Below are 55,412 nucleotides of genomic sequence, written 5' to 3' on the forward strand. Positions count from 1 at the left end.
TATTATATATATGCACCAACCAAATTTTTGACCAAAGACCTCCACCATTTCGCAAACCATCACAAAGGACTTCCAGCTGCATATTTATATACATTATATATATATATATTATAAGGCAAGGAAGTTACAATTCGCAGAGCCCAGTCATCTTTGTGTGCCCAAAAACTCTCATAGCTCCAGATTGCACAAGAAACCCTAAGGCCCAACCTGCCATATCTTGAATTTTCATTGCGGCCGCATCTTGGCTTCCCATGCTTGGTGCAATCCAGCCTTACTTTGACATAGGGCCGGCCGATATTTCCAATAGCTCCAACATTCTCGGCCGCCACGAGGTTCCTTGGAGACCCGGCCGAGATTCCCAATTCTCGGCATCTCCTACGCATCATCTCAACAGCCCACCGCATATTCATCACGCCCTGCGAACTTCTCCAATCGGCCGCTTATTTCCAACTTCATTTGAGCTGTCGGCGCATCCGTATGCCCAGCTTTTTAGTCGTGCCCAGCGAAAAAGCCTTGGCCAACCTCTTTGAGCACTTCCGGCCGTAACAAACTCCAAGCCTGACCATATCTCCTTGGGCACCCAAAATTCAGCCACAACTCGGGCTCCCAATCTCAGCCGCAATTTTGAAAGGCGGACTGCATTTTTCCAAACTTGCCCAATGCACCTTCACTCTAGCTTGACCAACTCTTGTGCCCGGGTGGATTTCTACCACCCCTAAACAGGTATATACATTATCACCGATCTCCTATCACAATGACACATTCGCGATCAAATGAATCGTATATTTATAACAATAGCTTTCGACTATATTGTACTAGCATTCAATCTCCTATCAAATCTTGAAATGACTTTAGTACTACCACATGACTTTATACAATCACCACGACGTACCGACTTGGCGCATTCCCCCATTTTATAACATCATCTTTAACAAAAAAAAATCTTATCAATTTACTTAACTACCAAAAATATGTAGGTAGGAACCACTTTGTGGAGGTTCTATCGTATAAATATTCTATCATTACATTGATTATCTAGTACAAGATAAAACTCGATTGTTAGCATTATACTACCAACATTCTAAATATATATTGATGAGTTGTCAAATACGTATTGGATTCATAGTCCTTACATCATCAAAGAGAGGCGACCCACGAGCGTAGTTATAGCACTTGTGTTAATGAGTAATTCACTACAAAACAAACAAATTGAGTCTTGTAATCAATTTTTCTTATGTCATTATGATAACATAATGCATATTGTGGTAGAAGTCTATGTGTGTGTGTGTATGGAGACGAGTGATATAATACTTTTTTTTTTTCACAAATTAAGTATAGCATTGGCCTCCAAGGTTTTGATGATTGTACAAAATAGTTATATAGGTCATTTGAGTCAGTTAGTTTAGCACATGGAGAGCACGTGTGCTTGTTAGAATTGTTAGCTATTCTATTTAGTATATAAGCTTAGCTTCTATTATATCAATATTCATTAAGTAAGAAATCAATATAAAAATCAATTTACATTCTCTTTGTATTTCTTCTTAGTGTGCTTAGTCCTATCTTTGTTACCATGGTATCAGCGCCCGTCATGGTTTGAGTCCATTGCTCTGTTCTTCTATTCGTTCTCTTCCATTGTACTCATTCGATCTTTTCTTCTTCTACACAATCTCATCCTCTTTCTTCTTTGATTTTTGCAATTTGATGGATCTGCTATTCTGCCACAAAAATTTGTCATTGCTGATGAGGAGAGTGTTACCTCTGAGCTCACTATTGTATACACAGAATGAAATTCGTACTGACAAAGCTCTATTGGGCTTGCTCATTGCCTGATTGTCGGATGATGCGATTGAATATGTCATTGCTGTAAGACTGCTCGAGAGGCTTGGATCAACCTTTATGATCGCTATGCTTCGGTTTCTTGTGCTCACATTAATCACAAAAAACTAAGTCTTCACACTACTTAGAAAAGAGGTGATAATGTTGAATGTTTTCTTCTTCACCTCAAATATATTTGTGATCAATTATGTGTTGCTAGTGTAAAAATATCTGATGATGATGTGATCATAGTTGCATTGAATGGTTTGCCAAGTGAATATGACATGATTTACACAATTTTGTTTGCTCGTGAGACTCCTCTTTCACTGAAAGATTTTAGGGCATAACTCTTGGCTGCTGAGCCAACAGCCGAGGCATGTACTATGAGTTACTCAGCTTTGTATATTAATCAACCACTTGTTTCTAATTCTCAAGGTGCATTTTCCATAGCAACCTGTTCTGGTTTATTGCCAACTCCTTCTATGTCTCTATCTCAAGCTGTTTTGTTTGGTGCCACAATTGATACTTATGTCTCTAGCTCTGGTCCACGCTCGTATACTTCTAATAATTCTGGTCGAGGACATTTTCATGGTGGTCGGAATGCCTCTAGTTTTCGTGGCAGGAAGAAATCAATACAAAAATCAGTTTATATTCTCTTTGTATTTCTTCTTCGTTTGCTTAGTCTTATCTTTGTTACTAGGTTTTGGATCTAACGAATTGCAACAAAATGCAAAACTTAATAGATCTCTATTATCTATGGAAATATCATTGGTCATCTAGAATGGACTAATATTCAATCTCTTCATAATCCGTTTATGCGCAATTCCTTGTCGAGTGTTTGCATTTACCTGAACTTTCAATGCATTAAAGTCTTCATAAGGAGTTCTCTTGTGAGGACATGACTTCCTATCCATTATTGCATGCCATTTGATCCCTTGTTGAAGTAGAACCACAATTCTCTATGAATAAACTTCTTACGTCATTGTGACTCATTTTATCCTAGTGTTTGTATAACATTACAAAATAGCATTTACAAATCAATTTAAGTGAAACAAAACAATGAGCCTAGACAAAATAAAGAAATCCTATTTTGTTATTAAATCAAGAGAAAACCAAATAAAAATCCAATGTAATCCATAGTATAATGATTTTTGCAGATCAAATACTCGATGATTGTCATTATCCAAACATGTAAATTGACGACTCAAATTATTAAAACACATACAAACAAGCTACAACCACTACTCATCATACCTTATTACGAGGTTATTTTCCTTGTGTTTCATGCTTCCAAATCTTTTAACGTTGTCATCTTGCTCGTTGGAAGTTACATCTTTTTTGTCTTGCCTACTTTTTGGAGCTTTAGCATTTTTAGGGTCTATTTGTCCCTCATCACACCCCAAATCAAATATATTATCATGCTCCTCATTTAGTTTAACTTCATGTTGATGGGGGTGTGGAATGCGCAATGTTCTATCATTATCCTCATTTTTTTGATGCTAACTCATAAATATCAACTTTAACATTGGAGAGTAATTCATCCATACAAGCAATAGTGACCACCAAAGTTGCCACGTCTTTTTATTGAACTCAACTCTTTGGCACAGTGAGTAATTGTTTTGGCATAATCTACGAGACCTCCATATTCAGCTTTAATACCAACCTTGTCACCTTAAAACCCCTATCTTTTTTTTTAGCCACTTCTTTATTTTTTCGGTCTCTACTGTGCCCCACACAATGAATGGTAGCATAAACCTATCCACAAGTAGACTACCATGAGCAATAACATCAAAGTAAAACAATTGAAGGAATAACAAGCAGCCACATCGATGTATACTTAATTGTTCTCCTTAAATGACCTGACATTATACAACAAAAATTTGCCTTGAATGAATAACTTTCCAGTTTTTCCTTGCTATTGCTTTGCTATCTCTTAACAAAAACAAATATTTTATATTTACATACACGGAAGTGGTTGTACATAGCAGCGTACATAGAGCGAACATGGCAAAACCAACTTTGAAAAAGTCACATGCTTCTTTTGTCCCCACCGTTATATACTTCAACTAATTATTCTTTAAAGGCTTCTTTCCAACCAATGAAAAGAATTTTGCACATTTACAATGTGTTGCTCATCCATGGATCCGATGAAGTTATCTTCCTCTCTTCCATCCTTAACATCCATTATGAGTATGAAGGCATCCATAGATATCTTAAATGTTTTCCCATGTAGCACGATTGATGATTTAGAATGATTGAGTTTATCAACCAAAAAATGACATATTGAATACGAGTTTTCCGTACTTCAATTTCTTGAATTGGTTATTTTTTATCATCACTTAAAACATCTATAGTGTCATTTACATCCTTCGGACTGCATCATGTGGATATCTTCAAATAACTCTTGTTCAAGGCATTTGTAGAAGGTTTTTAGGTTCATACTCGGTTTTCTGAGTAGCATCCAACTGTTGCCACATATCAGCGATTTTCTTATTTATCTAATGAAGAAAAAAAATATAATTCAATCAAATCATTATAAGTTGTGAGTTGTAACATCTCTATTTAAATGTATTCTTACCAATTTATTATCTTAGTATCCACCTTCTCCACTAATTTGTATTGCTTCATTTCATTGCCCTTGAATTTCCAATTTAAAATATTCACATTTAGTTAGTTCTATAAAAAATACTTAATATACTGGAAAAGATGTTTAACACTTACATGTAGTTAAAATAACCGGTCTTGAAACCAATCACCGTTTTTGACAGGTCTTTTGTTGTTTTTTGCTATTTACCCTTATTATGCTATCACTTTTCCCACCAATTTATAATTCCAATTAATGATGAACCTGCATTAAATAAGAGAAACATTTTGTCATATCAAATAAACTCAATTGAAAATAATATGTCAACTCATATGCAAATTGCCAAATTATATCAAACAAATTCAATGGAAAAATAACATTTCAACTCATATGCAATTGTCAAACATGATATATGAAATTGCAGGACCCTTAGGCATTGCATGACGTAGCGTGACAATTGATTGTCTAGACCTTTGCCTAAAACATGTAACTTCGGAATCCACAAGTAAGATATGAGGAAACCGCAAGGTTTATTGATAAAATTGGAATAACAAAACATAACCCTAACCGTGGGTACAATGTGCTTACATACTCCTAATGACAGGACTTGCCCCGAATTCCTCGGAATTCGTGATGGATCTTGTGGTTTTTCCTATATCTTACTTATGTCGGGCCCACTTACTAATTTCAAATATCCTTTTCCCTAAAACAAAGGAAAAGAGGGCCGAGACTTCTACTGAAATTTTGGCAGTCTCCATTGAAAAATGAACTTTACCAAATTTTTCAACCTGTCAAAAAATGCAATTTAATAATCACCAAACTTCGGCATGCACAAAGCACGTTACACACAACAAACAAACAGGCCTCTGACCTCATAACCAAATATTTTCTAAAATGTTCTTACTTTTGAACTCATTTATAAAACCATACATCTGTAACACATATTGTAACAGTAATCAGAGAAGACCTTTCTTCTTCCAAAATTCATTTCCACACTTAGAATAATACAAGCAGAGCTCAAACAGTTTATTTTGCAGTTATACCAAAATTAAACCCCAACCTACCTACGTACCTCTTTGTGAGGGATTAAGCCACACATAGTTCTTAAGTAAACAATCACGATTTAGATAATATACGATTATTTAAAGTAATACAAACAATTAAATTTACATTCATTTACAACATCAAATTCGACAAGGCACACATTGAACACTTTATAAGTTCCTTTTCCCTTTATCAGTTCTTTCCCACAACCATACCTTATCCAAGACGTATGTTGCTGAACAACCCTTTCCAAACCATAAATCAAACATTCATACCTGTGTAGAGCACTCACGAAGCACAAGTTAAAGAATCTCAACTCGAAAACGAATCCACACATATATATGTATATATTTAATATGTATGTATATATATACCTCACACCATCATCATGTACCAAGGGAAAACAATCCAACCCAGGGATCTTTTGACTAGGCCACATGGAAGAACCCTCAACAACCGTGTGGCCAGAGGACGAGCCGTCCAATCGGAGGACTGGGCTCCCGACATGCACAGGAGAATCCTTGATACTCGTGCGCCTGTGACAAGTCCTACGCATACATACTACCACGTTAAGGGTCTACAAAATACCCCGTCAAGGGTGCTCGGGTTCCTGTATATCCAAATATCCAAGTGCTAGGGAGGTACATATCATAGTGCACATTATGCACATCATGTACCGGGGAAAAAATCCCACCGTAGATCGTTTGGCTGAACCAAACGGAGGAATCCTCAACAACCTTGTGGTTAAGGACGAGTTGTCCAATCGGGGATGGGGCTCCCAGCACACACAGCAGAATTCTCAATACTCGTGAGCCTGTGGCGAGTCCTATGCACGCAGACTACCCCTCTAAAGATCTACGAAACACCCCGTTAAGGGTGCTTGGGTTATGACATATCCAAATAATAACCACAGATCCCAAGTATCCATTATCCATCAATTCCAGTATCAGTATCCAAGGGGGGTGTACATGAGATAGCGTGTCATCACCAAGATCCAAAATCAACTTTCATAAACTAATATATAATAAAGATAATATTCTCAAAATCCAAATTTCAAATATTCAAAGGTGCCCCAAAATCCAAATGCTGCAGAAAATAAACTTCCACATCTTTCCATTGGTGTATGGCCCATTAGCTGGTTCTTCCTAAGCACGTACAATCCAATCCATGAAGTTGAGTGATCTGCAGACACAGTTTTGAGCTAACTTAACTCCAAAACGCATTAAATGAGTCCTAAAGCCTAAAACACTGAAACAAACATAAAATAGATTAAAAGCACAAGTTTAACTAAAAAACATAACGAAATCATAAGCTAGAAAGGTATAAAATGATATGTAATATGCACTGATCAATATGCTTATAAAAAGGTTGGCAAAATTTTCATAAATGTGGCGAAATGTCTTGCTCTTCGTGACAACCTAGCTTTTGCACTGAACAAAGGTTAGCGAAAGATTCAGGTTGAGGGCGACACTAAAATAGTTGTTGACTACTTATGTGCTAAGGTGGAGCCTCCTTGGACCTTACATATATTCATTTCGGATATCCGCTTTATTATGCTCTTTCTGTGAAGAGATCCAATTTCATCATGTTTTTCAAGGAGGCCAATTTCATTGCGGATTTTGTTGCTAGTCTAGGACATGATCTCAATCCCTCATGTTTGTGAGAGAATAGGATCTCATTATTTGTAAGTAAATTCCTTCTATTTTGACCTCTTGGGCATGCGTTCCCTAAAGGCTTCCTCTTGTAATTTTGACATTTCCTTTATATGTGAGGCTCGAGTTGCAATTTATATACACATAAAGAGCATGCAATTCTTCCTCTGTGACAAAGTGAAAATGCACAAACCCAACTATGGGCCCCCTCTTCTCTACCCAATTAGCTACGATATTTTCTCTTTCATATGTTAAGAATTCACTTGAACTTGCCTTGCACTTCACCTTCTCTTCCACTAGCCACTTAGGTCTATACAACCCCTTCATATAGGCCTTAAGGAGATTTTATACGTATTGCTTAAGAGAAGAGGAAATTTTGTCCCCGCTTCGGATTCTAAGAATGCAGATAGGCCGCTTGTTTGGTAATGGTTAAAGGCAAGGAAAGCAGAAAGATGGTGCTTTTCGGCATAAGCTACTTTTATCAGTGCATCCATAGCCTTCCTCTTCTCAATTATGTCTTTGGTTCCAACTTAGCCTTGTTTTCTTAGTTATTGCATGAGAGCCCCTTGAACTCCACTGTTGCTCAAAGAATTAGTCTCTCTCTCTCTCTCTCTCACTTTCTTTTATTTATTTATTCGAGTTTTACTTTTAAGGGCATTAAAGTCTATTTATGTGAGTTTTGAGTTATTTTCAAAAGTTTTATAAAAATTGACATTTATGAAAGTAAGGGGTAATTTTGGCTAGTTTTTATAAAAACTACTATCCTACCCGGACAAACTCTAATTATTCTAACCCCCCCCAAAAAAAATTAGGGATTGTGTGATAACCATTTTATTTTTTAGTTTTATAGTTTTCACTTTCCATTTTCATTTTTTTCGAAAACTGAAAACATAGTTCTGTTTTCACTTTGTTTGCGCTTGTTTTTCATTCATTATTTTTACATCTTCACACATGAAATGTACTATAGTTACAAAAACTCATATGTGTTCAATCGGTGACATACTCAATTCAAGCTTGGGAACTTCCAAATCCAAAATTCACAAAAAAAAAAAAAAAAAAAAATCATCCTAATTTCAAAAAAATCATCAAAAAATTATATGAACTCTTTGTAATATGCACTTTTAGTTATCACTTTTTTTTTTGAACTGAAATTTAGTTACCAAACAAGTTTTATTTTTTAGAAATTAAAATTAAAAAATTAAAAACTAAAGATTGAAAAAGATATCAAACGGCCAGAATTTTAAATAATTAGGATTTGTTTGAGTAAAGATAGATAGGGAGTGTGAGTGACGTTTTAATGTAGGCCGTGCTCACAGCCTCATTTTTAATCCCTTGGTTGGGCGGGTGCTGTTTTTATGTTGAACGACCCACCCAAGCTCTTCGAACCCAATATCTTCCCCCTTGTGCCTCTCCATTTATCGCTCCACCTCCTACGTTGCCAAAGATCGTACACGCAAGAATTAAACGTGGGCTCAGCTATCGCACTCTCCCCCTCCCTCTCCCTCTCCCTCTCCCTCTATTGCTCGTCTGCTCTGTCCATGGCTCTCTCCACCGATATCCTTTTTCGCTGCACTCTCCCTCTATTGCTTGTCTGCTCTTGGCGGTGGTGACCAGATTGCACTTGGAACGACCGGAGTTTTGGCAGCGACGTTGATCATCCAGGTACTGTTCTCTCATCGAGAAATCTGATTCGTTAAATCTTTCTTTCCAGATCGATACCGTACGCTTGATCCAGATCGAAATTCGGAGGGGATGAGCGAATTAGGCAACTATGTACTCACCAATTAAGTATTAAGTAGCAGATTGAATTGGATTATTATACCATTATATATAGTACCAATTTCTTTTCTTTTTAAAGAATCATATACAGTACTAATTTCACGCCTTAATTCGAATGGTAGTACACAGTAAATTAATTTTTGTAAATTAGTAGGTATAATGTGGAGGTTATCAGTTGAGGAAATTCAATTTAATAATCTGACCTCATTGCTTCTTCTAGGTTTGTAGTTTGAAACTGTTTTGCTTGAATTTTTGCAGGTAATTACCAGAAAATTAAATTTAAAGTGAATGTGAATGGATGGCCCCATTTTAAAGTTCCGCCTTGGATTCTCCAAAGCTCAGGGAGATTCGCCTCGAGAGATCACCTCCCGCAGCAACCTGTCAAGTGACACTGGTGAGAATGGGTGGCTCATTCGGTTCTTTGACTCAGCATTTTTCTGTGAGTGGATCGCTGTTAGCTACCTATACAAGCATGAGCACTCGGGGGTACGTGACTACCTTTGTAATCGAATGTACACTCTTCCCTTATCGGGTATCGAGAGCTACTTGTTTCAAATATGTTATATGACAGTGCACAAGCCTAGCCCGTCTTTGGATAAGTTTGTGATTGATATGTGCTCTAAGTCGCTTAAGATAGCCCTGAAGGTGCATTGGTTTTTATTGGCGGAGCTTGAAGACTCTGATGATAATGAAGGAATTAGTAGGATTCAAGAGAAGTGTCAGATTGCGGCCACTTTGATGGGTGAGTGGCCGCCTTTGATACGTCCTCAAAGTGAGTCGGCCAGCCCTGGGAGCAAGAACCAGGTATTGAATAAAATATTGTCATCAAAACAGAAGTTGTTGTCACTAACGTCTTCCCCACCTGCTCAGAGGTCTTTTTCTTTCTCGCCTTCATCAGGGAACAATCTGCAAGAGGATGGTGGTCTGTTCTCTCCTGATGAGAACAAAATATTTAAAAAATTCATACCAGGGCCAAAGGTTCGAGATGCATTGCTCTTTAGGAAGTCGGTGGAGAAAGATGAGGATGACTCTGAAAAAGATGGGTTCTTTAAGAGGCTTTTAAGGGACAGTAGAGGTGATGAGGAGATGGGTTCTAAGATTAGAGATTCTTTGCTTTTCAGGAAGTCGTCAGAGAAGGACAATGATGATGCAGAAAAGGATGGGTTCTTTAAGAGGCTATTAAGGGATAGTAGAGGTGATGATGAGGAATTGACATCGAGCTCAGATGGATTTTTTAAGAGATTGTTTCGTGATAGTAAAAGTGATTCTGACGATAAATCAATTTCTAAATCAGTGGAAGATGAAGAAAAAGATGGGTTCTTTCGGAAGTTTTTCAAAGATAAGTTTGAGGACAAAAAAGATCGAATTGATAAGAATGTAGATGAGGATGCACCGTACTCTGAAGAAAGATGTTCAAGATCAGCTGAAGATGATGAAAAAGAGGGTTTCTTCCGAAAACTCTTCAGGGATAAGTTTGACGACAAGAAAGATGGGAATGATAAAACTGAGGAAGGGAGTGCCAATGGAGAGGAAGAAGAGCCTTCTGACTTTTCATTGTTCCGAAGATTGTTCCGTGTGCACCCTGAAGATGCGAAAAGTACTGCTGCCACTGAAAACAGCAATAATGGTGGCTTGTTAGAAAGTAGTCCAGGGACTGAGAATTTTTTCCGCAAATTGTTTAGAGATCGTGACCGTTCCGTTGAAGATTCGGAGCTATTTGGTTCAAAAAAACACAAAGAGGTAAGCTTGCATCTACTTATCTATCTGTTGCTTCGCTGGTAGTGGAAGTATGGCCTTTGTTATGCAGTGCCGGCTCTTTCCCCAACTACATAATTAATTAAATTATTAATGAGGCTGCCTTTTCCTGCAGTTTTGTTAGATTTTGTGCAACATGTGCTAAATATTTAGTAATGATTTGTTGTAAATTCTTAGATGATTTTTTGAGGGATTCTGTCAACTTTGAAATTCTTGAATTACACTACAATGTCTTATGTTTCTTTCAATGTTGTATGTAATCCAGTATAATCTGTTCAATTTAGTTTTTGATTTTGATTTTGGTAATTCATTCTCTTGAAGTTACCAAACATTAGATTGTCAGTTTCGGTCATATAGGCACTGCTATTGGCTTTGCAGTTCTAAAAGGCCACTGAAATTATGCGTTCTCATGTATAAGTTCCAGTTGCAGATGTTATGGCTACTTGTAGTTGTGGATAATGAGTTTTCTTTACTTATTGGATAGGTATATAGAAGTTAGCGTAAATAAGTAGGCTAAGATGGTGGATTGAAATGCATAACCTGTTTGAATGATGAAGTCGTATTTACTTATTTATGGGAGTTGTACTGTGGCTTTGATATATACGTTCATATGCAGTGTTGTAGGCTGAGATGACGGATTGAAATGCATAATCTGTATGAGTGAAGTTGTAAATACTGATTTACGTGGCTCGTACTGTGGCTTTGATAAATATGTTCATATGTGGTGTAGTTTTGATATATGCACATGTGCAAACACATAAAGATTTCCTAGTTTATTCTTATATTTATCATTAAGTTTTTCCAATTATGGTTTAAGGTGTTTATATAACCTCATAATAACATATACATGTGTCAAAAAAGAGTGACAAGTATTTGGTTATTTTAAAGGTGCATCATATGGATGATAAATATATATATATATATATATGATAAATATATATATATATATATTTATTTATACTCTGATGTAGAAAAGACGAGGTAAGAAGGAGATTTCAGATGAGAGACTGATCCCTGAGAAAAAAACATTCAAATTAAAAATGTATCACATAAAGGGAATTCGGTGCAGGATTTCAATAAGTAGATGTGGGACTAGAAGCTGAAAATTATTGTTTGAAGAAATGAGATGAGAAGTAAAGGAAAATGATCTTGGAAGAAAGTAATATTATGTTGATAAGGTGGTTGATTCTGTTAGATCAGGAGCCAAACGACTGATAGAGTATAGGAATGGAAAGGGCTTTTAACGAAACTTTTTTGTGGGATGATAATATTTAAAGACATGGAACTTTGAATGATTCAGAATTGTGGAGAGGAAGCTTAGAAGGTAGTGAGTAACTTAAAGCTGTATGGTGATCTCCATGTATTCGTGGGGGAGGAAGCTTAGAAAGTAGTGAGTTAGATTAACTTAAGCTCTCCATATTAAGTTAAAAGTTTTAAAAATGTATATGGATATACTGCATCAGCTGTAGAGGTGTGCAAATCTGAACTTCGACAGGGTACAGGTCATTTTGGAGTTTTTTTCCCTAGTTTAACTGGTTGGAAGAGAAGTTATCACCCCCAACTTTCAGTAGCAGACGAGCTGCTAATTATATTATTTTAGTAGTTTAATATTATATTTTCTGATATTTTAGTGATGCATTGACATGATAGTATCTCTAATCCTAGCAACATAGCCTCCTAGACTACGCTCATGTGCAAGATGAAGGGATTGTAGGCAATAGTTACATCTATTTTATTCATAGTGGTTGAAGTTCTTCTCGAAAAGATGCATAACTTATTTCATGTACTGAATCTGTCCACTGTTTGATTTGACAGAAACGCCCTGGTTCTCCAAAGCAACAAAATGAAAAGTCAAGTGCAAAACCCCCACTTCCAAATAATACAGCATCCCAATACCGTAAAGGGGCTTATCATGAGTCGTTGGACTTTGTGCAGTCACTATGTGAGACGTCGTATGGTTTAGTGGATATATTTCCAATTGAAGATCGCAAGAGTGCTCTTCGTGAGGTTTATGCTCATTTGGCTTATCATTTAGATTTACTCTGCACACACATAGCATATATTTCCAATTGAAGATCGCATGGTTAATTGACACTGATATAAAACTAGTGGTTTTATTTTTATTATTATTTTATTTACAGATTTTTTTTTCATCAGTCCTCTGGTTGATTAATGCTCTAATCCTGCTAACCATGTGTATAAAATTTCAAGTCAATCCAGTGTATCTACATGGTTTTGGAATTAGTAATTTTGTTAAATAACCCGCACACTAGATCTTGTTCTTTAATGTAACCAACGGCAATAGACTAAACTAGCAAATATTAGAAAAACTTAGAAACACACAAGAATTATACTGGTTCGGCAGAACTTTTGCCTACGTCCAGTTGTGATTTCTCTAGGTAGAGAAATCACCGCTCCTTTGATTAATAATAGAGATTACAGAACTTTTGCAACCCTAGAACTAATCTCAAAACTCTCGGCTGTCTCTGGCTGTTTTTCCCCCCTAAAATAAGCCTTGCTGCACCTATTTATAGATATAGAGTTGGCTTACATGTCCCAAGCTGATTGAATTCCTATTTCAGTGGATTAGGAAATTACACTTATCCAAATCCAAATAGACTTCTAGAAATCCAAACCTAAATTGAATAAGGAAAACTGAAATTCTTTCCTAATCCCTCTAGAACAAGAATCGGTATACCACTAATTTTCCTAAAACAATCCTAAACCAACTAGGACATGTTTGACGAGCCAAAATCCTAACAAAATTTTCTTATAAATTTGATATTAAAAGTAGAAATTGAGTCTTGTTGATGGAATGGCTGCTTATATCATGTCAGCTTGAATTTGGTAACATTGTGTGCATTATTAAAGCACTAGATCTAGCTGTCAGTGTGGCTGAAAAGAACTGCTATAAAAATGTTATTAAGCTGTATAAACTTGCTAGTTTTATGCTGATGCCAGTTTAGCATGCCCCTTGTGTATCTGTGTGTCTATGTACGTAGATTTAGATACAGTTAGGTTCTTCAGGTTTTCATATTCACAAAATTCATTAAAAAATTATCACTATAATCCATAATTTAATCAACTCTTCATTAACTCTTGTAAATTTAGTAGTAATTTATGATAGAAGTAAAAGGTCAACTTGTCTAGATGGTTGGACCTCTTATCCACAGCTGGATATTACTTTGTAGCCGTAGACTTTTTGTTCAGAAACCAGTTTTTATTTTTATTTTTCTATAGATTCTTTTTGTTTTCTAATATGTAATTTGATCTAAAATTGTAATCAATATATGAAAAATGATAAGTCCAGTCTAGACCATTGGTCTAAATGCTAAAAAAGTGAAAATTTTAAATGGAACCTAACTAACCTAAAACAAGTAATCTAACATAAGTTTTTTTTTCAATATCATAAATACATGTGCATGTTTCTTTTTTCTTTTCTGACATGCGTTTGTTATTCTTGCATTTCTAGTCACTTGCAGAGATCAATTTGCACATTGATGAGGCTCAAAATAGTGGAGGTATTTCTTTAGTCAATATTCTCATGTGAAATGGTTTCTCGAGTTACATCTTATATTCTGAAGACAAATGCTTTCAGGGCACTCTGTGTTATATTTACCAAAGTATTTTTTGGGAATTGAGAAGATTGCAGAAATTTAGGTTCTAAAAATGTCAGAAATGTTTTGCCTGCTTCTATGTATATGATTTCTGACCCATTTTAAAAACTTATTGTACACTACTTATCAAGATATTGGTTCTCGATATATATATTGTTTCCAAGATATTGGAAATGGTTTGCAAAATGTGCTCTGTATGTCAGTTTGCAATATCTGGCATTGCATCCTTTTGTCTGAGAATCATGTAGTATATAAGTTATAACTGATCTTTTTGATTCTCTTCTGCGGTTTATAGATAGAATTTTGTTTTATTCCTCAAAATTTTATTTTGTTATTTCATTTCCAGTTCCTCCAAAACTGTTTTTCATCTTTCCCCTCCTCTCACCCCTCAATAACTCTAAAACACGTATAAATATTTTTTCTTTTCTATTAATGTTGTTTTGAACTTAAAAAATGGACTATTAACAAGGTCTGGGGCACATAAATGTTGCTTCTCACTATGGGCTTCGACTTCTACAGACTTTATAGATATGTCCTTTAGGAGCATTTGGCTGGATTGGAATGCAGCCATCTGCTAGCTTTCCTGTCAAAAGTTTATTTTAAGTTTTTGTTCTTTTGCTAGAAGTTTTTCGTGTTGCTTGGTCTAACTGCTATTTTGCTGTTTAGTTTTCTTTTGTGGCCATCTTGGCCACCTTTCTTTTTATTTTATTTTATTGTCATTTTGCAATAATATTCAGTTTCCTTTTCATCAAAGCTTGAAAGTGAAAATTCCTTTTTGTACTTGATGATCCTAGTTAAGATTCAGCCTCTTTTAAACTAAATCATATTTATTGGATTTCTTTTCAAGGTATGAAATTTGATTGCACAGATAATGCATGTGCATATACAACCAATGCATAAAAAAATTGAGGGATTCTGTCACCTACTGTTCTGAATTGTATTTTACCCTTTCAGTTATCATATTCTGCAGTTTTTCTATGTATTGTCGATATAAAGTTATGACATTTATGGCATTTATATCAACAGTTATCTCCATACTTTAATTTAATATTGCTGATTATAATGTTAGGAGTTTGCTTTCCAATGGGGAAGGGGATGTATCGCGTGGTTTATATTCCGGAAGATGAAGCTGTTCTTTTGAATTCTAGGGAAAAGGCACCTTATCTAATCTGTGTTGAAGTCTTGAAAAGTGAAATTCCAGGGTACGCTTACAGTTGCTTAATTTGTGCATTTGACTATGATATAGTTTTTCCCCTTATTGAAACAAGTTTCATTGCTAGATAATGGAAGCAGGGGTCCTTGTATCTGTTTGAAACTGAGACATTTCATTTCTTTTGTTTTTTTAATTTTATTTTGTGAAAACTTATTTAAGCAATCCAAAGGACATATCTGGTTCTCAAAAGCTTTCTCGAGGAGGAATTCCTTTAGCAAATGGGGATGCACTTCTGACAAGACCACCTCCCTGGGCATATCCATTGTGGACTGTCCAGGAGGTCTATCGTAATAGTAATGATAGGATGTCGAGCTCGACTGCTCAAGCAATTGACCAGGCAATGTCACATACGTCAGAGGCAAAAGTGAAATTTGTTACTGTTAAAATATCTGTGGAGAAGAAATTGCATGGCCAGACAGTGAAAGCAGAGAATATATCAGGGAGTTGTCAACGTGGAGAGGCTGTAACTGCATCAAAAGTAGCGCAAGGGAGTGATTTGGAGTGGGTAAGGGTAGTGCTAACTGCAGATCCTGGTGTTAGAATGGAGGACATTGAGGATCAGGGACCCCCTCGATGGAAGGAACATCGTCGTGTTCCAAGTACAGTGGCTATAGAGGAAGTAAAGGTAGGCTTTGTTTGGTCATCAGCACTTATTGATGTTAATTTGTCATTTATTGATTTCTGAATGAAAACAAGTAATTTATTCTTGTTGCTTTTTGTAAGTTATCTTCCAATGTTGATGGAATTGTTTCTAGAGGGACTTGTCTAGTTTCTCCATTTCCCAATATCAATGGACCGATAAGAATATATGTACACATGCACAAACACATACATATAGTCATTTTCTAAGGGGCAATGCTCTCTTGCCAGTCAGTCTGCTATTTTGTATATTGAAAATGTGTATTTTAATCATTGTCTTGTCTGAATGTGTAGCCTTGTAGATTGTCTGAACATTACCGATTTTTTAATGAGGTGCTGAAGTAAGGGATGACTACCCACTATGTATTTAGTCATCTGCATTTGATTTGAATGACTGAGAAACTCTTTTTTATTATTATATAAGTTTTATTAGAGAACAAATCATGTCAATTTCTTAACCCATAAATTGATATTGCTGTAGCATGAAAGTTCTATTGTCGTTTTTTGTGTGGAAAAGAAACATGATTTTATTAAAGTAGGAAAGCTAATTACAAAGAGTGGATAAGGAATCCACAATCTTGGAAAGAAGTAAAAACAAGAAAGTACAAATCAAAGGGATGTAAAATAGGACATGCTCACTAAACGAAGAATTCTAATCTTGCTTCACAGCTGCTAACAAATCCTACATTATTGAAGAACAAGCATAATCTTTAAAATCAGTAATATGCTAGCCTGAATCTAGATACTTTCTATGCACAGATTAAAAGTATACAAATTTATAAATAAACCCAATCCTAGACATGTATTTATAAAAAAACTCAAGCACTATTTAAACATAGAAACACACCCAAAATCAACCTCAAAGTCAACTTTTTGGGTGTGTTTATAAATGGGTTTTGAGTGTGTATAATGATGGGTTTTGGGTGTGTTTATATGTTTAAATAGTGTTTGGGTTTTTTTATAATTTCAACCCCCATTTTGGGTGTTTTAGTGAAACTCCCTTAAAAGTAATGGTATTGAAGCCTCGAGTTATTATTTTATTTTTTTGGTTGAAGAAGCCTCGAGTTAAACAAATGACAAAATGGTGCTTTTGAAATAACTTCTGTATCTGTATAATTTGCATTTTCTTTTTATGGTGTATGGATATTATTATTTTAATCTTGAACTTACTTTCTAATTTCTTGCCTTGTTCGTTAAATTTTACTTTCTTCAGGCTGCTGCAGCGAAAGGAGAAGCTCCTCCTGGACTCCCTCTGAAAGGGGCTGGTCAGGATTCGTCAGATGCACGGCTAGTGGTGAAAATTCATGAAAATTGAAATTGTGTTAGAAGTTATCTCATGGAGATGCTGAATTTTATTGTCTGACGACATTCACATTTTTCACCAGGCTAATGGCAGTACTCCCGAGGCCAGCAACGCCTTGTCTGGCGAACTTTGGGAGGTAAAGAAGGAGAGGATACGCAAAGCTTCAGTTCATGGAAAACTACCTGGTTGGGACTTGCGCTCTGTGAGTATTAACCTGCTTCTCTCTCTCTCCCTTCTCTCTGTGTGTGGTGTTTGTATGCTTTCAATCACAGTGAACATGTATTGATCATGTTTTGGTAGTGGAAGCTTGATATATGCATGCAAGGGAGTGCCTTATAGAAAAAAAAAAAATGCTCATGTGATATGTTATTCTGAGTGTGCATTACTAACTTAAAGTCTCATCAAGATAGTGAAGGAAAGGTTTCATTCATGAACAATATTTCTGGTAAAGTTGAGGGAAATTGGAAATTCAATGACTACCCCTCTCACTTGAATGAGTTTACGTTGAAACATGATTTTGACAAATTACACCGTTCTTAAATTTATCTTCTGGTTTTTCTGATCAAGATGGTTAAGACAAAACTATTATTGTCTTTTTGGATTTTTTGGCGGCATGTTGATCTTTTTTAATACCAAACTTTTTGAATTTAAAATGATTTAATGGGATTTTAGAGTAGTGCAGCTGTAAATGACTCGAGAGAGAAGCATATGGTTGCAGCCCCACTGTATACCTTGCAAACTTGGGGATTGGGAATGAGAGTTTAGATCACAGGACTTTTGGAACAAGTGATTCAATTCCACATTGGACTACTAGTGGACATGAAAAGCTTTGGCTGTTTGGAAATAAAACAGTAATGTATGTTAACTTAGTCACCCTTTGAATGGGTGGAAATTATAGTTGTGGTTGGCTTTTGGTCACTTGCCATTTCCTTTTCATGAATGCTTGAGGTGTTTTATGTTTTAGCTATGTAATTATTAAGTTTTAATGGCCTTGGTTTTTTTGTTTTGTGTACATTCTCTGCCATTCTATCAGTTGTATAAGTGTAAGGTATCATATTGTATTTAGCTTCATCTGTACTTTGTGCAGGTTATTGTGAAGAGTGGTGATGATTGTAGGCAGGAGCATCTTGCTGTGCAACTTATTTCTCACTTTTATGGTAGGTGTCCTTTTTCTAAGTATTTTTGTTTTGTTTTGTTTTGTGGATGGTAGTTCTCTCTCTCTCTCCCCCTCTATTACTGCTCAATCTTTGGTTTGATTAGGTCAAACAATATACTTTCTTTAAACCTATTAGGAAAACAGATGCATTGTAGAAACATTGAACTGCACAGTGCGCCTAGATAAAGTGCCTTTCTGAGTGTCCTCTTTGTTACTTGTGTTGCACTATGACTAGGTGATGATAAAGAAGCTGTCTCCTGTTTCTTTCTCTTGGAGTTGTTTGTGGAGAATCAGTCGAAATCCACTTGAAGAAAGCTAGTTGTCACCTCTAGGTCTAGTTCATGCCAAGAAAATCAACTGAAAAACGGGTGCAAAATTAGGTTAAGATTAGAAAAACGCATTGTATGATTTTTCAAATTCCAAAAGATCACCATAAAACTCAGTACAAAAAACCATGTCACCGTGATGATAATGTCATGCTGATTTCACCTTCACATAATTGTATGCTTTTTTCCTTTCTTTTGTTTACAAATTTCTGGAAAACTTTCTGGATTGATTTGTTTCTGCTTCCAGGTAGAGTTTGTTAATCTAAGGCTAGGTTAGATAGAGGAGTAAGATAGATTAGAGAGTAAGAGTTTAGGGAGTAGGCTTACGGTTTGATGAAATCAGCTCTTTTACGATGAATTTATATGATAAACAGTTATGACGCAGATACTACTATCTGAGACAACACAGGTACCCAGTAGCATAATAAAAAAACGCAATATTTTAACAGTTTCTCCTTCACTTTCACATTGAATTTATATGATAAACAGATATTACTCAGATACTTCTCGTACCACCCTATTTTCACTTTGACTCCAGTTTCTCTTCCATATTTTGTTGATCTGTACTCTCGTAGCACATCAATAGTGCTTCAGTTCACCCTACAAGAACATGGAGTATCTTTTTAAGTATTCTCAGATTGGCAATTTTTTCTTTCTTTCTTTAGTGTCAATTCAGATTTCATGTCTCCTCAACTGCATTATAATGAATGAGTTAGCTCCTGCTCAGATATTCCAGGTTGAGGACCAACCATCCCAATATGTTTGATTATGTAACTCTCTACTGGGCACCCAGTGTTTCAGGAAATGCTCTTAGTTTGTGTTGTGTAAACCAAGGATGAGAGTTGCCCCTTTGTTTTGACTGCTTATTAAATTGAGTTGGCTACCACAGATTTTTGGGATGGGCTTAAGACAGAGATCACACTGTCCGATTTCACATAGAACTCCTAAACCCAATTTATTTTCTTTTTAAACACTTCAAATAGAACAAGATACTAAGAGGGGAAAAATAGCTGTTGGAGTGGGATCCAAATAGGTAGTTATGGAACTCAATCGGCTATAAAAGGCCAGTTGAGGTCCAGCCATATTATAGATATGTTATTATATGAAATAGTTCAACTGATGTGTTAATTGAGTGATTTAACATACAAATCTGTGTTTTTGCCTTTGCTTCAATAAATTTCGTTTCTTCTCAAAAAAAAAAAAAAACATAACCAAATCTGTCATTTCTGTTCAACCAATGTTGATATGTTCATTGATATTTTCGTTCATATGAACCACTATTATTTCCATCAACCTCAATACTTTCATATTTGTTCAATTAATTATCTCTAGTGGTCCCACATTAGACATAAATTAGACTAGTTGGCAATAGTAGTTGATTAATGCTTGTTATGTATGTTTCCAAATTTATCCAAATCATTTCGTTGTTGCATTTTGTTTCACAGTAGTTGAACCCACTCATCAAAACTAGTTGAAGACTATAATCATTGGATTTGATGGCAGATATATTCCAAGAAGCTGGTCTTCCCCTCTGGTTGCGCCCTTATGAAGTCTTAGTTACTTCTTCCTACACAGCTCTCATTGAAACAATTCCAGATACGGTAATCCTGTACCCTTGTGTAAGTGAATTAATAATTTCAAAACTTCACCACCTCTTTCATAATGTCCTTTGTTGTATTATAGGCTTCACTTCATTCCATCAAAAGTAGATATCCCGACATCACGAGCTTGCGAGACTTCTTTATTGCTAAGTATCAAGAAAATTCTCCAAGTTTTAAACTTGCCCAGGTAATCTCCAACCCGATGAAGCAGGTTGCTTTAAAAATGTCTTCTGATTAACTCAGCTTTATCCTCATCATGATTCATTGCAATCTATTGCAATGGGGGAATGCCTGCTGCATTTCTTATTTTATTTATTTTAAAATTTAGAAGTACTGATAGAGGAAGAATTTGGAAACTCTCAGTGGAATTGTGAACTTTAAGAATTGCCTTTAATCACTCTCTCTCCTCTCTTATTATGGTTATTTGTTCGCAACTCCAGAAGTGAAATGATGGTATATCTGTGGGTGAAAAGATCTTTATATTAAGCATGGTCACTATGCTGTTCTTCAACAAATAAAGTAGCATTTAATTATTTGACCATAGATTCTGAAAGGTCCTGAGAATAGAGAGTTGTCCAGATTCAGGTTGTTTGTACCTTAGATGACAATGTAGGACTTGGATCAATTGGTTGCTGAAGCATAGCATTTATGATGAAAATAAGAAATGTAATTCACATTAAGGCATCATTTGAATGCCCTTTTTACCTATAAACTGTAGATATTTAATCTCTAGAGCATGTCATATGGTCTCAAATTGTAGTGGCTCTTGTAATGTCATTTGTTCAATTACCTGACTTACAGGAAATGTATATCTGTTTGAGGCTCTTTTGGCAGTATCTGAAGCCATGCATTCTTTTCGTAGTTTTTGCCATATACATGCCTTTACCCTGTCCATTCTAAAAAGCTTTATCATTACTTCTGGATGACTCATGTACAGCTTTTGACATACTAATAACGGCTTATTTGATATTGATGAGATGCATCACTTTTATGAGTTTGGGTTGATGGTCTATTTTCATATGTAAGTTGTGGATAAGTCTCTGCATCTGCTCCTATTCTGTCAGATTTTGATTAGTCTTGACAGAAAAGAACTTCAGACGCCATGATGTGGCCAAATGTTGAAATAGGTTTTTGATCATGGTCTGTATATAAATTAAATCTTAGGTATTCTCAATTCTTTTTCAAGTACCAGATTACTGAGTCTCATATCAAGTTAAATAACCCAACCAATTTTTTGGTCATCTAAATGAATTTAAAGAAAAAAGTTCACACATGTGGGAAAAAATGTGCAGATCCAAGAAGTGCAACAGCTCAGAGCCAATTTTATCATGCCACCTGGTTACATTTAGTTAGTTATAGTTAGTTTCAGTGAAACCTAACGTTCTTAGTGAATAAAGAGGCTTGGATTGAACTTTCTTTCTATTTTTTCCGCAGAGGAATTTTGTTGAAAGTATGGCCGGATATTCCCTGGTGTGCTACCTTCTGCAAGTATGTCTCTCTCTCTCTCTCTCTCTCTCTCTCTCTCTCTCACAACTGTATAACAAAAGCATGTTAATGTTGTTAAATAACTCGCCTTCTAGATCTTGTTCTTTGATGTAACCAACGGCAATAGACTAAACTAGCAAATATTAAAACACTTAGAAACACACAAGAATTATACTGGTTCGGCAGAACTTTTGCCTACGTCCAGTTGTGATTTCTCTAGGTAGAGAAATCACCGCTCCTTTGATTAATAATAGAGATTACAGAACTTTTGCAACCCTAGAACTAATCTCAAAACTCTTGGCTGTCTCTGGCTGTTTTTCCTCTCTTTAAAATAAGCCTTGCCACACCCTATTTATAGATTTAGAGTTGGCTTACATGTCCCAAGGCTGATTGGATTCCTATTCCTAAGTGGATTAGGAAATTACACTTATCCAAATCCTAATAGACTTCTAGAAATCCAAACCTAAATTGAATAAAGAAAACTGAAATTCTTTCCTAATCCCTTTAGGACAAGAATTGGTATACCTCTAATTTTCCTAAAACAATCCTAAACCAACTAGGACATATTTGACGAGCCAAAATCCTAACAAATGTGATATTACTGTTATGGGGTTGCGTAGAGGGCAACTCAAACGAGATTAAGCTTCAAAGCAAATGTTAGTTTCAGAAATGGCTTGTTGTGTATATATATATATATATATATTCTCCTGTGGACGTCCGGACGTTATTACTACACAAACGCCATAGTAAACGGGGAGGAAAGCAGGTAGGGGTAGTAGAAAATACATGGCGTCCACACGATAATAATGTCCGGATGTCCACATAGGAGAACATCTGATATATATATATATATATATATTGTATGTTATGTTTATCCCACTTTGGCTATATGTGATCTCAGATGCATGTCACTGCTGGTTGGCTAGTCAACCATTACGTTTATCAGTTCTTGATTTAATATGTTTAGAGAAATTTGGAATTGGTAAAAAATTGTTCATGTTAGTTGCTTATTAACTTGTACTTCAAATGTAGCAAACTCCTTTATGTTAGCAAGCTCCTTTATGTCACTGGTACAAGGGTATACAGGTTTTAATAACAATGTAATTAAGAATTACTTGGCTTTCTGACAACAAATGTATGCTGGTATTTGTACACAAGATTGTAATCCCTAAAATTTCAGTACTTTGATTCTCACAATAAAGTTATTTATTTCCTGAACATTAATCTAATATTGATGTGCACGAGAAGTAATAGTGTGGAATTGGTAATTATTTGCATGAGAGTGTTTTAAGTTAATACCAGCATCTGCCATATGTGATATAGATGTGTGAAAAAATCATATATGATAATACAGATTGAAATACATCTACTAAATATTTTACATTTGTTCTCATTTTCAGAAGCATGTGCTAGAGAGACGTTTAGTTTCTCATGTACTTTCTATCCTTAGTTTCTCCTGGTTTAGTCTTTTGAAGAAGGAGGTGTAATTGTTTTCCATCTACGTGTTTGTTGTTTAGATAAAGGATAGGCACAATGGAAATCTCTTAATGGACGAAGAGGGTCATATTATACATATTGATTTTGGCTTCATGCTCTCCAATTCACCTGGGGGTGTAAATTTTGAGAGTGCTCCATTCAAATTAACACGTGAACTTCTTGAGGTAAGAGATGGAGGCTGGCTTTGTTTATCTTTCTTGCCATATTGTGTGCAACAGTCTTTCTTGCTGCTTGTATTTAACATTTTAGGGTGAATCATTTTGCCTTTTAAGTTTTAAATGTGGAATTGAATGGACTATTCTGATTATGCTAGGTCATGGACTCTGATGCTGAGGGAGTTCCGAGCGAGTTCTTTGATTATTTTAAGGTAACAAGAGAAAACACTTGTGTATTTTTTAAATTTTTGTAAAGATGTATGTCTTTAGATGTCTTGTAAATCTCTTTTGTTGTCTTCAGGTTTTGTGCATTCAAGGATTCCTTACATGTCGGAAGCATGCGGAGCGCATTATTCTTCTTGTTGAGATGTTGCAGGTAACACCAACTTTAGCTGTCGATGAACTCATGTATATATATATATATATTTTATGACCGTTGGATATAATGTTAAGCGTATTTGTGGCCCAAATATTCCTGTTGTAGCGAGATGGCCAGTTTCAGTTATGGTCTCATAGTTTTGGTCTGGATGTTTAGTGCAGAACTCTTTTTTTGGACCGGCCCCTAATTACTCTTATTGGACATAATGTTTGGGCGCAGCCTTCTTATGTTAGGTGCTAGGACGGTTTAGTAATCCCCTAGCTCTCCTCCCCCTGATCTCTCTCTCTCTCTCTCTCTCTCTCTCTCTCTCTCTCTCTCTCTCTCTCTCAACTTTTGGAGAGAGAATATTCCCTAGTTCTAATTTTGGACCCATTATGTTATATCAGGGTAATGTGGGTGTCCTGTATACCCAACCAGACAATGGATAATTAGATATTATTATGGGCCTCTCAGTGGCTTCAGAATTTCAGGAATTACTATTTTACCGTATTCTTGAAGATTGGAGAGCTGTTGCATCTCTATAGTGTAGTTTTTATTTCCACTGTTAGGTGTTTGAGCTTTGTTCAGTATGTTATACTGTTTGTAGTGGACATCTTGACCACTGATGGATGAACTGGTTTTGGTTTTTTTAATTCAATAAAATGTTTCATTATAAAACAGAGACAAAACTCAAAAGTGTGCATGTGCTAGTCTATTGATGGGTCTGTTGATGGCCATGCAAGAGAATAGAAACAGTCTCTTCTCACAAAGAATAAGAATCTTAAAAATGCCTCCTTTTATGGTTGGCTGACTCAGGCTACTGTTTGAAAATGTTTTTGGACCAGGACTCTGGTTTCCCATGCTTTAAAGGTGGTACACGGACAATACAGAACCTACGGAAACGATTTCACCTGAGTTTGACAGAAGAGGTTTGATTTTGTTTTCTTGTTTTGTTCTTGAACTGTATTATGTTTGATTGCTATGGTTGTAACAGTGTTGCTTGATGTTTTCTATCAGCAATGTGTGTCCTTGGTGCTTTCTTTGATCAGCAGCAGCTTGGATGCATGGCGAACAAGACAGTATGATTATTATCAGAGGGTTTTGAATGGAATATTGTGAGGTTAGAATTCATTGATAATCACATGGTTTTGTTTGGAAAAGCCAGCTCAGTGAGTGTTGGTCAAAAAGTGCATATGCGAGCTGGCTGTGTTTTCCTCGGAGGTGAAAAAGGGGATTGTTTACAGTGGTTTTGGCCTGTTTTTTCTGGGTGAGGAATTTGTAATTGTATCGGCAAAAATACATATTCTGCATCTAGAAGGCTAAAATTAATTCAGAAGGGTATATTCATTGTTCCCCTTGTTTCATGTAATATGAGACTCTGCTGGCTGGTGGGAATTCACTTATTCTTGTGGGAATGTTCGACCATACGGACCCTCCTCCTGTTCGTTGGACTCTTCATACTGTACAGAGTGATTGCAATTGAGGACAGAGTAGAAATCCAGTGGCTATGACAGCCATATTTACTACTGAGTGCCATTGCAACGTATTTTACACTGGTTTGTGATCCGGATGAGCCAGCATTATTCGTTTTGTGAATCTTCCATTTTCAAAGTGTGGTCGGGTTTCAATCTCCGTGACTTGGCTCAGCTGGGTGGCATCTATACATGAGTCTGATTTTTCCATATTCTTGTATCAGAAAGCTTTGTTAGCAAAATGCTTGAGAATCTTCTGTATGCGATTGTATCATGTGTAACTGATCCCATTTACATAGTGAAATCTGTAGATTCCATTTTCATCATATTAATGGAGTTTTCGTGGCATTGAAGTTTGCCTGCAGTTTGTGTATCGTTGGATCGAACGTATTGGTAGCTTTGCGACAGCTCAACGTGTCTATTAAGTTTACCTCAGGCATGCAAGGTTAAAGGAAGCTATTTGGATTTAGCCTCATAGGGCTGAACGCAAAGCATTCAGATGGGTGTTAAGGAAAAAAACCAAGTTATGAAAAAAGAAAAGGGAAGATAAATTATACTCGGTTTTTATGGTGTGGTGTGGACTTACACGTATAATTATTTAGTAAATTAGAAGGCCAACAACACAAGTTCATTTGGTTTGGTTGAATGCAAAGACAATTTGTATATGTACCAAGTAGCCTCCTTTGGTATGTTGGTAGGTGTTAACTTGATTTTATTGCGGGTATGTTTACATCCTATCGATTTTTTTTTTTTTTTATTTTGGACGAAATGTTTACATCCAATCGATTGTTATAAATTTTTTTTAATTTTTTTTTTTAAAAAAAAGGAAATAAAGAAGAAGACATTTGTACTGTGAGGTGTCACGTTCCCAAGCCATAGTTACCATGTCTTGACATTTGTCAATTCCTCACTCTCTTATACATAAGGATGGACCTCTATCACCATTACCATCACCACATATCTAAACCCTAATTACTTTTAATAAAGAGTTATTTACACTAAAATTCCTTGAAGTTTTATGTTTTTTTTAACAAGCTCCTTGAGATTTCATAAATTACACGAACATCCCTTGAGGTTTTAAATTGTTTTACAAAATCCTTTCGTTGATTTTTTGTCCAAAGATTGATGATTTTATATATAAAAAATGGTGATGATTTTCTCACTCCTTTTTGCTTTTTAATACTTTTTATTATAACATACAAGGAAGTGTAAGTGGATAAAAAAGAAATGGAAAAATCAGCCCCCAAAAAAATATTATCTAAATGACAAAGTTAACCTTTGAGATTAGATTACACATACATTCATAGAGGTTAATTTGTCATTTGCATAGGTTTTTTTTTATATATGAAATCATCAATTTTTGGACAAACACTTTTGTGAAAATAATTTAAAATCTCAGAGAATATTCGTGTAATTTATGAAATCTCAATAAATTTTGTGAAAACACTAAAAAACTCATGAGTTTTAGTGTAATTAACTCTTTAATAAAAGCACAACTATTGCAATATAGCTAGAAAAGTTTAAGTGGGACAACTAATTAATGTGTCTAAATTAATTATTAAAAAAAAGAATATTATACTTGACTAATTTCCAATAAACCACAATTTATTATCATGAAAATAAACTACTATAAAGTAAATCTTTTAAATTACAAAGCGTTTTAGAAAACATATTAGCTAGTTATCTAAAGATAAAAAAGTTCTACTAATAAATGTTTAATCTAAAGAGAGGAAGTTGGATGGACAGTAATTAAACAGTAATTCAGAAAAAAAAAATTAATTATTAATTTGGGCAGTAGAAGCGGAATATAAGATATATAGAAATGAAGAAGACAAGAGAATTAGAGCAACAGTAGTTACTAATAACAGCATAATCTCTAACAACAGACCTAATTAATATATAATTGGATCGAATTAGGCAGCCTTCATATCATAAGCACTTATAGAAGTAATATATATTGAAACACTGGCCAAATTAATGTCACCAAAAGCAGCAGCCCCAAGTTATAGAGATGACGTGGAGCAGGTGAGTAATATGCATATGCATCTGTTTGGTACTGATACACATCCCCTGGCAGACCTGTCACGTAAACAAACCTTGGAGGAGGTGGCGGTACATATGGGTTTGGCGTGACATATGGGTTTGGCGGGCAATCTTGAGTTGTTGTTGTTGGAGCCTTTGGAGGAGGAGGAGGAGGACAAGGAGGCGGCGGTGGCGGAGGTGGAAGCACCTGCTGCTGCTCACATGGGTTCACACAAGGGCATGATCCGCATTTTATTCCCGTATCAACTTCTTGCTTCTGAGATACCAGTGTTTGTTGATGATGATCATTTTGGTTTTCATGATCAGAAGTGGTCATGACACTGTTTGAAGACCAAATCAAAAGCATGATCAAAACAAGTGTTTGATGTGGATGCAATGCCATTAACTTCCGGAAATATTGAGTGAAAATACAGCTGGGGTTTGAGAGAGAGAGAGAGAGAGTACTGGGTGGGGAAAGGAATGTAAGGGCTGGAGTTTGAGAGAGAGAGAGAGAGAGAGAGAGAGAGTAGTGGTAGGGAAAGGAATGTGTGTGAATTTGTTTAGGGGTACTTGTGTATGTTGTGCTTGTGGCTTACGTTTGTTTTATTTGATTGGGCTTCGAACCTCTGCTCATATAAGTGGAAGTAAAAGAGCTCAACTGACTGAGTTATACCTAACATGGGTGCTTGTGGCTTACGTTTAGTTGCATGAAAGGGTATAAAGAGAGAGGTCATGCGGTTAGGTAATTTTAGTTATTTCGAGGAACACATAATTGGAAGGAAGAGAGGGACTTCATATTGTGAGCCGCTTTAGATGTTGTGTTGAAATGTTTTGAAAGCGAATTGCATGTGGATGTTGTAAATGCATGAGGTGACTTTATTTATTATGTCAACAACTACCTTTTCAATCATTCACATACATAATTTAATTTAATTTAAACAAATGGATTAATTAGCAAGTGTTTCCAATCATTAGCTCTACAATTAATTAAATATGGGTACATAATTAATTTAATGAATTAATTAACAAATCCAAGTAACTTAATTAGCATGCTCTGCTTAAAGGGGACATTCAAATTAACTTACGTTTAGGGATTTGTCAAGCATATTGATAATTAAGATTGCTTTATATATCTCTCCAGCAAGAATGCTTCCATGCCCTTCGAATAAAGTCTCCGGCTGGCAATGGCATTATTCTTCCACTTTTGCCGCTCTCAACAATTTAACCTATTATTATATGGATATTGTTTTTTGTACTGTTTTTACCGACCACTTTGCTGACTCCCTCTCTAATACAAATGAGTCTCGCATGCACTAGTGGACCCACCTCTCTCTAATACAAATGAGTCTCGCATGCACTAGTGGACCCACCTCTATTAGAGAGGTGGTCAATAAAAGTGGTACAAATAGCATTATTGTTATTATATATAATGTTTCACAATATATGTTCCGTCTGCCAAAAAGTTTGTAGTGAAGTTTTGATCAAGATCGCATTCCAATATGCTAAGCATTGAAAGTGGATTCCAAAAGAAGCACTCTCAGGCTATGGTTACAGTTCATTAACAAAGAATGGAATCATATGCCCTGGCAAAAGAACGATTAAAAAGACAATGCCTCTAGCTTTTTTGTTTCTTTTTAAGCAGTGCAGAATTGAAAGAAAAGTAGAATTCTTTTTACCAGGATGAAAACTAGATGACCGTCACATGTCTAGGACAGCCAAACACTTTCAGTTTTCAAAGGCTAGAGTTTTATGCATTTCATCACCATTAACACCAAACAAATTGTAAAGTATATTTGAATGGCAAAGGGTATAAATGAGGAGTGCTAAAAGTACAGGCCGGAATCTTCAACTGTAGATGTCACACTATAATAAAAGTGTGGTGGTCGACGTCTTTCCTCCTCCCTCCCCTGCGCCAGCTAGGGTAGAAGGGGGAGATCTAAAATTAGAGGTAGGCAGCTTCAAGTGTAGACCATTTGTTCACATGCTACTCATGTGCCAGTCAGTTGTTCTATTAAGCAGTTAGTCAATTGTTAAGGGGGTTGCTTAGTTCTTAAGCAATGCAGTTATCTGTGTTAGCTTTAGTCTTCTGAGTATATATACTCAATCTATCTAGTAATTCAGATTATTCTTATAAGCAATGTAGTGATCAACCTCTTGTATATAGGATTCAAGAATTCTTAACCTACTTGAAGACTAAGAGAGAATTCTAAATATATAGTTGATCAATTGGTACAACCACAATATGTCAAGTTCCCATTTAATTAGTTAATTATTTAAGTGAGCTGACTTTTCCCCTCCTCTTTTCTCTACTTACACTCCTTTTTACTTTTTAATATTTTTTAATAAATTTTGTTCTTTCTCTTTCCTATTCTACGGTTACTCTACATTAATTTCTTTTTACTTCATTTTTTTTTTCATTGTCTTTTCTTCGAGCTTTATTAGCTAGCAATGTAATGCACTAATTGAGTAAGAAATAATTAACACTATATATTTGACAAGACCCGACCCAAATTACACTTTGGATTCTGTGTCGAACCATGTGCGTGTCCAACACTTGGAAGGTGCTGGGCACACTTGACTAAATTGCCCTTTAAACTAAAACTCAAACATTCTGTTCATGTTTGACTTTTGCCTAAAAATTGGCAGAGTCTCCCCTCGAAATTGCTCGTTTCCCAAAATTTACACATGTACAAAATGCAATTCATATATCCATAAGCGTTCAACATGCACAATGTTAGAGCACACACAATTCAACAGCAAGTCTGTGTGGCCTTAGGCCTTATAGAAATCCTAGGGCAATATCAGAGCCTACTAATTAATTTAATTTACAAAAATAGTACGGTTACAGTAGAATATCCTACATAATGGAAGTAGATGAGTGGTGGGTGATGAATGTCTGGTGGTGGTGCTCCGATACTCGATTATTGCCCGGGGGCGCAAAACATTAAAAGCTTGAGTGGACAAAAGAAAGTTTTGCAAAATATATCAACATACTAACCCCCACTGTTAAAACCATTTGAAAATTCATTGAATCCATGTTCTATATTCGTACAAAAATCAAGCATGCATATTTATATTCATATAACCGTTCATGCATTCCATCAATTCATCAAAACCATTTGAAAGCATTGAAAATAATAATTCCTTTTTACCTAGATGTACCCTTCATAAATCCGTCAATTCCATGATTTTTCTATTTATTACCCACATTATACCGTCAATTCTAAGTGTCACCTAAGTGACACCTCGTCACAAAACTCGGAAAGACAAAGTTAACCTAATCCGCATTCCTCACACAACTTAGGAGACCCTTGGTCAACCTAAGCCGTATTCCTTGCTTCTCACTGTCCGGGTATCCCTAGGACTTGTGGGGCAAATTTCAAACGCGCGCTGACTCAACCGAAGGCAACTAGGATGTCCATGGACATCATTATATTCGAAGGCAACAGTTTATTCGAAGGAAACATTTTGGGTACCTATGGTGGTTTATAAAAGTATTTGAACTCAAACTATATGCTTAGAAAGCAAAAACCATAAATAATTCATTCATGATTTAATTAATAAAACTTTTACTGCATAAAATTCATTTATAAAACAAATGTCCACTCACTGTGTGTCCGAGCTAGCCTGACTCTTCGGGGTCCTTCCTGCAGGGTTTCGTGGAGCCCGAGTACCTATTTAAGTGATTAAAATATTTAATTAATAAAATAGCTCAACCACAAATATTTAATCGAAACCCTGACCCCCGACCTTAAAGTGCGTGTACGTAACTTAAGAAAGTTCTTAGGCCCATTTTCAACAGTTCTGATAGTTGGAATGGTCTGAAAAGACCAGAGATTACATATACAATTAAATTCTTATATTGGTCAACCCGGTCCCCTGTGGGGTCCACGACCTCTAGTTAATAATCCGAAAGTTCCTACTGGTTCAACAAAGTTTACTAAACATGTCCTACAAGTTTGGTCCATATAAAGAGGTCGGATCGCTCTCGATCGCACGATCGGATGGTCCTTGTTTTCGTAATCTTTGAATCATTGATTCGGAGTATCCGGGACTTCGATTCTCGATCCATGAGTTCCTACACGATCCTAGAGGTTCCCAGATCAACGTATTTGAAAATGGAGTCAATCCAAACATATCGAACCCGAATATCGCCTAATATGTAAAAATCCGTTCGACCGTCAAACGATAACCAAATTCGAATATGAGCATATTGTCGTGCTCAAGATGACATGGGCAACATTTTAGAACCAAATGGGCCACCCAACCATGGCCCACGCGCCGCCACACACGCCGACAGCGTGTTGGTGGCTTGAGTAATTTTTGGCGATCGGAAAACCTCTAAACCACCGGTCAAGACCTATACCCAACGATCAAGCACATCAAGAGGAGTAAGTTTCATACCTGCGTCGAAGACCAATTTGGCCATTAAGAGTCTCGAATGACCGGTTTTCTCACGGAAAAACCTAAGAAGTTTTGGTTTCGATTCGACGATTTCCACTTGGAATTAGGGTCGGGTCTTTGAGGGAAAATACAGATGAGAGGTAGGGGAGTGTTTTGGATGTGATAACACGGCTGGTCGGCTCAACGTCTGGAACAGACGGCAGTCGTGGCTCCAAAACAAGGCTTGGATTTTGCTTAAACCAAGCCCTAAATAGATGGTTTCGAAAACCCGAAGCCCTAAATCGATGGTTTTGATCTCCAAAAGGTAGTGGGTTTTGAAAAGGGAAGAGAGACAAAAATTTTGATGGTGGTGGAGTCGGATTTGGTGGCCGGACGGCGACGCAATGGCCGTCTGAAATTCTGACGTCGAAGCGAAGAGAGAGAGAGAGTGTATCTGGGAGAGAGAAATGAGGAGAAAGAGAGCTGCTCTGATTTTAAAACCCAACTTTGTAAAATTTACGATTGTGCCACTGCCCTTCGTTGATCGTAACTTCTTTGTTAAAACTCCAATTCGAGCCTACTGCATTTCTACGAACTCGTATTGACGTGCTCTACGCCTACTCAATTCCCCGAAATTATTTCCCAAATGAAAAGTCAATTTTAAACCCATTAAAATACTCTCAGGGTAAAATTATCTTTTACTTGAATAATTTAAGAATTGAATATTAATTTAGGAACAGAATATCACAATATTTGTCTATGTAAAATTATATGGTGCACCTACTGCAAAAACTCATGTCCCAGTAATAAACCTTGCAAACAGAGTTGTTTTTTGTTGTTGTTGGGAAAAGGAAACAAATTTTAATACAAAAGACAATAAAATACATAGATAGCCAAGATGGCCACAAAGAAAGAGTAACTAAATTGAACAAAATCTTCATATACTCAATACTAGAACTCAAATTAAAATTACAACTTCAATAACAAATACAAAAGAAGATTTAATACAACATGAGTTGCCAAAAAAAAAACATGTTTGGTGGCTAAGAAAATTCAATCATACAAGAGCATACACATTTCCCAAGAGCAAAGAAATTAATCTAGGGTAATGGTAGAATAGGAAAGAGTAAGAACAAAAAATAAATAAATAAAAAATAAATAAAAAGTACTTAAAAAATAAAAGAGAGTGTAAGTGGAGAAAAGGGGAGTTGAAAAATCAGCTCCCTTGTTTAACCCTAAATTAAAACTTGGGACAGAAAAAGCATGTACATTAACTAGGGTTGGGCATGGTAAGGTACAATACGGTATTGAGCTTGGACCGCTACCGATACTGAAAATTAAAATCGGTATTGTACGGTATGGGATTATCGTTCGCTAAATTTCAATCGTGCCAAATCGGTATCGTATGGTATCGGTACCATTTCGGTACCAAAATGACATAACTAAAAAATGAACCAATAACAACATTTAACATTTCACAGCTTCAGAAATTACCACATAACAACAATGAAAGACAGAGCATAGGACAATTCATGAAGAAAAGAGCATTTCTTGGTCAAAGACAGAGACTTAGTCCAAGAGTGATCTGAATTCTGATCACAAGGAACAAGACACTCACGTGTAGACCCCTGCATGGACTCTGATGACCACTCTCAAGAGATTGATGAATGGGAGAGAGTCAATGGCGTCCTGAATGGTTGTGAAGTCTCCAGCAGCACGGTTCTTAGCCACATGCAGAGTAAGAAGGGAAGAGCTTATTTTTGGCTGTCTTGAACACAGAGTGCCTCAGCCTTCCAACAAACCTCACCCACTTCATGAATTGCTGTTATGAGAATTGGGCTTGTGTCATGTTCTTGGTCAAATGTACTTTCCCAGTTGAATTCCCAGGTCAAAGTCCCTTGCTGTGGCATTGTGTTTGGGTTGAATTGAAGAGAAGAAGAATAATAATAACATAGAAAATGTGTTGGAATGTTGGCATTTAATTTTAAAACAGAAAAAAGAATAGGGGCTGATATGAGGAGAGAATATGAGTATATAGAGTAAAAAAATTATATTTCAGTATTCGGTACGGTAAGATATTGACCGGTACCAAATACTTGATACCGCTACCATACTTTATTAATATGGTAAGGTATGAAACCGATTATCTCCCCATTCTAAATGAAACGGTATGAAATCAGTATGGTACGGTATGATTAGTGTATGGTTTCGGTATTTTGGTTTTAGATGCCCACCCCTAACATTAACATTGAACTTGTTGTTGGAAGTTTGAATGAAATTCAAGAACTTTGTCTCACATTGATAGAAAGTAGAAAGAGTGAGGTCCTTATAAGTGTGGAAGTGCCACACTTAGTAAATGGAAGTAGGCCAAGTGAAGCAATTTGGGCTTCAAAATCAATTTGGGCTTTGAATATTATATAAAAATATATAATATTTAATGGTAAAAAAGATGGGCCTTGGGCCTTGGGGCACTTTCAGATTTAAAATTATTTTTTGGTTTCGAATTAATAATTTTTTATTAATTCGGATTAGTTTTATTAACTGTTTTCTAACAGTTATGTGACTCTTCTGATAAGGTTTCAGAAGTTTATTTAAATCAAACAAGGCCTCATACGTTCAAAACAGAAAAAAGCATTCTACAAGCATTTCATATTGTCTGAGAGGAAAACAAACAACGTTCGCCAGATTCTAAGTCCGAGTGCTAGGGCTTAGAATACAGATAGTTGAATCCTGGAGGCGTCACCTGTAGAACTTCAAGCACCGAGAAAGGGTGAAATTACTGTCTTTAGGACATTGCATCAAATCTGCAAGCCTCTATATCGAATTCAAGTCAGTTTTATTTATTGTTTATATACTATATTATGTGTTACAGATTGTTATAAATTCTGTTTATATAATTGTTTTAATCAGTCGTTGATAATTGTTTTTCCAACATTCTAAAGACAGTAAATTTATGGATTCACAATCATCAGTGACTGTGAACGGGGTGACTAAGAATCCTCATGACGAGAAGCCTGAGAAGTTCAAAGGAATTGACTTCAAGAGATGGCAACAGAAGATCTGTTTTATCTCACAACCATGAATCTGGCACATGTTGTCAGAGAGGAGGCTCCCAAATCAGGAGAAAATCCAATGTCTAAGGAAACAATGATGACCATTGAGGCTTGAAACAATCGATTTCTGTGCGAAACTACATCCTTAACAGGCTTGATGACTACTGTATGACATTTATTTGTCATACAATTCTGCAAAGGAAGTTTGGGAATTACTTGAGAAAAAATACAAAACAGAAGATGCTTGGTGCCAAAAAGTTCGTGATTGGCAAATTTCTCAAGTATGCCATGGTTGATTCGAAGACTGTTATTAAACAGGTTGAAGAACTTCAAATTCTGATCCATGATTTGCTTGCAGAGGGGTGCTCTATTAATGAACACTTCCAGGTTGGAGCAATCATAGAGAAACTGCCTCCATCATGGAAAGACTTCAAAATTTACTTGAAGCACAAGCGCAGAGAGATGTCTATGGAGGATCTGATTTTGAGGCTTCGAGTTGAGGAGGATCACAGGAAAGGTGACAAGGGTGAAGTGCCTGTCATGGAAGCCAAAGCCAATGTCGTTGAGACATCAAAGCCAAAATTCCAGAATAACAAGGGCAAGAAAGTTGCAAAGAACTATGGCAAAACTCATGCACCAAAAGGCAAGGATTTCAAGAAAATCAAAGGTGCTTGCTGGGTATGTGGAAAACCAGGGCATAAAGCACAAGATTGCCGCCACCGAAGAGACCAAAATCCAACTAATCCTCAAGCCAATGTGACTGAAGTTAATGAACATTTTGTGGTTGTAGTGTGTGAAACTAATCTGGTTTCGATACTAAGGACTGTGGGTTGATACAGGTGCTACTAGGCACATTTGTGGTGACAGAAATTTGTTCACCGATTCGAACAGAATGCAGTGGTGAGAAACTATACATGGGAAATGCCTCTGCATCTGCATTGAAGGCAAAGGCAGTGTCTTGAAGTTCACTACAGGAAGGTTTTAACCCTTTTGGATGTGCTACATGTTCCTGAAATTAGGAAGAACTTAGTGTCTGGCCCAATTCTTAGTAAGAAGGTTTCAAACTTGTATTTGAATCTGACAAGTTCATCCTAACCAAAGGAGGGCTGTTTGTAGGAAAGGGTTACCTTGCTGATGGCTTGTTCAAACTCAATGTAATTGGCAATGATGCTTTTAATAATAATATAAATAAGGTTTCCGTTTACTTTGCTGAGTCGTCTAATATTTGGCATGCTAGATTAGGTCATGTAAATTATCAATCTACGCATAGAATGATGCATCTAGGTTTATTGCCTAAATTTGATATTGACTTTGATAATAAGTGTGAAACTTGTACAGAATCCAAGTTTTCTAGGCAAACCTTTAAATCTGTTCAAGGAAGATCAAATGAATTACTTTGATTAATTCATAGTGACCCTTGTGACTTTAAATCTACACCAACTCGTGGTGGGAAAAATTATTATATAACATTTATAGATGATTGCAGTAAGTATTGTTATGTATACTTAATACATAGCAAGGATGAAGCCTTACAGATGTTTAAGACATACAAGGCAGAAGTTGAGAATCAACTTGATAGAAAAGTGAAAGTACTTAGATCAGATAGAGGTGGAGAATATGAGTCCACTGCATTTTCTGATTTTTGTGCAACTCATGGAATTATACATCAAACCACTGCACCATATACACCGCAACAAAACGGTGTAGCAGAAAGGAAAAATAGAACTTTCAAGGATATGATAAATTCCATGTTGAATAGCTCTGGGCTTCCACACAATCTGTGGGGTGAAGCCTTACTTACTGCAAATCACATCTTGAACAGAATTCCACATAAGAAGAGTAAACAATCTCCTTATGAAATGTGGAAAGGACGGATTCTACATACAAGACACTGAAAGTGTGGGGTTGCCTAGCTAAAGTACAAGTACCCTTACCAAAAAGGGTAAAACTTGGACCTAAAACTATTGATTGTGTTTTCATAGGTTTTGCTAACACAAGTGCTGCATATAGATTTTTAGTTATTAAATCTGATATTTCTGATATACATGTTAACACAATTATAGAATCTGTTGATGCTGATTTCTTTAAGGAAATTTTTCCTTACAAAGAAAAGAGGTCTGTTCAAACAAAAGGAAAGTACATGATGGAAATCACGATGAACCATCCTCTTGGTGTCCAAGAAAAGGAAGTGGAACCTAGAAGAGGAAAGAGCACTAAAACACCAAAAAGTTTTGGACCAAATTTTGTAAGTTTACTGACTGAAGAAGATGTTTGCCCGTTTTGCGTTTACTCCTGTGATGGAAGGGCAAAGTTCCCCACTGCCTTGAGAACCATAGACTGGTCAACAAGTCAGCTTTCTTTGGTGTGCGAGCGTGCCACTGCTAGTAATAAAAATTCTAGCAGACTTAGTTTGGAATGGATAACTTGCGCCCCAAGTTACTGATTTCTGCAAACAAACGATTGTGAATTTGGGTGAGGAATATCTCCCAAGTAAGTTCTTTTCTTGCCTCAGACTGGTGAGGACTTTAACAATTTATCTCAGTATAAAGAGGTTGTTCTGGCCAGAATGGTTGATGGAATTTAAATGTTTTTAAGAACTGAGCGCTTTTACAAAACTATAACAATAAATACTCATGCTAGAGATGAAGATACGATTGGAACTCCAATTTCTGCACGAGATGGAAGGTTACTGCTGGCCGACTGAAATGCCCGGCCGACCGAGACGCAAATTTGGGGGAATGTCCGGCCGGATTGGACCGTTAGCAACTCGATTGCTAAGCTTCAACTATAAATCGATACCAAAGGTTGATTCTGGCAGAGCTTCAATGTACCTTAAGCTTTTTGAAGCTTACGGTAAGCAGAATGCGGCTTCTTGATCTGTAAGGCGCGTAGGCATTCTCGAGGACTTCAGTGGGCTAGAGATCGCACTGTAAAATTTGTTGAGGTTTTCATGTTTGGGAAAAGCTCAAGCTCTACCTGTCTTGGTTTTTTGCTAAACCAAATTTGTAACGAGAGAAATCTCATTTTGAATGACTTATTTTCTAAGTCTGAACCTTGGGAATTCTAATCTAAAGTGGTTTTCACTTGGAATTCAAGTGAGCTTCAGTTGATTTTGAGTTGTTTGTTTGTGGCTCAATGAGCTTTGGTTGCTTCAGTGTTTTGAAGGTTTTTTGAGATCAAGTGATCATTTTGAGTTTTTGTTTTTGATTTATTTTTTGTTGTTTTTGTTGGTTGTCCTTTATCCCGGAGGTTGCCACGTGGGATTGTTCCTATTCTGGACTCCTCTTCCTATTTTGGGCTGTGAGGCCCAAATCATTTGTTTGCTCTGATGAGCCTTGGTTGGACTCTTACGGTTTTGGGCTTCATCTTTTATTTGGTGGGTGTGTCAATTTTTGGCCCAAACAATGCCTTAAGTCTGAATCGTTTTGAGCAGTTTGGACTTAAATGATTATAGCCATTAAATTGGCGCGTGGTAAATTCCCCTTTAGCGAAAAGCAGTAGAAGTACAACAAAGGGACAAACTCAAAGTAAATCTAAAACAAGGGTAATTTTGAAAGGAATCAAAAGATTTTTAGTGTAATCTTGCATCTATCCCGAGTCTGTTTGTGCACTGCGAATCCCACATGGTTGGATAAAACTTTTTAACCATTTGCCATTGATTGGGTAGTATGAATTTCTCCATCCCTATCCGCAACCTGTATGCCCCATTCAGGATCTGATTGATTATGAAAGGGCCTTCCCATGTAGGCTGACCATTTTCCATAACCACCACATGGGTTCCGAGAAGCGAAGCCTTTCAGACTATCTCCCCTTCTTCAAAACTCTTGTCACGACTCTCTTGTTGTAGGCCCTTGATACCCCTGTTTTCCCGGGAGTTTGTTGAGAGTGTCAATCCGCTTGCATCCAATCCTCCAGTTCGAGCATGGCACGGGGTAGTCTTCTCCTACTAAGTCATGTTGGTGAGCAATTACGAGGGATGAACAGCTATCTCCATAGGCAGCATTGCATCATGACCGTAGGTTAACGCATAGGAGTCATGCCGTTGCTTCTCTTTTGAAGTTCTATATGCCCGAGTTTCGTGACTTCTCATGCCATTGTTTGATTCTTCTCAAGCATTTTCACGATAATGTTGATGATCACTTTGTTGCTTGATTCCTGTCCATTGGCTTGGGCATAATAAGGAGTGGATTGGAGCGGTCGATTTTGAATGCCTCTGCCATGTCGGCATTTCTCGGATATGAAGGAGGATCCTCTATCGATTGTGATTGATTACTGGGATGCCAAATCTTTGGATAATCTGCTCTTCTATGAAAATGATGATCTCTTGAGATGTAGTAGATTTAACAGCCTTGGCTTCCACCCACTTAGTGAAATAATCTGTGGCAACAATGATGAAGCGATCTTTCAGGTGGATAGATCTTACCAATGAGATCCATTGCCCATTCTCTAAAGGGCCATGGTTTTACCACTGGATTCATGGGAACTGATGGAGCCTGCTGGACTAGGCCGTGTCTTTGACAAGATTCACACCCCTTGGAATAGTTAATGCAATCTTTCATCATGGTTGGCGAGTAGCCATATCTCCTAATTAACAGACATTTTTCTCCCACCTTGATGCACTCCACAGATTCCTTCATGGGTTTCCCCCATAACTTTCATGTATTCTTTCTTTCCGAGGCACCTTAAAAGCACCTCATCCTTGCTCTTTCGGACCAAATCTTCATTCCACATAAGGTAGTTCAAAGCCATGATTCGACTCTCTTCTCGGAGGGCAAAGTTGGATATCGTAGATAGGTCATGTGATAGGATTTCTCCAATCATCTTCAGTGATTGTGGCAGAGTTGACATCTATCTCCATCCCCTAGCGAACAGATGGTAGGCTTTTCTTTCCTATCCTGATGATTCTTTGTACAGATCTTGGGCATTTGCGCTGTTGCCACACAGGGCCAATTCATTGGCTGCAAAATTTTCTTCCCTTGGGATATGTTCCCAAGTGGCTTCTCTGAATTCAGAAGATTCCTAGCTGCCACCAAGTAGACAGCCAAAGAAGGGCTTAGGCACTTGTATTCCCCACAATTTGTTTTAAAACCAGATGGAATCTCCTGCAGAATTTCACAGATTGGATTCCTAGTTCTACCAGTATTTCTAAGCCAATGATTAAGGCCTCATATTACCTTACTGTTGTTGGTGCATTGGAAATCCAATTGGAAAGAGTAGCGATGTCGATTCCAAGTGGTTCTTCCAAGACAATTCACCTTACGAAGTTATATCAGTTTTGATCCATCAAAGTATAACTTCCAAGGTGCAAGATGAACTGAGTAGATAGGATTGTTGAGGCAGGTGTGAGCTCGGTTAATAGATCTGCATTTGCTATGTCTAAGGAATCCATATTTTCAATCTCCTCTCCGGGATGATCGCTAGGAAGTGCCACAGCTTGTCCTTTGACGGCTTTACTGAGGAACATATCTGAAGGCAAATTATCAAGGCCAAGGTCCATTTTCCAATTCTGCCTCTTAGCATTGGTCTTGTTAGCATGTATTTGATCAGATCTGTTTTGGCAATGATATAGATGGTGTATGGCAGCATGTAATGTCTGAGCTTTACAGCAGTGAAGTACAAGGCTAGGCAAAGTCTTTCAATTGCAGAATATTTTCTTTCCACTTCTGTTAGAGTTCAGCTTAGGTAATAAACCGCCTGTTCCTTTCCTTCCTTGTTATCCTGAACCAATAAACTTCCAATGGATACTTCTGATTGCAGATATATAGAGCTTGAGTGGTGCCTCTCCTTGGTGGGGACAGAACTGGTGGATTTGAGAGGTAATGCTTGATTTCCTCAAAAGCTTGTTGGTGCTGTTCTTCCCACTTAAAGGTTTGTTCTGTTTTAATCTTAACAAAGAAGAGAAAGGCTGGATCTTTCCTGCAGAATTGGATATAAATCTCCTCAAAAAATTAATTTTTCCTAAGAGACTTTGCAATTCCTTCTTGTTCCTAGGTGGCAAAGCTTCTATGATGGATCTTGCTTTGTTTTTGTTAATCTCTATGCCTCTTTGGTGGACCAAGAATCCTAGGAAATTTCCCGCTTGAACTCCAAAAACACACTTCTTTGGGTTCATTTTCAGTTTATGTTGCTTCATTCTTAGGAATGCTCTTCTTAGATCTGTCATGTGGTTTCCCTCCTCTGGTGATTTAATCACAACATCATCAATATAAACTTCCAGGGAATGTCCAATCATATCGTGGAAAACAGAATTCATTGCCCTTTGATAGGTAGCCCCTGCATTTCTCAAGCCAAAAGGCATTACAGTGTATTCAAAAGCACCTATATGCCCTGGACACATGAAGGTGTCTTGTGGATATCTTCTTCTGCCATCATGATCTGATTGTAACCTGCGTTGCCATCCATAAAAGATAGCATCTGGTTGTGGGCAGCTCCATCTACTAGCATGTCGCCATTGGCATAGGGTACTCATCCTTGGGAGAGGCTTCATTCAGGTTTACGTAATCCACGCATTCTCGATTGCCCTAGTTTTCCTTTTTAGAACTGCAGTACAATATTAGCTAGCCAATCGGCATAGATGGCAAGCTCGATGAATCTGCCTTGAGCAGCCTTTCTATTTCTTCTTTGACTTTTAGTTCTGTGTCCATGGACATCCTTCTTCCGGCTTTGTTTGGCCGGAAGGTATCCCTCTTTGATTGGCAGCTTGTGTTCTACCAATTCCCTGTCTAATCCTGGCATCTCATGATAATGCCAAGCAGAACAATCTTTGAACTCTTGTAGAAGTGCAACGAGTTCATTCTTAAGTGGCTCTTTCAATAGTGCGCTGATAAAGGTAGGCCTTGGATCCTCCCCTGTTCCCAAGTTTATTTCCTGCAAAGGATCTTCTACCTCTGCAGAGTCATCCAGGCGGTGGTGCAAAATCTAGCACTTCCTCCTGTAGTTCCTCTTCCTCCTGGCTTTCCGTGCTTTCATGAGTGAATTCTGCCATATTGATGGCTGAATTCTGCGCAAAAAACTTTCTTTCCTCCCAGTATATCAACAATCTTTTTGTAATGGACCGGATTGTTGCAGCTCGATCCTTTTCTTGTTGATTGGGACTAGACATTAGTGCTATGGAAATTTAGAACAAAAGGTCTGTTCCAATCCTCCAAGGAATTGGTTAGACCTTCTTCAATGAGCCTCTGGGCCGTGACACCATGGGGGCGGCCGTTCAGTTGACTCCAAAGAAGGTGAAAGGACCAAGGTCATCACGATAATACCTTGCCTCACAACACATGGCAGAAGGTAGAAATGGCCGTGGATCGGCCTCTATTATCTCCATGTAGCCTTCTTCATTCCATAAAGCTAACTGTTGATGAAGAGTGGAAGGAACACATAGACTCTGGTGAATCCAGTCTCTGCCAAGCAATGCATTGTAAGTGGTAGAGCACAAACTTATAAGGAAGCTATGGCTTCACCTGAGGCTCCTTTATGGAAGGAAGCTGTTAATAGTGAAGTAGAATCCATTATGCAGAACCATACGTGGGAATTGGTTGATTTACCACCTGGTAACAAACCAATTGGATATAAATGGATTTTTAAAAGAAAGCTAAAAGCCGATGGTACTATTGATAAATACAAGGCATGTTTAGTTGCTAAAGGGTATTGGCAAAAGGAAGGGTTGAATTATTTCGACACTTATTCTCCAGTATCAAGAATTACTTCTATAAGGATGTTAATTGCTATAGCTGCAATACACAATATGGACATACATCAAATGGATGTAAAAACAACTTTCTTGAATGGGGAATTAGATGAAGAAATATACATGGAACAACCAGAAGGTTTTGTGGTAAAAGGTCAAGAAACTAAAGTATGTAAACTTGTTAAGTCTTTATATGGACTTAAACAAGCTCCAAAACAATGGCATCAAAAGTTTGATCATACAATGATGTCACACGTTTAAGATCAATGAATGTGACAAGTGTGTTTACATGAAAAACAACAAGAATTCTTGTGTTCTTGTATGTTTATATGTTGATGACATGCTCATAATGGGAACGAGTAAGGATGCGATAAATTCTACAAAGAAGATGTTGAATTCAAGTTTTGACATGAAAGACTTAGGTCAAGCTGATGTCATATTGGGAATTCAAATCAAAAGAAATAATGATGGGTATATTCTTACTCAATCCCATTATGCAGAAATTTTTTTAAGAAAGTTTGGTCAATTTGACTGCAAACCTGCTGTGACTCCTTTTGATGTAAATTGCAAGTTAAAAAAGAATAGTGGAGATGCAATTTCCCAATTGGAGTACTCCCAAGTAATTGGGAGCCTAATGTATTTAATGAATTCTACTAGGCCAGACTTAGCTTATTCAGTAAGCAGGCTTAGTAGATACACAAGCAATCCTGGACATGATCATTGGGAGGCACTAATCAAGGTTCTAAGATATTTGAAATACACCCAAGACTATGGATTGCACTACACTAGATATCCACCAGTTCTAGAAGGCTATAGTGATGCAAATTGGATTTCTAACAGTACAAAAACCAAATCAACTAGTGGATACGTATTTACATTAGGTGGAGCTACAATATCTTGGAAATCCTCTAAACAGACGTGTATAGCACGCTCTACAATGGAATCAGAGTTTGTAGCCTTAGATAAAGCTGCTGAAGAAGCAGAATGGCTGAGAAACTTCCTAGAGGACATTCCAATGTGGCCTAAGCCTGTGACAGCAATTTGTATACATTGTGATAGTATGGCAGCACAAGCAAGAACCAAGAGTGGTGTATACAACGGAAAGTCAAGACATATCAGGCGTAGGCATAATACAATTAGACAATTGCTCTCAAATGGAATTATATCCATTGACTATGTGAAGTCAAAGGAAAATATTGCAGATCCTTTGACAAAAGGCATACCAAGAGAGCAAATCAAATTTACATCGAGGGGAATGGGATTGAAGCCAATCCAATGAATCAAACCTGTGAAACCTAACCTAGTTGATTGGAGATCCCATGGTCTAGGTTCAATAGGCAAACTGGTTGGGTAAGATTCAAAAGTTGAACACACAATTTAACTCATTCCTATGATGATTAGTGTGTTGTCTGTTGATGTGAAGGTTATGCTTTGCATTTAATGTGACACTAATATCTTATTAAGAGGAGTTTAGGCAGAAAACTCTTAATTGGTGTCACCTATATGGGAGAAAATGTGGGGTCGCATTTATGAGAATGGAAAATAAAAGGTAAAGTTCTCTAAAGCTCTCATGAAACCTGGGATATGTTCAGGACCAAAATGAACAAAAACGTATGAACTAACGTTTGTTAAGATGTTATATGTATGAGACATATTGTCTAGGTTTACTATAACGGTGAACAATTCAAGATCAACTATATCCACTGCGTCATCAAGTAAATCCGATATATTTTCACTAGGGTAAGTTCAAGTCCAAAAGACACTTTTCCTTATGTATATAACATCTATTTCCTCTCAAATGCATTACATACATTTAGCAGTAAAAGTATAACATTTCAAATGTGGGGTCTAGAATTTAGATTCAAATGTGGGGTCTTGTTGGAAGTTTGAATGAAATTCAAGAACCTTTGTCCTACATTGATAGAAAGTAGAAAGAGTGAGGTCCTTATAAGTGTGGAAGTCCCACACTTAGTAAATGGAAGTAGGCCAAGTGGAAGCAATTTGAGCTTCAAAATCGATTTGGGGTTTGAATATTATATAAAAATATATAATATTTAATGGTAAAAAAGATGGGCCTTGGGCCTTGGGGCACTTTCAGATTTAAAATTATTTTTTGGTTTCGAATTAATAATTTGTTATTAATTCGGATTAGTTTTATTAACTGTTTTCTAACAGTTGTGACTCTTCTGATAAGGTTTCAGAAGTTTATTTAAATCAAACAAGACCTCATATGTTCAAAACAGAAAAAAGCATTCTACAAGCATTTCATATTGTCTGAGAGGAAAACAAACAACGTTCGCCAAACCGATTCTAAGTTCGAGTGCTAGGGCTTAGAATACAAATAGTTGAATTCTGGAGGCAGTCACTGTAGAATTTCAAGCAGAGAAAGGGTGAAATTATTGTCTTTAGGACATTGCATCAAATGCAAGTTCTATCTCGAATTCAAGTCAGTTTTATTTATTGTTTATATACTATATTATGTGTTACAGATTGTTATAAATTCTGTTTATATAATTATTTTAATCAATCATTGATAATTGTTTTTCCAACACTTGTTGCTGAAGTGATTAGGACAATTACCCATACATCCAAAATCTTGTATTTGAATCCCAAATGATGAGGGACTCAACCCGAGATATGTCGGCTGTTGACCCAATTCCACAAAGCCCGATTGGATGAGCCCAAGAACCCTCCGAAGTCGACAAAAGCACACGGAGTAGATATTTTGAAAAAACTCACCAGAGGGCCCCACCAAAACCAAGAATCGATACTGAAAGAGAGTAAATAAAGATCGCAAATAGTTCCACATACGACAAACGATTGGTGTCATGTTTTGATTGGACCCAGTTGGATAATACCGACATAACAAAGTAACAAACTATGAAATCAAAACACCTGTCCAAACAGAGGACACGTGTCGGACATGCCTTTGCTTAATATAACACGTCTTTATGTATTCCTCTCTCATCAACCCTACCAATGCTCATAAAATATGCTTGAACAGTTGGAAATTTGTATCCCTATAAAACCCAAGCTCCCATCTCCATTAAAACCAGAACAAACAGCCATCAAAATTTTTTGATCGATCGACCGCTACTTTGGAGTTTCCATTGATCAGATTCCTAGCACATCATCATCATGACTGGTGGAATTGGATGTGTGCAGTGCGGCACACGTAGCAACCCATGTAGGTGCAAGGTGGTGGGGCCTACCTTAGGGTGTTTATGCTTTCTTGGAGCTGCCATTATTGAGTGGCCTGTTGGGGCTTGTGTTTACTTGTTCAAGCACGTCAAGGGGAGAAGAATCATGGCTCATCCGGCCACTGTTGTTTATCCGAAGGTCTCTAATGCCATTCCAATTTGATGCAAAAATTAATCCAAATTTTTTTGGTTAATTTGGTTGCTTTTGCTTAATCTTAATTTGTATGTGTAAGCTTTGTCTATGTCTGCAGTTTTAATCTGTTTATCATTAATAACAACAGAGTTGATTTCCTAATCTGTATTGAAACTCATCATTTTGTTCTAAATTCTAGCTCTCTATCTGTTATCTGTTTTCTAGCATTGATTACCAGCTATATAACAATGTATAATACTTAGTGTTTGGCTATTTTTAAATATAAGCGATAATTAATTTAATTTGACTGGTGATTTCTTCCCTTCAATTTTATTCACTTATACTCTATTTTATAACATAAAAAGAATGTAAGTGAATAAAATTGGAGTGGAGAAATCATTACATTCTAATTTTTCGGAGGAGAATTTGAACTTGTCTAAAAAAAGATAGATTCACTGTCTTGACCGATTGGCATAACTTGCTTATACTATAAGCTGGGGTTGGAAATCCAATATTTTATTCCGTTCTTTTATTTGAAATGTTTGGAAATAAGATCCTCCTATCCTAGTTGTACTTTGTTAGAATTTTCCGTAAATTACGAATGTAAGAACAAATGGTAATTGACCTGCAGCTTCTTTTTGGAATTCTTGAAAGATAATAAGCCAACATCTGCCATGGGCTTTTTTGGTCTTGCAGCTCGTGCCCCACCCCAACCCAACATTGTGTCCTACATTTTCCTACATTGATATGCAGATGATGAGGAACTATAATCAAATCATCTGGTAATAACATAAATTATAAGTAGTTAACATGTTGCAGATGTACATCCCCACCACTGATCCTTTAAATATTTTTATTTGGTAATATGGTTTTGCTTAGAAGCCTCTCCAATTTCTTCCTTCCTATTCAAACCAAAGCAAAGTAAAGTAAGGCCTAGATAATAAATAAATAAATAAAAAGAAGAAGAGTACCTATAAAAAAAACTCAAAATACGAGTATCAAAGTAATTTAATAATCAAAATTAAATTTAATAGGGTCATCTGTCATTTTTTGAGTTTTTTTTTATTTGTTTATATAAATTAAATGGTATATGATTTATCTATATCACCTGTGTTAAGAATGAGTATATAACTAAAAGGTTATGATCTCTTGACTACAGGTCAAGAGATTTGTTCATTCACCGCTCGATATATACATTCAACGGTTCACTCACTCTTGCACTCTTTTTAAAAAACTTTTTGAATCATTGGATTAATATTTAACGGTCTGTGGCCATAATTTCTTGGACTTTTGTGGTTCAAGAGTTCGGGACTGAACTAAATATCTCAAAAAGGAACCTGTGGATGCAGAAGAGGCCAATGGCCCCAAAAAACTTGTGAAGAGGACTCCAAGTCAATCGGTCAAGTCCATGTAGCCTTGTATAACACGTTGAGCCCGGATGGCCCCCACTTTGTCACCGGCGCAACCGGAGGATGCCACGTCACTATAGAATGACTCACCCCATAGTCGTCGATATGAGAAGTACCTTCAAGAGCCTCAAAGGATATGTATTAATATATTCATCACTTTCTGCACTCTTTAAGAGCTCATGCAAATCATAAATTAAACTCCAATTTTATTTCCTCATCCATCCCTCCTCTCCTCCTTGTAGCCATGGCAAGGCCTCTTGCTCTAAGCTCCTCCATGGCCTCTCATCATTTGTTTCAACACCCATCACTTTTTCTCTTCGCCCCCATTGTAATTTTCTCCATGTTTTCTCTCTTAATATTTCTCTGTGCTTCCCACAAGAGTAAAAAATCAAACGAGAAAAAGGAGGAAGCGATCACAAACTCCGAGTCGAAAGATGCAAAGTTCATTGCCAAGTTAAACAGCAAGATTAGTAGCAAAGCTCTGGCGATGGCGAAGATGGTTTCATGGAGGAAGATGGAGGCAGGAGAAGAAGATCAAAAAGATGATGATGATGATGATCATAGTGATGAAGCAGTTTGGAGGAAAAGAATAATTATGGGAGAACGTTGTGCTCCACTGAATGATGATGATGATGATGATGATGATAGAGATGAAGCAGTTTGGAGGAAAAGCATAATTATGGGAGAACGTTGTGCTCCACTGAATTTTTCTGGGAAAATTGATTATGATTCTGAAGGAAACCTGCTGCCCGAATCGCCTGACCGAAATCACTGATTTGTTTCTCCCTTGTTTTGCAGATGGCTACTTCTCTCTTGGAAAGACTCAGCTACTGAGGTTTTTTAATCGCACAACTATTTTTGCCTCTTTTGTGTCATGTTAGAATGAATTTTGGTATTTATATGTCCTTTAATTTTCAGACTCAATTTCTTTTTCATCATTCTAAATTTAGTTTTGCATGAACCCTTGAACACACTTGCATATAGATGCACCAAACCTTCAATGTTTTAGTGCATGAGTTGCATATTGGTAGATCATCAGATACTAATCAAAGTATAGTCATAGATTAATTAATGCCGTCATCATTAGTAAGGGCAGATCATAATCTTTCATTTTGGAGAGAAAGTGTGAACGCCTGTTCTTGCTACAAGACTTACCAACAAGTGATATGTCTTATTAGAATATCAAAACGGCCAACACGGTTTAAACTAGTAGAAAATGACATTGACTTGTAGACAAGTGATTTCAAGTTCAAATTCTCGTGACACAGTGGTTGTGTGTGAGAAAAACTCATTTCTCCTTCCTAAATTTAGCAACAACAACAACAACAACAACAACAACAACAACAACAAAAAAAAAAAAAAAAAACTATCAAAACGGTATCATGGGTAGTTAAGCCTATGATAATGAATAGATATTCTCACCCTCTTTTAATCAAATAGAAATATTTCCTTAAGTAATAATAATTAATTAAATTTAGCGCTCATTGTTTCTATGAAGAGTACCTTTATTGAAAAATATATGAAAATGATATTACATTGGTTAAACAATATTAATGACAAATTTGTCATTCAGATATATAGTTCGAAGGGGCATTGTTCATGAGTCTTAGGCCTAGTTTGGGATTGCTGCCACTTTAAAAAAAGCGGCTTCTGTGCTTTAAAAAGAATCAATGTAAAATAAAGCATTAAACGCGTTTGGTAAACTGTAATTTTAAAAGTGCTGTGAGTATGGAAGCAGTGTTAGAGCGTTTGGTAAATTTTACCATAAAAGTGCTGTAACTATTTATAATGACTAAAATAGACATGATGCTGAAAGTGCTTTTTACTAATCTGTTTGATAAAAAAATAAATAAAACTGTAAAGTGCTTTTATACTTTTTCCCCTAAAAATTATATTAATCTTTGCTTAAAGAAAAGAAAAATTCAAATTGAATAATTCCAACAAAGATAATTATGTATTGAATAAATTCCAACAAAGATAAAGAGATCACCACGGTAGTAGGTTCATACACCATCCTTTATATTGAATAAGTAATAAATATTTTTTTCAACAAATCCTTTGTCCTAATAAGGTTTGAATTGTAGCAATAAAAAAATATTGAAACTAGGCTTAAATAAATGGAAATAAAGAAACTGTCAAAGAAGATGCATGCATTAAACTTGCAGCAATCTTGTTCCTTAATGTTTCTAGTTCTTGTGCTTCAGGCCCTTAAGTAATATGATATTCTTCTTGTGCATCACCCTCCATCTCCATTGCATTTGGGTTGTCATTCACTTTGTCAAAATGAATATCATGTTGGGCGTGCCTCCTTATATAGTTGTGAAGTGCCATAGTTGCAATTACTATCTTCACTTGCTTATCGAATGGATAGTTAGGCATGTCTCGTAAAATACTCCACTTTTTCTTCCATACACCAAAAGTGCGTTCAATGACACTCCTAAGGGAAGAGTGTACGTGATTAAATACTTCTCTAGAACCTGTTGGTTGAGTACCCCTACGGAAATTTGGAAGATGATACCTCTCACCTTTATATGGTCCCAAATACCCGCTCATTTGTGGGTAACCCGCATCCACAAGATAATATTTTCCTGTAACCAATAAGATATGTTTAATTATAATACAATTTGAAAGTGCGAAAATTTGAAGTTTAATGATATGTACATATTTGAAACATTACCATTTGGAGGTTTGGGAAAATTTAAAGCATTATTTCGTAACGCTGATAAAAATACTCTTGTATCATGTGCAGTGCCTACCCAACCTGCACATGCAAATATGAATTGCATGTCAAAATTACATAGTTGTGAACATTTATCTTTTCTCTTGATTTAGGAATAACCGAGTTGCAAAAAATCACAAATGGCTCCCAGGCCCTGCACCAGGTAAAGATGAAACTACTTTCATCACTTCAGTAATGCTGCTACCTTGGGACCCTTTCATCATCATTGAAGTTGTACTCCTATTCTCCATTACATCAACCATCCGCTCAATTTGTTGTGACAATTTAACAGCACCTCCTACCTTCCCCACTTTTGTAGCAACTCTATTTCCGTTCTTCTCTTTCTTAACTTGTGTATCAAGTTGTTGATTTGTTCTCTTTTTCCCCTTCCCTCAAGATTTCTCAGTAACTTGAATTGTTTCATCTGGTACGTATACGAGATCATCAGAATCATCACCATTGTCGAGTATAATACCATCACATTTGGATGAATCATAAGTTGGAAGTACACCAGATGAAGGTGCCCAAGCATGGGCACCAGTTGCAGTGGTGTTCATGAACATTCTATCAAACTTCTCTTCCATGTTAGGACTAATACCCTTTCTACGTAATTTTGCATATTTTGGATTTATCTACAAATCAAAGAGAACAACATTAAAAACTATTACATATGTTTCATTGAATTATAATAAACAAACAACATTAAAAAATATTAATAACATACCTCAATTTTGTTATGCCACCATTCGTCAGAAGCATCAATAGTCCCAAGTTTGGAATTCCACCCAAGACCAGTTTCTTTTCCAATTAGTTCTTTCCATATTTTCCATTGTTCCTTAAGTGCATCCCACTTATTTTTCAATTGTGATTTATCATACTCGACTCCTGTCTCTTTACTCATGCTAATCCTCACATTTTCCCATCCTTCTTTCTTAAAGTGAGTACCAGGACGATTACCTGCCTCCACCTCCTTGATACACAGGTCACAAAATATAGTTGTATTCTGATTATTCCATACAGCCGGAACTCGTGATCCACTAGCCACATTATTATTCTTCACCATCTGTGCATGTCCTTATATAAATATGTATGTATTGGGAGATGAACATGTTATAGCAAATAATGTTTTTACTAAAAACATGCATAGTGCCTAAGTAATTACCTATAGGAAAATTTGGGCAAAACTACATACATCAAAAGCAATACACCATGTTGTACAAGATGACAAGGATTCAAACACACTCCCATATATTTTTCCCTTATTTTTTGGGTTTGCAGTTTTGATATTTATTCACAAAAGATTAATAGAAGCCAAAGAAATAAAGGGAATTAAAAGTTTGCAGCAAAACTAGTTATGGAAGACATGCGAAGGTGAGCAGCTGTATAACAAATTAGTTTTGCTGGTTGTAACAAATTTTGACTGGCATTGCTGGCCTCACAGTTTTGGCTCTTAGCTTGTTGAGATATTCAAGAAGACCCTAAAATCGTAGGTGACATTGACATAACAGAGCTCTAGATACATGAAAAGTGCCAAGGTTCCAGTAATAAGTTTAGGACGGTTCTTTTTTTCAATGCTCAATGATTTTAGGTGTACATATAAGCTCAATAATAGCTGAATTTCTGTAGAACCATAATTTATACAAAGGATAAGATACTAAGATGGAAGCAAATACAAATTTATTTGGCCCCATTCGAGGCTTGTAACATGAATGTGTATTTCTCCTTTGTAACTTCCTGGCATGGACACCTTTATGCTTAAAGAAACCATGGACAACCAGTAGAAAAAATTTGAATGTATATAAAACCAGTAGAAACCATGGACAATCAGTAGGAAAAACAAAAAAAAAAAAAAAACTAGAGCAGCACGTATATAGAAAGTTTGAGAGATTGAAGAATCTAACCTTGTCAAAGAGATTGAGAGAGATTGAGCGAATGGTTGTTTCCAAACTTGGGAGGCTACGTGAAGAAACTTGGGAGGCTATGTGAAGATGAACTTTGGTGTTTGCAGATTTGAGAGAAATACGTAGGATAGATTTCTAACCTAATAAGGGTATTTGTGGAATTGCGAAAATTTCATTAAAGGAGCGCTTCAATTAAAAGCTTTAAAAGCAACCAGGTTCTGTCAAAAGACCATTGCTTTTAAAATAAGCAGGATATTTTATTTTACCAAACACCTTAAAGCTTAACTTTAAAGTTAAGTAGGTTTTTGGCCAAAAAAAGCAATCCCAAACAGGGCCTTACTGACTTTAAAACTATTAGAGTGCAACTACAATTTTAGAGTAATTAATTATAATTAATTGGTTATTTTATTATTATGTCAAAAAAGTTTATAAGCATTTTGGTTAAGTAAAATTTTATTCATCTTTTGGTACACCATATTAGACTCTAGATAGGAGTAAATGGTCTGTCAGTTGTTTGGTGTCAACTTGTATTATTTAATTACTTGACTATTTTAAACAGTTTGAGCTTTTAATACTCTCATTACCTGATTAACTAATACAACCCACACACCCCGGTTTAGATAATACACGCTTAATTATAAGGCTAGGAAAAAAAGAACACACGTTCTATGTGAAAAATCAGACACTATTTTTATCTTCTTCTCCCTAGGATTCTTCTCTGTTATCTTCTCCAATGATTATTCTCTTCACTATTCTCCAAGTATCCATCTCTCTTTCTCATACTCTCTCAAAGATTTTAGAACTTTCACGTTTAATAATGTATTATACACGTATGCACGTATTTTTCATGTTTAATACACTTATTTTTTACAAAAATTTCAATAAGATACAAAATTCACATATTATACATATAATTTTCACATATTATTGAATAAAAATACTACATATTTGTAAAAAAAATTTCAGTTTTTCACTAATTTTTTTTAAAAAAAATAGTATAGCTATGCAACTATACTCGTTTTCTATTATTTTTTTAAATAGTACAGGTACCTATTTGACACTTGGAGCATAGTAAGGGTGTATATATAAAGAGTGTAGCAGTCCGGCTATATTATATTCACACAGTTGTCTGCAAAGCACACCTTCCCACCCTTATATATACCATTTTCCAACAAACCAAAATGGTGAAATTGTAAAGTGCATAGCTTAGGTTTATCTAACAGAAAAAACAATATTACTTTGGCTGCAACATCTAATAAGAAAACAATATTTTGATAGCTTTGAAACCACATTTTCTTGCCTCAAACCAAGAACAACAACATAGGACCACACATATAACTAAACCAAGGATAATAAAACAGGACCACACACATAGCCAAACCAAGGACAACACAAGACCACACATATGTAGACAAAGCTTAAACCTATAAAATATTCAACACACTAAGTTAAAGTTGTAGTAACTTATTGTACTTCGGATGGTCTCCAAACCACTTAAACATTGTCCCCATGTGAAGTATCTCTATAAACACTTTGTAAGCACTGAAACACTGTCACTTTCGACTATCCCAAAACAGAACCCTCGAATCTTCAATAATGCACTAATACTTCAATCAACACTGTCTCTCTTCCAAACATGGCACTTTCGACCACAAATCGCACGTTGAAACATCGCAATCAAGAAACCCTACCCATTTTCCCCTTTTTCCCCTCCCATTTTGCTCGCTTTTTCCTCTATTTGAAGTCGACTTTCAGTTTCAAAATTGCGAAATCCTTTTAATCGGTGAAAATACATTTCTGCCCATGACCAGGTTTTGCTTTCAACATCGGCTGAATCCTTTTAATGTGGAAAAGACCTTTTTTGTCCATGCCAAGTAGGACTTGTCCATGCCATGTCATCAAATTAAATGGAAAATTTGACAGAGATGACGGCAAGGACGGCTTCTATAATTGGAGGTATAATTAAAGTATGACGGTAACAATTTAGTAATGTGAGGGACAAAAAGTAAAGTTGGGGCATAGTCTAGGGACCATTACTACAATTTTGCCTTATATTTATTAAGTCTTTTGTGAAATCGTTTGGGTGTCTTAATTAAATTTCTTCATAGCCCAAGAGCCCTATCCATTACTATTATGCCATTACTCGAGTATCTATTGTCCCTTTTTGATTTTTACTTTTTCAAAGTTATTACCTATATAAAGATTTTAGCACTTTCATGTTTAATAATTTATTATATACGTAAGCACGTATTTCTCATGTTTAATACACGTATTTTTTACAAAAATCTCCATAAGACACAAAATTCATGTATTATACACAAAATTCTCACATATTATTAAATGAAAATAATATATATATTTAAAAAAAATCAGTTTTTCCCTTATTGTTTTAATCGTATGATACGGCTATACTTGATAATACAATTGCACATGTACTGTTTGACACTTAGCGCATAGGTCTTGGGCGGGTGTATATATATAAAGTGTAGCCTTGGCAATACTAGATTCTTTTTAAATTTTCTTTAAGAATAGTATAGCGAGCGGCTATACACGTGTTTTCAATTGTTTTTAGAAATAGTATAGCCGCTTATCTTGTTTGACACATGGCACCTATCTGGGCGTGTCCTTTTTAAATAGAAAATTTGCATAAATACACCTGAACTTTCAGGTATGTGCGTCATTACCACCTGAACTTTTAATTTTTTTTTTAACCACCTGAACTTTGTAAAGTGTTGCAATCCACCACCTACATCTAACTCCGTTAAAATTTCCGTTAAGTTTAAGGGTATATTCGTCAATTAACTATAACAAAGAATAATTATATAAAAAAACAGATTTTAAAAAAAGATTAACCTAATTACAGTGCCCTCACCCTACCCTACTCCTACTTTTCCAACTTTTCCAATGGCAATTCTCTCCACTGCAAAAAAACCCACCCTCCCAAAACCCACTCTCTGCACACACCATACTCTATATTCATCTTTTTGTCTCTTGGCATCTCTTGTGTGGGTTGTTGGCATCTCCTAAAACCCACTCTCTGCAGATGTTTAGGACCTTTTTGGGATATTTATATATACTAAGAAAGCAATTGATTCCTTCCCAAAACCCATGATGAAGTTACAAAATTTAAATTCTAGCTTTGATGTTAAATTTTTTGAATTTACTAGATTAAGGGTGAGATAGAGTAATTGTAGTCTGAATTTTTTTTTTCGATATGCAAACTTCCATTGAAATGAAGGACAAGCCTTTGAACAAATAGTGCAAGCCACAAAATGAATGCAGGAAGGCTTTGGCCAAAAAAAAAAAAAAAAAAGGAAATATAGGAAGGCAACAAAATGAATGGACCATTACAATCTGCTATGATATTTGGTGGAATAAAGACGATGGAGTAGAGAGAAGAGAGAGAGATATGGAGGTTAGCTTTATTTTTTTGTATTTTTAATTCTGTTTTTTTATATAA

The 55,412-nt window shown here is 36.3% G+C and overlaps 3 protein-coding genes and 2 pseudogenes across 3 annotated transcripts; 4 read left to right on the forward strand and 1 right to left on the reverse strand.

Annotated features, from left to right (window-relative positions):
* The first annotated feature begins 8,412 nt into the window (after nucleotides 1-8,412).
* LOC103328603 (phosphatidylinositol 4-kinase beta 2-like) lies at nucleotides 8,413-25,777 on the forward strand. Its single transcript, XM_089049976.1, has 17 exons — nucleotides 8,413-8,757; nucleotides 9,133-10,614; nucleotides 12,445-12,636; nucleotides 14,102-14,150; nucleotides 15,316-15,448; nucleotides 15,619-16,084; nucleotides 17,312-17,392; nucleotides 17,484-17,603; nucleotides 18,489-18,558; nucleotides 20,387-20,484; nucleotides 20,567-20,671; nucleotides 21,919-21,972; nucleotides 23,487-23,630; nucleotides 23,780-23,833; nucleotides 23,923-23,997; nucleotides 24,825-24,908; nucleotides 24,997-25,777. Exons 2-17 carry the CDS (start codon nucleotides 9,169-9,171, stop codon nucleotides 25,096-25,098), a joined length of 3,273 nt encoding a protein of 1,090 aa, XP_088906102.1. The 5' UTR covers nucleotides 8,413-8,757; nucleotides 9,133-9,168; the 3' UTR covers nucleotides 25,099-25,777.
* A 9,032-nt stretch (nucleotides 25,778-34,809) lies between these two features.
* Nucleotides 34,810-35,871, forward strand: LOC148918297 (uncharacterized; annotated as a pseudogene).
* A 9,721-nt stretch (nucleotides 35,872-45,592) lies between these two features.
* LOC103328604 (cold-regulated protein) lies at nucleotides 45,593-46,085 on the forward strand. The gene has a single exon (XM_008231007.3). It carries the CDS (start codon nucleotides 45,729-45,731, stop codon nucleotides 45,951-45,953), a length of 225 nt encoding a protein of 74 aa, XP_008229229.1. The 5' UTR covers nucleotides 45,593-45,728; the 3' UTR covers nucleotides 45,954-46,085.
* A 1,014-nt stretch (nucleotides 46,086-47,099) lies between these two features.
* LOC148918298 (uncharacterized) lies at nucleotides 47,100-48,267 on the forward strand. The gene has a single exon (XM_089051308.1). It carries the CDS (start codon nucleotides 47,577-47,579, stop codon nucleotides 48,105-48,107), a length of 531 nt encoding a protein of 176 aa, XP_088907434.1. The 5' UTR covers nucleotides 47,100-47,576; the 3' UTR covers nucleotides 48,108-48,267.
* A 1,901-nt stretch (nucleotides 48,268-50,168) lies between these two features.
* LOC148918299 (uncharacterized) lies at nucleotides 50,169-51,321 on the reverse strand (annotated as a pseudogene).
* Between the last annotated feature and the right edge of the window lie 4,091 nt (nucleotides 51,322-55,412).

The sequence above is a fragment of the Prunus mume genome, linkage group LG4 (genome assembly GCF_029339155.1).
Source record: "Prunus mume cultivar Tortuosa linkage group LG4, ASM2933915v1, whole genome shotgun sequence".
Lineage (NCBI taxonomy): Eukaryota > Viridiplantae > Streptophyta > Magnoliopsida > Rosales > Rosaceae > Prunus > Prunus mume.

Excerpts from the sequence above, each read along its gene's own strand:
- LOC103328603 (XM_089049976.1), top strand. The coding sequence starts at position 9,169 with ATGGATGGCCCCATTTTAAAGTTCCGCCTTGGATTCTCCAAAGCTCAG. Across the intron at positions 10,615-12,444 it reads GTTCAAAAAAACACAAAGAG|AAACGCCCTGGTTCTCCAAA; the intron begins GTAAGCTTGCAT and ends TTGATTTGACAG. Across the intron at positions 12,637-14,101 it reads GCAAGAGTGCTCTTCGTGAG|TCACTTGCAGAGATCAATTT; the intron begins GTTTATGCTCAT and ends TTGCATTTCTAG.
- LOC148918298 (XM_089051308.1), top strand. The coding sequence starts at position 47,577 with ATGGCAAGGCCTCTTGCTCTAAGCTCCTCCATGGCCTCTCATCATTTG.
- LOC103328604 (XM_008231007.3), top strand. The coding sequence starts at position 45,729 with ATGACTGGTGGAATTGGATGTGTGCAGTGCGGCACACGTAGCAACCCA.